Consider the following 66,604-nt stretch of genomic DNA (forward strand, 5'->3'; position numbering starts at 1 on the left):
TTGGTTTTTAAATTTTGAGGTTATGGACGATTTCATTTTATTCTCAACTAAAAACGTTTTAAAAAATTACTGAATTCGTTTCAAAAGTAAATCGTTTATCAATTTCTAAAGTTACTGCACTCAAATCAGTAGATTTAAAAAAGTTTAGTTTGAGGTTATGTCACAAAACCTTTACACACATGAACACAAAAAATAGTTACAGTTATGCTTGGTTTACATTTACGAAATCCACTAGATTTAAACTGTCAATTCCTTTGCGTATACGTCAAATGAAAACTCATCTGAAATCCATTGGATTTCATTTGACGTTTAAGCAATGGAATTGACAGTTGAAATCGAATGGATTTCGTAAATGTAAACTTACTATTAGAGCCTGTAAAAATTATGCCAAAATGTGCAAGCGGTTTTCTAAAATATGTTCTTTTAAGAAAGTTATTGGACTTTTAATTTTGAATTTTGAGGTTAGTTTTGTTAAAATTGTTGCAAACATAAACAGCTAAAATGCCGACCTTTAGACCACTGAAAACTATACCCAAATTGTTAACACTTTTGACAAATTAATTTCATTTTAACAAACTAAAATGCAATTTTTGCTGAAATTTTGAGGTTAGGACCGATTTCAAGCAATTTGTTAAGGTACACATGCAGTTATTTTGGCTGAATTAGGCTCAAAATTCACTGCTCTTATTGTGTAGGCGAAGATATACCTGAAAACAAATCATTTGAAAACAAGTTTGTTTAAGGTTATGTGTTCTGGCGGCCACTCTCTCTCTCTCTATCTCTCTTAAATTGTTTACACTGAAGAAAATTTGCTAAACGAAAAAGAAAGTTACAAATTACACAAATAGCTTTGAATCACCTTTTCAGAATTGTTTCAATTTAAACAAATTATTTTTATTTAAAACAAACTTACCAATGTGCTTTAAATATGACATACACACAAACATATATACATATTAAAAAAACAATAAAATGTTATTTGTTACAATTATAGTTTTATCACAACCAACCAATTCCCCTACCCCCCTCATTTGTTATAATCTGTATAGAAAAATACTATAAATATTACAATATTTTTTATGAGTGTTTGTTTTTTTATTTTATTTAGAAAAATTATACACTTGCTTGCTATCACATTTAAATATATATATACCTACAACAAATATATATTATTATTGCTTATGAAACAAAAAACCTTTTTGTAATAATAATATATACATTTTATAAATACATATTTTTAGTATCAAAATGTAATGTAAACAAAAAAAGATAAATATTGTTGGTTTCCGTTTGTTTTTTATTATTATCAATATTATTATAATTTTTATTATTTTTATTATGAATATTATAGAATTTATTTTTTCATTAGTTTTTTCGTTTTTAAGATTTATAATTTTATCGTATTTCATTTTCACATTCTTTTCGATCAATTCATTTTTTCTTTAATTTAAGTTTCATTTTCTTTGTGAATTCATATCCATAATTTTCCTTCTTTTCAATTTCATTTTTCTTTGTTCGCTCTTCTAGTATTTTATTACAAAAAAAAAAAACATGAATTTAAAAAATGTATACAAAATTGTTTGACTATCACATACTTATATATGTAATAATTATGATTTTATTTATGTTTTAAGTTCTATCTATTTTTGAGAATTGAAGATATTAAATGAAATGAAATAAATCTAAATAAAGATGCATACACATATTTGAAAATAAAATTATTTTTTTGTCATTTAATTCGTAAAAAGAAATGAAATGTAGGGACACTATGGCGGTCAGGTTACTCTGTGAAAATCTTGTGGCCAGTATTTTGATTTGAAATAGGATTTCGGTTGAAATATGTAAATTGTGCATTTGAAAGCGTAAATAGAGAATCTTGTTATTAAACACAGGCGTTCAAGGTGGCTACAACATGTCGACCACCGCACAATTAATTCTAAGCAACTTTGGTTCACAATAAAAAGTCTATGGGCCATTATTATATGTGTTCTTTTACTATCTGATGGATTTGAAAACCCAAAAATAAACCAATTTGGAGGCATTACAAATATAATTTTTACATTGAAAGTTAATGCCAAGAAGCTCCTCCTTGAAATTCAATCATCACTTTCAACTTTAAGTTAACCGGAACGCTATAAATCTGTTCGGTAAATCCAAACTATAACAAAAGGAGACTTATTAAAATGGGGGTATATGGTTCAAATAAAAATAAAAATTTATTTTCTATAGGCTTCAATAATATCCTCCATTCAGATTCCAAAAAGTGTGTAACACAGTTCTTCCGCGAATTTATTTAGCAGCCATCTCTGCTGAACTAGTCCACGCGAACTTTATTAAGGAGATGCAAGTCACGAAAGCGTGATTTATAGAACATTTCTCTCACTTCCATGAAGTTGATAGAATTATCCCCAAGTCAAAGCCACCCAAAGCCCTTGGTCCATAAGGCATAACTATGATAATATTAAAGGAGTTGGGAGATGTGGGGACAAAGGTCTTGGACTTTCAATTTAAATCTGTCCAAGGCGTACAATACGGTCGACCGCTCTATGCTGATTTCCGACATCATGAAATACATCCGAGGAAGTACTGCAACGAGAGCATGATATTGTGTTGCCGGCAAGCGACAGGTTGAGAACTTTCGTGAAATACTCATTCACCTGTTTCAGCACCCTTACGAATCCTGACCAGATGCTATATTCTGGTACCGCGGGTATCAGGAGTCCCTAGGACCGCAAATCTAGCCTGGCAGTTTGGTGCTGGCCACCACACCCAAGGTGTAAATCCAAATTGTGGGTATATTTATGGCTACAATGTCGAGTTGCGTTATCGGTTGACTCACAGAAAGGCAGGAATGTTAAATAGGTTCCGCCCATACCCTAATGCCATTTGCAACATCAACATTTGGTGGTTCCTGCTGGGCGGAAAGTGATCTAAGGCGACGTAATACTCTTTTCTCCGTTCTGTCGCTTTCGGAGTGCCCGAGAAATTGTCGATTACAATAACTTGCGCACATCTTTGGATCAGTCGGCAGCGTAACGTCGTCAAACGTCTGAAGAACAGCCTTCCTTCTTTTCGGGGTTCGAGAGTGTCTTAACCGTTGTCCACATTTCACTTATTTCGGCTCCAATGTTGCAACTCTTCAGATGATTTAACCACTTGTTCCGCTTATGCTCACCGAGAAATCTGTTAACTTCCAGTTTCAGCTCCCAAACTCTGGTTTCGCTCGACGAAGCTCTCACACGCATTTGCTAGTCCTGCAGCCTCTGCTTGGAAATTTCCAGAGGAAAGGGTGCTTCTATTGACACTTTCAAGGGGAAAGGGTGCTTCTATTGACACTTTCAAGGGGAAAGGGTGCTTCTATAGACCCTTACCAGGGAAAGGGTGTCTATAGACCCTTTCTAGGGAAAGGGTACTTCTATAGACCCTTTCCAGGGAAAGGGTACTTCTATAGACCCTTTCCAGGGAAAGGGTACTTCTGTAGACCCTTTCCAGGGAAAGGGTACTTCTGTAGACCCTTTCCAGAGGAAGGGTGCCTCTGTAGACCCTTTATAGAGGAATGGGTGCTCCTATAGACCCTTTCCAGAGGAAAGGGTGCTTCTGTATAACCTTTCCAGAGGAAAAGGTGCTTTAACAGACCCTTTCCAGAGGAAAGAGTGCTTCTATAGACCCTTTCCAGAGGAAATAGTGCTTCTATAGACCCTTTCCAGAGGAAAGAGTGCTTCTATAGACCCTTTCCAGAGGAAAGGGTGATTCAACAGACCCTTTCCAGAGGAAAGAGTGCTTCTATAGACGCTCTCCAGCTTTTATTTACCCTTTCCATAGGAAAGTGTGCTTCCACAGACTATTTCCAGAGGAAAGGTTGCTTCAACAGACCCTTTACAGAGGAAAGGTTGATTCAACAGATCCTTTACAGAGGAAAGGTTGCTTCAACAGACCCTTTACAGAGGAAAGGGTATTTCTATTGACCATTTCCAGAAGAAATGGTGCTTCTACTGAACATTTCCAGAGGAAAGGGTGCTTCTATTGACCATTTCCAGAGGGAAGGGTGCTTCTATTGACCATTTCCAGAGGAAAGGGTGCTTCTATTGACCATTTCCAGAGGAAAGGGTGCTTCTATTGACCATTTCCAGAGGAAAGGGTGCTTCTATTGACCATTTCCAGAGGAAAGGGTGCTTCTATTGACCATTTCCAGAGGAAAGGATGCTTCTATTGACCATTTCCAGAGGAAAGAGTGCTTCTATAGATACTTTCCAGAGGAAAGGGTGCTTCTATAGATACTTTCCAGAGGAAAGGGTGTTTCTGTAGACCCTTTCCAGAGGAAAAGGTGCTTTCACAGACCCTTTACAGAGGAAAGTTTGCTTCAACAGATCCTTTACAGATGAAAGGTTGCTTTCACAGACCCTTTACAGAGGAAAGTTTGCTTCAACAGATCCTTTACAGATGAAAGGTTGCTTCAACAGACCCTTTCCAGAGGAAAGGGTGCTTCTATAGATCCTTTCCAGAGGAAAGGGTGCTTCTATAGATCCTTTCCAGAGTAAAGGGTGCTTCTATAAATCCTTTCCAGAGGAAAGGGTGCTTCTATAGACTCTTTCCAGAGGAAAGGGTGCTTCTATGGATCCTTTCCAGAGGAAAGGGTGCTCCTATGGACCCTTTCCTGAGAAAAGGGCGCTTCTATAAACCCTTTCCAGAGGAAAGGGTGCTTCTATAGACTCTTTCCAGAGGAAAGCCTGCTTCTATAGATCCTTTCCAGAGCAAAGGTTGCTTCTATTGACCATTTCCAGAGGAAAGGTTGTTTCTATAGGCCCTTTCCAGCTTTTATAGACCCTTTTCATAGGAAAGTGTGCTTCCACAGACTATTTCCAGAGGAAAGGTTGCTTCAACAGACCCTTTCCAGAGGAAAGGATGCTTCTATTGACCATTTCCAGAGGAAAGGGTGCTTCTATAGATACTTTCCAGAGGAAAGGGTGCTTCTATAGACCTTTTCCAGAGAAAGGGGTGCTTCTATAGACCCTTTCCAGAGAAAAGGATGCTTCTATGGATCCTTTCCAGAGGAAGGGTGCTTCTATAGACTCTTTCTAGAGGAGAGGGTGCTTCTATAGACCCTTTCCAGAGAAAAGGGTGCTTCCGTAGGCCCTTTCCAGTGAAAACGGTGCTTCTGTAGGCCCTTTCCAGAGAAAAGGGTGCTTCTGTAGACTCTTTCCAGAGAAAAGGGCGCTGCGATAGACCCTTTCCTGAGGAAAGGGTGCTTCTATAGACCCTTTCTTGAGGAAAGGTTGCTTCTATAGACCCTTTCCTGAGGAAAGGTTGCTTCTATAGGCCCTTTCCAGAGGAAAAGGTGCTTCTATAGACCTTTCCAGTGGAAGGGAGCTTCTATAGACTCTTTCCAGAGAAAAGGGCGCTTCTATAGACCCTTTCCTGAGGAAAGGGTGCTTCTATAGACCCTTTCTTAAGGAAAGGTTGCTTCTATAGACCCTTTCCTGAGGAAAGGTTGCTTCTATAGACCCTTTCCAGAGGAAAAGGTGCTTCTATAGACCTTTCCAGTGGAAGGGTGCTTCCATAGACTCTTTCCAGAGGAAAGGGTGCTTCTATAGAACCTTTCCAGAGAAAAGGGTGCTTCTGTAGGCCCTTTCCAGAGGAAAGGATGCTTCTATAGAGCTTTTCCAGAGGAAAGGTTGCTTCTATAGACCCATTCCAGAGAAAAGGGTGCTTCTATAGACCCATTCCAGAGGAAAGGGTGCTTCTATGGATCCTTTTCAGAGGAAAGGGTGCTTCTATGGACCCTTTCCTGAGAAAAGGGCGCTTCTATAAACCCTTTCCTGAGAAAAGGGCGCTTCTATAAACCCTTTCCTGAGGAAAGGGTGCTTCTATAGACCCTTTCTTGAGGAAAGGTTGCTTTTATAGACCCTTTCCTGAGGAAAGGTTGCTTCTAAAGACCCTTTCCTGAGGAAAGGGTGCTTCTATTGACCATTTCCAGAGGAAAGGGTGCTTCTATTGACCATTTCCAGAGGAAAGGGTGCTTCTATTGACCATTTCCAGAGGAAAGGGTGCTTCTATTGACCATTTCCAGAGGAAAGGGTGCTTCTATTGACCATTTCCAGAGGAAAGGGTGCTTCTATTGACCATTTCCAGAGGAAAGGGTGCTTCTATTGACCATTTCCAGAGGAAAGGGTGCTTCTATAGATACTTTCCAGAGGAAAGGGTGCTTCTATAGATACTTTCCACAGGAAAGGGTGCTTGTATATACCATTTCCAGAGGAAAGGGTGCTTGTATATACCATTTCCAGAGGAAAGGGTGCTTGTATATACCATTTCCAGAGGAAAGGGTGCTTGTATATACCATTTCCAGAGGAAAGGGTGCTTGTATATACCATTTCCAGAGGAAAGGGTGCTTGTATATACCATTTCCAGAGGAAAGGGTGCTTGTATATACCATTTCCAGAGGAAAGGGTGCTTGTATATACCATTTCCAGAGGAAAGGGTGCTTGTATATACCATTTCTAGAGGAAAGGGTGCTTGTATATACCATTTCCAGAGGAAAGGGTGCTTGTATATACCATTTCCAGAGGAAAGGGTGCTTGTATATACCATTTCCAGAGGAAAGGGTGCTTGTATATACCATTTCCAGAGGAAAGGGTGCTTGTATATACCATTTCTAGAGGAAAGGGTGCTTGTATATACCATTTCCAGAGGAAAGGGTGCTTGTATATACCATTTCCAGAGGAAAGGGTGCTTGTATATACCATTTCCAGAGGAAAGGGTGCTTGTATATACCATTTCCAGAGGAAAGGGTGCTTGTATATACCATTTCCAGAGGAAAGGGTGCTTGTATATACCATTTCCAGAGGAAAGGGTGCTTGTATATACCATTTCCAGAGGAAAGGGTGCTTGTATGTACCATTTCCAGAGGAAAGGGTGCTTGTATATACCATTTCCAGAGGAAAGGGTGCTTGTATGTACCATTTCCAGAGGAAAGGGTGCTTGTATATACCATTTCCAGAGGAAAGGGTGCTTGTATATACCATTTCCAGAGGAAAGGGTGCTTGTATATACCATTTCCAGAGGAAAGGGTGCTTGTATATACCATTTCCAGAGGAAAGGGTGCTTGTATATACCATTTCCAGAGGAAAGGGTGCTTGTATATACCATTTCCAGAGGAAAGGGTGCTTGTATATACCATTTCCAGAGGAAAGGGTGCTTGTATATACCATTTCCAGAGGAAAGGGTGCTTGTATATACCATTTCCAGAGGAAAGGGTGCTTGTATATACCATTTCCAGAGGAAAGGGTGCTTGTATATACCATTTCCAGAGGAAAGGGTGCTTGTATATACCATTTCCAGAGGAAAGGGTGCTTGTATATACCATTTCCAGAGGAAAGGGTGCTTGTATATACCATTTCCAGAGGAAAGGGTGCTTGTATATACCATTTCCAGAGGAAAGGGTGCTTGTATATACCATTTCCAGAGGAAAGGGTGCTTGTATATACCATTTCCAGAGGAAAGGGTGCTTGTATATACCATTTCCAGAGGAAAGGGTGCTTGTATATACCATTTCCAGAGGAAAGGGTGCTTGTATATACCATTTCCAGAGGAAAGGGTGCTTGTATATACCATTTCCAGAGGAAAGGGTGCTTGTATATACCATTTCCAGAGGAAAGGGTGCTTGTATATACCATTTCCAGAGGAAAGGGTGCTTGTATATACCATTTCCAGAGGAAAGGGTGCTTGTATATACCATTTCCAGAGGAAAGGGTGCTTGTATATACCATTTCCAGAGGAAAGGGTGCTTGTATATACCATTTCCAGAGGAAAGGGTGCTTGTATATACCATTTCCAGAGGAAAGGGTGCTTGTATATACCATTTCCAGAGGAAAGGGTGCTTGTATATACCATTTCCAGAGGAAAGGGTGCTTGTATATACCATTTCCAGAGGAAAGGGTGCTTGTATATACCATTTCCAGAGGAAAGGGTGCTTGTATATACCATTTCCAGAGGAAAGGGTGCTTGTATATACCATTTCCAGAGGAAAGGGTGCTTGTATATACCATTTCCAGAGGAAAGGGTGCTTGTATATACCATTTCCAGAGGAAAGGGTGCTTGTATATACCATTTCCAGAGGAAAGGGTGCTTGTATATACCATTTCCAGAGGAAAGGGTGCTTGTATATACCATTTCCAGAGGAAAGGGTGCTTGTATATACCATTTCCAGAGGAAAGGGTGCTTGTATATACCATTTCCAGAGGAAAGGGTGCTTGTATATACCATTTCCAGAGGAAAGGGTGCTTGTATATACCATTTCCAGAGGAAAGGGTGCTTGTATATACCATTTCCAGAGGAAAGGGTGCTTGTATATACCATTTCCAGAGGAAAGGGTGCTTGTATATACCATTTCCAGAGGAAAGGGTGCTTGTATATACCATTTCCAGAGGAAAGGGTGCTTGTATATACCATTTCCAGAGGAAAGGGTGCTTGTATATACCATTTCCAGAGGAAAGGGTGCTTGTATATACCATTTCCAGAGGAAAGGGTGCTTGTATATACCATTTCCAGAGGAAAGGGTGCTTGTATATACCATTTCCAGAGGAAAGGGTGCTTGTATATACCATTTCCAGAGGAAAGGGTGCTTGTATATACCATTTCCAGAGGAAAGGGTGCTTGTATATACCATTTCCAGAGGAAAGGGTGCTTGTATATACCATTTCCAGAGGAAAGGGTGCTTGTATATACCATTTCCAGAGGAAAGGGTGCTTGTATATACCATTTCCAGAGGAAAGGGTGCTTGTATATACCATTTCCAGAGGAAAGGGTGCTTGTATATACCATTTCCAGAGGAAAGGGTGCTTGTATATACCATTTCCAGAGGAAAGGGTGCTTGTATATACCATTTCCAGAGGAAAGGGTGCTTGTATATACCATTTCCAGAGGAAAGGGTGCTTGTATATACCATTTCCAGAGGAAAGGGTGTTTCTGTAGACCCTTTCCAGAGGAAAAGGTGCTTTCACAGACCCTTTACAGAGGAAAGGTTGCTTCAACAGATCCTTTACAGATGAAAGGTTGCTTCTATAGATCCTTTCCAGAGGAAAGGGTGCTTCTATAGATCCTTTCCAGAGGAAAGGGTGCTTCTATAGATCCTTTCCAGAGGAAAGGGTGCTTCTATAGATCCTTTCCAGAGGAAAGGGTGCTTCTATAGATCCTTTCCAGAGGAAAGGGTGCTTCTATAGATCCTTTCTAGAGGAAAGGGTGCTTCTATAGACCCTTTCCAGAGGAAAGCTTGCTTCTATAGATCCTTTCCAGAGGAAAGGTTGCTTCTATTGACCCTTTCCAGAGGAAAGGTTGCTACTATTGACCCTTTCCAGAGGAAAGGTTGCTTCTATTGACCCTTTCCAGAGGAAAGGTTGCTTCTATTGACCCTTTCCAGAGGAAAGGTTGCTTCTATTGACCCTTTCCAGAGGAAAGGTTGCTTCTATTGACCCTTTCCAGAGGAAAGGTTGTTTCTATAGGCCTTTTCCAGCTTTTATAGACCCTTTTCATAGGAAAGTGTGCTTCCACAGACTATTTCCAGAGGAAAGGTTGCTTCAACAGACCCTTTCCAGAGGAAAGGATGCTTCTATTGACCATTTCCAGAGGAAAGGGTGCTTCTATAGATACTTTCCAGAGGAAAGGGTGCTTCTATAGACCTTTTCCAGAGAAAGGGGTGCTTCTATAGACCCTTTCCAGAGGAAAAGGTGCTTCTATAGACCTTTTCAGTGGAAGGGTGCTTCTATAGACTCTTTCCAGAGAAAAGGGCGCTTCTATAGACCCTTTCCTGAGGAAAGGGTGCTTCTATAGACCCTTTCTTGAGGAAAGGTTGCTTCTATAGACCCTTTCCTGAGGAAAGGTTGCTTCTATAGACCCTTTCCAGAGGAAAAAGTGCTTCTATAAACCTTTTCCAGAGGAAAAAGTGCTTCTATAAACCCTTTCCAGAGGAAAAAGTGCTTCTATAGACCATTCCAGTGGAAGGGTGCTTCCATAGACTCTTTCCAGAGGGAAGGATGCATTTCTAGTCCCTTTCCAGCGGGAAGGGTGCTTCTGTAGGCCCTTTCCAGAGGAAAAGATGCTTCTATAGAGCTTTTCCAGAGGAAAGGTTGCTTCTATAGACCCATTCCAGAGAAAAGGGTGCTTCTAAAGACCCATTCCAGAGGAAAGGGTGCTTCTATGGATCCTTTCCAGAGGAAAGGGTGCTTCTATGGACCCTTTCCTGAGAAAAGGGTGCTTCTATAGACCCTTTCCTGAGAAAAAAAAGTGTTTCTATAGACCTTTTCCAGAGAAAGGGGAGTTTCTACAGACCATTTCCATAGGAAAGGGTGCTTCTATGGGGTCCATAGAGTCCATAGAATTTCTGGAGGAAAGGGTGTTTCTGTAAGGCTTTTCCAGAGCAAAGGATGCTTTTCTAGTGCCTTTCCAGAGGGAAAGGGGCTTCTATAGAAATTTTCCAGAGGAAAGGGTGCTTCTATAGACCCTCTCTAGAGGAAAGGGTGCTTCTATGAACCCTTTCCAGAGGAAATTTTGCTTCTATAGACCCTTTCCACAGGAAAGGTTGCCTCTATAGACCCATCCACAGGAAAGGGCACTTCTAAAGACCCTTTCCAGAGAAAAGGGTGCTTCTGTAGACTCTTTCCAGAGGAAATGGTGCTTCTATAGACCTTTTCCAGAGGTAAGGCTGCTTCTATAGACCCATTCCAGAGGAAAGGACGTATCAGAGTGTTTAGAGGGCACGGCGCTCTTGGACGAACTTTAAATGGAATTTGCTTACACCTGGGAAGTTTTTGCGGATATTAAGGTTTTTACGATTTTGGTTGGAAACCACAAGTCCTATCGAAATGGAATTAGAGAAAATATTGTAGCTGTGAAAATGCTCTACAAGATTTACCTTTATGATATTTTCGTAGGTTTTACCATTTTTGGGATATAGAAGTTCAAATTGGGACAATGCATTAACTGTATGGCCTCCTTATAAAGCAATGTCATGTACAGTGCGCCTTAAGTTACTTTAAATAAAAACCTCTTTCACCTAGAAAACGTTTGCGGATTCTGAAACAGCAATGTTCATAGATGATAAAAATTCAAAAACAAGGAAAAATCGCTGTAGGGATTTTTAAATAAGTCATATCGAAATGGGGCTAAAGAACATTTTGTAGCTGTGAAAATTCTCCAGGGGATTTACCGTTATGATTTGTTCCTTGGTTTTAACATTTTTGAGATATATATAAGTTTAAGTTCACATTGAATTGACCTTGTTTTATAAGGAGACGATACGAGTTTCTATATATCAAAAATGGTAAAAGCTACAAAAACATCATGAAGGACAATCTTGTAGAGAATTTTCATTGCTATAACATTTCCTTTGATAGGGCTTGCGGTTTCCCAGCAAAATCGTGAAAACCTAAAACAACCTAAAAATGTTTATTTTGACCGCGATTCATTTAAAAGGCGCTCCGGGGATTTTTTGATATTTCTGATCTGTTCATAGGGTATATCAGTCTTAAGGCTGAGGGTATAAATATGATGTATATGGAATTGAAGGCTTGGAAATTTTAGGCCTACGTCTACCACCTGTAGCATATTTTTTTTTTTTTTTTTTTTGTTTTTACACTTTCAGTCATCCAAAAAATTGCTACACTTTTTTAACCAATGTAACCCCAATAGCATGCCACTTTGAAACCCTGTGATCTTACATAGCGGCACGCATGTCTTAAGATATCAACAACAACAAAAAACATAAAATCCAGTTTATTTTGTCAATAAATGCAGTTAAATGACAATAACAACCACAACAACGTCAACGTCAACGAAACACCGAATAATAACAACCAGAAAAATAACCTCCTCGACTGCACTAAAATTGCATTCAAACCAAAAAATTTATGAACCATATTCGAAAAAACGCAGAAAACCCCAACAACAACGACAACAACAATCACGAAATCAAATAACCATAAAACTGCAACACATTTTTTATATTGACCCACATTTTGTTGCCGTATTGGAAGCCGTTTTTATTCACTTGTGCTTTAATAAATTTTTGTCAACGTATTTTTTTTTCTTCTAAAAACAAAAAGTAATAATAAAAAAATAAAATAAAAATTTTGGTAGCTGGGTTTGTGTTTCGTCGTTCGTTTCAATTGTCAACCAATCCAACCATCCGTCCATTGCCTATTGACAGACCTCCGAATGAAAAGAAATATCACCACGTCGTTGCAACAGATAACAGACGGTGCCACGGAAGTCACGCAATGAATTGTCCTGCAATTGCTGATCGAAAACCTGTATCGAAAGAGAGACGGAGAGAGAGATGGCGTTACATATTCAAAACATCGGAAATCATTACATCGAGAGATTATGTAATACTTACACCATCATAGACTATGGTCGGCACAAATTGTGGCTTATACAAATATGTAACACGCTCCGCTTCCAGCTGCAGCGTTGTACCCAAACCGTTATGCATGCATGCATCAATGTCACTGGATAGCCCCAGAGATTCAGCACACTTGAAAGGAAAGTTGAAATAAAGGTATTTTTAGTACGTTTGTATGTATGTAATCCAAGGTAATCTATATGAGCGAATTATCATCTGATTATGGTACTTGAAGTGTCATTTACCTACCTCATGAGGTAGATAAAGGGTCAGTTACTCGCTGAATGATATTGTAAATATCGACGCTATTATATCGTCGTATGTGTAACACTTAAGCAATTTGGGTCATTCTTAATTTTGAAAGGAAAAACAATTCTGGTTTTCAAGTTTACAATTTGAATAAAATTTGAGGTTAGATTATTAAAAAAAGTTTCTTTTTCGCGGACAGAAGTCAAATCTTTTCAAAGAGCACCGAGCAAGTATGCATAGTATTTTTTAATGATCAGAAGGGGTAGTTCCTCAGCCTTATGGCTAAAGGGGGTGTATATTGTTTGATACGTTCGAAAATATGCCTCATCGAAATATTAGTTTTGGACCTTGGTGCTTCTATGGGCCCTTTCTGAGAGAAAGGGTGCTTCTATAAACCCTTTCGGAAGGAGAGGGTGCTTCTATAGACCCTCTCCGGAAGAAAGGGTGTTTCTATAGATCCTTTCTGAAAAAGGGTGTTTCTATAGACCCTTTCTGAAAGAATGGGTGCTCTACAGACACTTTCTGAAAGAAAGGGTGCTTTTACGAGTATAGACCCTTTCTGAAAGAAATAGTGTTCTATAGAACCTTTTTGATGGAAAGGGTGCTTCTATAGACCCTTCCTGAAACAAGGGTGCTTCTATAGACCCTTCCTGAAACAAGGGTGCTTCTATAGACCCTTCCTGAAACAAGGGTGCTTCTATAGACCCTTCCTGAAACAAGGGTGCTTCTATAGCCCCTTTCTGAAAGAGTGCTTCTATAGACCCTCACCGGAAGAAAGGGTGATTCCATAGATCCTTTCTGAAAAAGGGTTCGTTTATAGACCCTTTCTGAAAGAAATGGTGCTTCTATAGACCTTTTCTGAAAGAAAGGGTGCTTTTATAGACCCTTTCTGTAAGAAATGGTGCTTCTATAGACCTTTTCTGAAAGAAAGGGTGCTTCTATAGACCTTTTCTGAAAGAAGGGGTGCTTCTATAGCCCCTTTCTGAAAGAAAGGTTACTTCTATAGATCCTTTCTGAAAAAAAGAATGCTTCTATAGCCCCTTTCTGAAAGAAAGGGTACTTCTATAGATCCTTTCTGAAAAAAAGAATGCTTCTATAGACCCATTCTGGGAGAAAGGGTGCTTCTATAGACCCTTTCTGAAAGAAAAAGTGCTTCCATTGACCCTCTCCGGATGAAAGGGTAATTCTATAGATCCTTTCTGAAAGAAATGGTGCTTCTATAGACCCTTTCTGAAAGAAATGGTGCTTCTATAGACCCTCCCCGGAAGAAATGGTTATTCTATAGATCATTTCTGAAAAAAGGTGCTTCTATAGACCTTTTCTGAAAGAAGGGGTGATTCTATAGCCCCTTTCTGAAAGATAGGGTGCTTCTATAGACCCTCTCCGTAAGAAAGGGTGATTCTATAGATCCTTTCTGGAAAAAGGGTGCTTCTATAGACCTTTTCTGAAAGAAGGGGTGCTTCTATAGACCCTTTCTGAAAGCAAGGGTGCTTTTATAGACCCTTTCTGAAAGAAATGGTGCTTCTATAGATCCTTTCTGAAAAAAGGACGCTTCTATAGACTCTTTCTGAAAGAAGAGCACTTCTATATAACTATCTGTAAAAAGGGTGCTTCTATAGACCCTTCCCGAAAGAAAGGGTGTTTCTATAGGCTCTCTCCGGAAGACAGGGTAATTCTATAGACCCTTCCCGAAAGAAAGGATGCTTCTATAGACTCTCTCCAGAAGAAAGGGTGATTATATAGATCCTTTCTGAAAGAAATGGTGCTTCTATTGACCCTCTCCGGAAGAAAGGGTGATTCTATAGATCCTTTCTGAAAAAAGGGTGCTTCTATAGACCCTTTCTGAAAAAAGGGAGCTTCTATAGACCCTTTCTGAAAGAAAGGGTGATTGTAAAGATCCTTTCTGAAAAAAGGGTACTTCTATAGACACTTTCTGAAAAAAGGGTGCTTATATAGACCCTTTCTGAATGAAAGGGTGATTGTAAAGATCCTTTTTGAAGGAAAGGGTGCTTCTATAGTCCTTCCTGAAACAAGGGGTGCTTCTATAGTCCTTCCTGAAACAAGGGGTGCTTCTATAGCCCCTTTCTGAAAGAGTGCTTCTATAGACCCTCTCCGGAAGAAAGGGTGATTCTATAGATCCTTTCTGAAAGAAAGGGTGTTTCTATAGACCCTTTCTGAAAGAAGGGGTGCTTCTGTATACCCTTCCTGAAACAAAGGGTGCTTCTATAGACCCTTTCTGAAAGAAAGGATGATTTTATAGATACTTTCTGAAAAACGGTTTCTTCTATAGACCTTTTCTGAAAGAAGGGGTGCTTCTATAGCCCCTTTCTGAAAGAGTGCTTCTATAGACCCTCTCCGGAAGAAAGGGTGATTCTATAGATCCTTTCTGAAAAAAGGGTGCTTCTATAGACCCTTTCTGAAAGAAAGGGTGCTTCTGTAGACCCTTCGTGAAAGAAAGTGTGCTTCTATAGACACTTCCTGAAGGAAAGGGTGCTTCTATAGACCATTTCTATAAGTATGTTTAGACGAAATCCGTTTAAGACAATTTAGATTCAATTCAAAACTGCCCGTCCGTTTGTCTGGTTGTACGATAACTTTCGAACAGATCAACCGATTTGGTCCAAACTTTGCAACTAGTAATATTAGTTCGAAGATGGGCCATATATACACATTTCTTCGGTCCACTCATATATACGTACATATGTTCCCATAACATCCCCGGAGGGATATGTTGGACCTCTGCCATATCAATGAGTGCTCGCTCGCCAATTCATATAGATTCAATGATATGGGTCCTACTATTTTTCGCCGAGTCCGAACTGCGTGTCGTACGACACCACTTGTAGGTAATGGTTTCTTGTCTGAATTACTCTGGAAATGTAAGCCAACAGTAGGCTGAGGCGATTTGCCGAACCGCCGAACATTTTGCTGATCTGATCGGAAATTGAACCACAGACCTCCTGAGTGCAAGGCAGACGTGCTTACCAACTGCATCACAGTAGCTCCCAAAAGTTCGAAATGTTTCCCTAAACTGGTGCACGCGATTACCCTCGAACGGATCAACCAATTCGGTTCAAACTCTTCAAATCATAATATTTCTTAAAGGCCTACATCAGGTTCAAATATAGACGATTTCGATTCCCTTCATTCGGGTACCTACCACACCAAATTTCTAAATATTTTACAATTGTCCTGTTTAAGGACATGTCTCAGTTCAGTTCATCTACTCTGAATTCGCAATCCCACACCGGATCATCCCGGAACCACAAAACACCTGGGTTCCGGACATCGTTTTCTGTGTTGGTAGCAGAATATCGGATGTGCTCGGTTTGTCACTACACTTCAACTTTGGTTAGATGCAATATATGTAATCCAATTTATATATATAACATTAGCCCGCTTTTGGAAGGTCACAACCGACTGGTCTTAGGGGACTTCAATGGTAATCATGAGTTGTATCAGTCGGTCCTCGGCAATGACCAGAGGAGCAGATTAACAGCTCTACGTTTTGCATATCAATGAGGACGACTCTACCAGAATTAGCGGAAAGTGTCACAGCTCGCCAGATATAACCATCGTGTCACCTGCTCTGACAGATGACGTCACATGGCAACCTGTCATTTCTCATGGGTCAGACCATCTCTCTATAATCATCTACATCAGCAGAATGCCCGACTTCATCACCCCTGAACGACGCACTTTCATCAATCATGAGAATACTAATTGACCTACGAGGGCAGTTCGGAAACTTCTTAGCCTAGCACAAAAAGCGCGATATAAACAGAAAAAAGTTAAGTGTTTTGGAAACTTCCATCTATGTTATGAACACATGTTAAATTTTGTTTCGATCTGGCAACTCCTTCATATAGAAACAGGTGTTCAAAAAAGACGCATCCGCAATTGTTTTACAATGGAAAAATTAGAAATGCGTACTGTCATTAAATATTTACATAAAAAAGGTTTATCGGAACAAGAAATTCATAATGATATGGTGACTGTGTTAGGTGAAAGTGCTCCTTCATATGCAACAGTAAAAAATTGGGTTGCTGAATTTAAACGTGGTCGTACCAGCATTGAAGATGAACCACGTAGTGGACGTAAGAAGCAGCAACAACAACAGAAATTGTAGCCAAAGTGCATGATATGGTATTAAATGATCGACGAATAAAAGTTCGTGAAATTGCTAATATCATGGGGATCTCAAATGATCGAGTCCATTTAATTTTGCATGAAAAACTACAGATGAAAAAGCTTTCTGCAAGATGGGTGCCGCATTTGTTAACAGTCGATCAAAAACGCATAAGAATGAACATTTCTCAGGCTTGTTTGGATCGTTTTAAGCGAAATAAAATGGATTTTAAGCGTCATTTCATAACTGTTGATGAGACATGGATCCACCAATATACTCCAGAGACAAAAGAACAATCCAAACAATGGACTGAAGCTGGAGGAAGTGCCCCAAAGAAGGCAAAAACAATTCAATCGGCTGGTAAGGTTATGGCAACGGTTTTTTGGGACTTCAAAGGTATTGTATTGATTGACTATCTGCAAAAGGGTAAAACAATAAATTCAGAGTACTATTGCAACCTTTTGGATCAATTAAATGTACAGATTCGAGAAAAACGTCCTGGCTTACAACACAAAAAAATAATTTTTCATCAAGACAACGCACCAGCGCTCAAGAGTGTTTTAACAATGGCTAAAATCAACGAATTATAGTACGAGTTGCTTGACCACCCACCTTATTCTCCTGATTTAGCTCCCAGTGACTTTTACTTGTTCCCAAGTCTAAAAAAATTCCTTGCTGGCAAGCGTTTTACCTCAAATGATGATGCAATTACAGTTGTAAACCACTATTTTGAAGACCTTGAGGAAAACTATTTTAATCAAGGGATAGAATTGCTAGAAAAGCGTTGGACTAAGTGTATTGAAGTTTCAGGAGATTATATTGAAAACTAAAGATATTTTTGAAAAACTAACTATTCTCTTTCATTGATAGGCTAAGAAGTTTCCGAACCGCCCTCGTAGTTTCAGATAGTTCATCAATCGCCGGTTCAGAGAACTGTCCTAACCCTTCTAATGTTCGAGTAGCAGAAAGGATATTCCGGGGCATCATAACAGCTGCAGTCGTTCGCTATATAAATGCGGGTCGAAACCCAACCGGAGTGAGACCGAATTTCCTAATAGAGGCGGCAGGACTAGCAAATCAGCGTGATGAACTTCGTCGAGCCAACCCTAGTGACCGCAGAGATAAAGGCCTGGGTACATAAGCAACCTTGTCGCCTGGCTTTTTAGAGGTAGTTTACACTATCTATCAATGTCATATGACACGAAATAAAAACATTCCATATCTACCCACGCAGGCAATGTGGAGACGTAATTTTATTACAATTTTGGTGGTGTGGACGCACAAAGTAAATGGCGTAAGGAAAATCCCCCAATATTGCATATATTAGCGACTATATAATGATGGAAAATTTCATTTCATATGACATTTACAAATAGTGTAAACTACCCCTTACCTTGCTTCATTTCTGACATAATAAACATAAAAGAATAAAGAAGAAAAGGGCAACCTAGTTTGAAATTGGCTCGGCCTTCTTTATTATCTTATTATTATGTCAAAAATGAAGCAAGGCAAGAAAGCCAGGCGACGAGGCTTCTTATGTACCCAGACCTTAAAGGCCTGCGTACATAAGCTGCTCTGCCTGATTACCTTGCTTTCCTGCTTCATTTTTGACATAATAAAAATAAAAGAATAAAGAAGGCCGAGGAAATTTCGAACTGGGTTGCCCTTTTCTTTTTTATTCTTTTATCAGAAGTAAGCAAGGTAAGCAGGCAAGGCAGCTTATGTACGCAGGCCTTTAGGTCTCGTCACATAAGAGGATTTCTGGCTCAATTCTGGATTTCTGGCTTAAGTTTCAGCACACATTCAGCCGCGTAGAGAAGCGGCAACTCTCCGCGGCTGAATGTGTGCTGAAACACGGTTTTCGTATGGTTTGACTTTTGACTTAGAGCCGAAAGCTCTCGATATATAAGCGGCTGGGTTATCGGTCAGACCATCTCGCCATTATCGTCTCCATCACAGAACGCCCGACTTTAAAACCTCTGGACGCCGCATTTTCACCAATAATGGGGAAATTAACTGGCCTAGTTTCAAAGAGTTCACCAATCACCGTTTCAAAGAACTGCATACATCTTCTAATGTTCGGCTAGCAGAGATTTTTCCGGGACATCATCACATCTCCAGACGTTTGATATATACCTGCTGGTCGAATAACCGGAAGTGAGACCCAATTTACCAGCAGAGAAGGCGGGACTATCAAATGAGTGTGATTAGCTTCGTTGTGCCCCTCTAGTGGCCCCAGAATTAGGGAGCAAACACTGAAAGAGTTGCAACATTGGAGCCGGAATAACTGAATTGTGGTACAAATATGCACAAACTCTAACCAGAATCTGTAATCACTTTCACGCACAAACACTAAGTTTTTCGGGGAAGAAGGGAACATGCACAACTTATGGCCCGACACGCGCTCTCCTCTAGTCACGTTTGACGACGTCACGCAGACTATTCCGAAGAGGTGCGCAAGTTATTTTAACCGACAATTTGTTGAACACCCCGAAAGTGACAAGACGAAGATTAGAGTACTGTCGCATTAGATATCTTTTCGCCGAGTAAAAACCCCACCACAATTTACAATGTATTACGGTATCTCTTTATGACAATGCTAACAGCTGGATGAGCTTGGAGTTGAAAATATCACGAAAGTTCTCAACCTGTCTCTAGACACCCATATCGTACCCGAAGTATGGAAAGTGGGTAGGGTGATCCCGTTACGTTTTCTCATGCCATCAGTGGATCATATGTATTAGGAGACGAAGATTCTTTCAGTACGGCAACACAATGACATGTTTTCGTTGCAGTACTGTTCGGGTGTTACTGTGAGAGTTATCCTAATCGCCTAGGTGGATAGCACTGCCCCACTCTGGCACATCAGGAGGCATATTCATGATCTAGAGAGAGTGAGAGATCTCCAACGATATTTGAATAAAAGATAGGCAGATTTGAAAAGCGGAAATCAATATTAACTGAGATAAGGTTCAGGAAATGTTCCAATATTTAGGGCAACTCCTTCAGACACCCAGCAAAATGTTCGATGCCAAAGATGACATTCAATCATGGGTGCAAGTGATCTAGCATGTCATCTTTTTAGCATCTTCATCGATGAATTTTATATGAGCGTGGACCCCAAAAGATGACGTTCTTTTCTGGATCCTAAGCATGTCATTTTAACCAATGCGCTGACATGTCATTTCCACCAATGCTTTGGCATGTCATTTCCACCAATGATTTGACATGTCATTTTCACCAATGCTTTGACACGTCATTTTCACCCATGCTTTGACATGTCATTTTAACCAATGCTTTGGCATGTCATTTTCACCAACCCCTTGGCATGAAATTTTCATGTCTTGTTTGGAAAATGGAAATGCTGTATTGAAATATGGTTTTCATGAAAAACAAAACTCTTTATTAATTCAAACGAATTCATGAAATAGCTACAATTAATTTATCAGTTTAGTTTTTCAACAGTTTACATCCAAAATTGCAATGTAATCACCACCGCTGCAACGCAAAAGATTACGTCCTCCGTTCTCCGCAACAGATATTCTTTCATCTTACAAAAGGTTTTTTCAATTATCTTCCCATCACCAGTTCAGATTTCAACATGGACTCCAAATGCACTCCTTTAAGTATTTTTATTTCGTAAATTACTTTTATTTTATAATTTTGTTATTTTATAACAACATTTTGGTAATTTATACTCTTTTGTTTAGTGACGGAAATATGTAGGGATCTACAACCCGGCTTGCTTTAGGGATCTCTAAGAACAAAATGTAACGAACGGGGAGGAGAGACTTTTTATGGAAAATACCATTTATGCTTAATTAATTTATTTTTAATTGTTTCTTTCCAAAAGTAGTTTCTTCTTTATTTTCAGATTCTTGTTCCTTTTCGTTTCGGACTTTTTTTTCAAATTCCAAGAAGCGAGATTTGATTGATTTCATTCAGATTGAAAACAGACAAGGGAACTTTTAAAATAGCAATGTGTGCAGTCCGATTCTATTTTTAGCTCGATGGTTGGGACTTCATATAATACCAATTGTTTAGAAGTTTTAGTTGTTTGATATGCAGGAAATGTAAGACAACATCACGACGACAGTTCTAACAACTTTGGTCTGTTCCAGAAACTGCAAGAATTTACTTATTTTTACTACGATAACAATTTTTCCTTTATTTTATCGGAAAAAATAGTAAAAATTAGTAGATTTTTGCAGTACTGGAACATACCAAAATGAAAATAAACAGGTGTGTAAATAAAAACACAAACATCATCTCTATTGGATCGATGGAATGGGTACAAATGCTGATGAAAAGATCGGATCTTTCGCGACTTCCTGTGCATTGGTTCAAATCCTAATGAAAAGATCGGATCTTTCACGACTTCCTTTGAACCAATGCAAAAGATGACATGAAATCACGTCATCGCAAAGAACCCCTTCCGTCAAATTTTGCTGGGCACCTCTCGTTGTTCGTTGGTAGTACGAACTACATCTTGCCTAATGCATTTAAAATTGAAATGTAGCTTTATACAAAAAAGTTTTCGCCAGCAAAATGTTAAAATATTGTGGCTCCCTGGGCAACTCGAATGGGTGCCTGCCCAATAATTACTAGACAGCGCAATTTTATGCAACCCCTATTTTTGGTCCGATTCATGTCAAATTTTGGGACTGGGCATATTTTTGGCTTCTGATCAAATTGCAATCGAAACATATGACATATGCAAAATGCATAATTTTTTGCATATGCAAAATTTATGCATTTTATATATTTTCTTATGCCTAAGGGTATTCTTTATACGGAGAAAACCTTCTGAGGGTCTTCTCTATACGGAGAGGATCTTTTACCGAAAATCGGGAGGTATCGTTCTTTGGGGACTATATGAAGGCCTGTTCCTAAACCGAACAATTTTAGGTGAAAGTTTTTACCCCCAAGGAAGACTTAATAACAAATTTCAGCCATTTTGGAGGGATATTGATGCAAATCCTTCAAAATACCGGAAATCGGGAGGTACCGTTCTATGTGGGCTATATGAAGACGTGGACCTATACCGAGAAATGTCAAGTGGAAAGTTTTATACCCCAAAGGAAGACAAAATACCAAATTTCAGTCATTTCGGTGGGATTATGAGGCCACAACCTTCAAAATACCAAAAATAGGGAGGTCTGCTATACCGAAAAATTTCAGGTGGATAGTTTTATATCACCAACGAAGGCTTAATACAAAATTTTAGCCATCTCAGTGTGATGTTGAGGCCACAACCTTCAAAATATCGGAAATCGGCAGGTACCGTTCTATGGGGCATATATGAAGACGTGGACCTATACGGACAAATTTCAGGTGTAAAGTTTCATACCCCCAACGAAGACTTAATACAAAATTTCAGCCATTTCGGTGGTATATTCAGGCCACAAATCCTTGCATATCGTTTTGCATATGCTCATTTTATGCATATATTTAAAAATATGTCAAAATATGCACGATATGCAAATTATGCAGAATATGCAAAAATTTCTCGGCCTAATTCGTTTTATTTTGTGATAAAACTAGTTTCTGTCTAATCAGATTTTCTCTACGATCATTCTAACCATACATGCATTTACATATGATTCCACAGTCTAATAATTACTTATAGTAAACTGCCGCGAAACCTTTTGGAGTCTTCGTGAACAAGAAAAGCAAATAATACAATCTGACCTCATTATCGACCCGTTTAAAATTTTGCTAAGGCTGCGCAACCAATTGTGGCATCACAATGGCGCCCAATCATGACTTCTCCACGATGGGATGTTCGAATGCAAAATCTTCTCAGTGCAAGGAATGCCTTGGCTGCTCATAAACCGCCAACAGATCGGGCATCACCCAACGAGCAAAGCAAACGATATGTCATCTTTGTCTATAAGCATTACACTTTCTAAAAAGTGGTTGGGATGGCTAAACTCTGTACACGACGAGCAAGTAAGCCATCGCTGCTTTAGACACTCATCTAGAGAAGTTTTACATAGCTAAAAAATCTCGGGAAATATGGCCTACATTACACTGAGGTGACATTAGCCACTGTCGAAATCGAATTATCACTGGGAATCGAACCCTGCGTACATTGCACCACGGTCTTAACCAAGACAATGAGCCAAACCTGCAATTCGATCAGTTTTCGACATTCTAGTAAATAGTCAGGAAAGTAATTCTGAGTGTCAGGCTCACATGCCAATGATTGCATCACATAGGAACCCAAGCATTTCTTCCACTTTGGAGATTCAACAGCCCCTGAAAAATGTTATGTTATCTCGTAATTCAAACCAACAAGCATCGTTAACGGCTTCGCCCAAACAGGTTTCCTTCAATTTTAAAAAGTTTTACAACCTTTGAATTTGAAACACACAAACTTCTGACAGAATAACAGCCAGGAATTTAAAAGCACCGGACATCTCTATCACAAATCCGTCGCTTCTTCCTTTCCCAACAATATCCAAATAACAAGGGTACTCGCCGATATACCAATATTTGAAACAATGTTGCATCAAAGGATCCGATCCAGTTTTTAGCAAAACTGTTATTAACCTCCCTTTTATTAACATACACACATCGAAACATACCTCTCTAATATCCGTAATAACCCGCTTTCTCATTTGACAAACGACAAAGTTGACCTGGGTTTCCTGATCCGTTGTCTGTTGCAGAACACACAGCTGTTCACGATTACCTTCGCATTCTTTGGGTCCATGTTGGCAGAAGAATTGAACAAGGCCAGCATTATTTATAGACTAAAAAGAGTGAAGAGAGAGAGGAAGAGCAATAAAACTCAATTGATTGAAGATATGCACCACAAAATTAACTTACCTTTGATTTACCAAATGGCACCAGCGTTATATCAATATAATCCTTTAGGCCATCATAATTTGGTCCCAGCTGAGCTTCAATAAAACGTATACTATCCGGACACAAGGACTCATAGAGCACCATAACTTTTAACTGAAATTGAAGAAAAAGAAAAAAAAAATAAGTTTAATAAGGCAGGAATTTGTCATTATCTTAGCTTTTAAAATGAAGTCATGGAATAGTGGTGCAGCACATGATGGCACGCGTTCGAGTGCAGCGCTATCTAATAAATAGAATCGAATTCATAGTGAGTTACTATCAAACCCTCTCACAAAATTTAAAGCAGTGGAAAATAAATTATGATGTGTTTTCTGGTACCAGGGGACTCTAACGAACTATATTAGCTGTGGCAGTCCTTCGCAGATAATGACCACAAGGATACGCTTTACACAGTTACAAAATCTGCTCAGTTGCCAAATCTTGTGCGTTATTCCGTTAGGTCGCCCATTCTTGTGGGTAAAACAATAGGTCTGTTCGATAACCCAAAATTTTGTACAAACTTTTACAAAGTGCTGTTCGATAACAAACTTGTTCTGTAAACGAGAAATTAGAAGTAGTTATCGAACAGACCTAATATACAATATTGATCACCATCAGCAGTCGCCCGACTGCATCACCTGTAAATGCCGCACTTTCTTTAACCTACTTAGCGCATGAAAACTTAAAATTTTATATAAATAAATGGTATTTTTGAGGCTTTTTAAGCATTTTTTTAATAAACAATTTTTTCTCAAAAACGTAAAGTGTTTCTGTAATGGGGCCTTCTTTTAAAAATGCCGAAAACTTGGAAGGGTAATATCTGTGTATCCTTACATGACAATCTCTTGGTTTCTGATGAAGAAAATACTCTTACTATATTCCTAACTATATACTCTTACTCATGACAGAACTACCAGGTAGTGGTATCACACCAGCTGATCGAATATGAAAAGTCAAATCCCTTTATAAAAAAATATTTTTGTTGTAATTTCCCCAACAACATAAAGAAAGTTTTGGCATAACATATTCAAAATTTTACAATGCCACTACCTAGGTAATTGTGCCATGCTCTTACTATATTCCTGACGTTTATCGCATATTGAATTGCTAGCGATTTTTCTGAATTGCTAGCGTTTTAGGCCAATTGCGTGGAAATGCATGGACCGAATAAAGCTTTATAAGCGTGAATGACAGATAACAGACAATACAATAACAAAATGCAAAAAAACACAAAAATATGCGACAATACCCTAGTTTTACGTCAATTTTTGCGACCCTTTTTTGTGGTGTTTAAACGACCAGTGGCTTTAAGTGGGTTAATCAAGAAAATTTCAATTGCCGCAATTTCAAACATTTTATAATTCTAACGACTGGGCAACCCTACTATTTCGTCATTTTACGCTGATAGCTGTAAGTTACTTTCCTTCAAAAGCGTAGCCAGGGTAGCGTGATGGACACAGATTTTGTCTTCCAGTTCGTTAATGTATAATCCGATAGCCATGATGGCTCAGTTATCTGCATAAATCACCAGTTTTAAGGCGTCTTGAGATACAAGAAAATGAAATACATACATATGTATGCATGGTAGAACAAATACAAGGTAAAGTTAATACTACAACAAATACAACTCGAACAACAACCACAAAGGAATTTGTTTTTGTTTGTAACGTTACTGCCAGTTGTATTTGTAAACAAAACAAGGAAATGTCTATAAATTATTGGAATTTAAAATACTAATAATTTTTCACATTTGGTTGAATATTTTGGAAAACATTAATGAAAATTCGTTACATTTTCAATTTTTATGTTTCCACATCATTCCACTAAATGCATAAATTCGCGCAGAAAGTAGAATTCTTGCAGAAAAGTTTGGGGTCGCTGGAAATTCATAGAAAAAGGAGAAGCTGTTTCAATGTTTTGTTTTAGAAATCAAAGAAGCACATGTTTATTAGGGCTTTAGTTTTTTAAATTTTAACAAAATACCTCACATATTAACAAACTTTGTATCGCCTCTACAAGCGGTGATTTACTGCGCGGCTTATCGTTCGAACTTGGAGGAGGTTACATATCATTGATATGATGAAGTCTTTCTGGGAAATCGTTTTTTCCAAATGATACATTTTTTTTTCTCAAAAAATATATGTCCCTAATGTACATCGAAATAGAAATAAATGTATAAAATGTCATATGAAATTTGACACTAACGTTACAACCCAGTTCAGTCAGCTGTGTATTGCTGCTACCTTTTCTTATTCTACCATGATATGTATGTATGTACATATGTAAATGTTAAATAGGAAAGTGGGATTACACTTCCTTGCGGTATACCCAGTTTAACTTTTCAAATTTTACACGTCACGGTAACAGGAGCGGATTTGTCAGGTTTTGTTAGCGGAATTATTCTCGGCATTTTCCAAATCTCGAGAATCGCTGACCTATGTCAGGATTGCTGATAAAACGTTAGGATTAGGCCGATATTTTTCAACATAAATAGGAAAATGCCATCAAGTTCTGTTCTTTCGATGGTTAGCTCTTCCGATGACAGTCTTTTTGTCGCTTATTGTAAAAAGGACAATGGCTTCTCAATTTTATTGTCGGGCTCTCCTGATGTCTGCCACATATATAGCCCTGTTCCGCTATTGGATGTGCAATAAATTGCGGTAACAACTTTAGCGCATATTTTTTGGCATCAATGATGTCAGTACCTTCACAGTTGTCCAGATGCTTCTCTCTGTGATGCTGGGTTGCCAAGGTTATTGATTTCGTCGGACTGAGTTGGGATTATTGGATCATCTGGAGATGAATGGCGGATTTCGTGTCGTTGTGCTGTTGTACAGTAGCTGTTGCAAAAGTAACTAGTCATTTTGCTTATTGGAATGATGGTGGTTATTAAGATCCTTTCTCCCTGACTCTTATCCTCCCACTCCGTTGGCAAACCAAGGTGATCTTGCTAACTACATATAAAGCAGTCCTTGTACGAATCATTTTTAAGCGACTCGCATTGGAAGGCGTTGCAAACCAAATGAAATAATGACTTACGAACCGCTACCGGTTGTGTCCAGATGCCGTGGACAATTGGCATCAGGAGGCAGGGATGATGTCAGTGCAGCTACATAACGTGTTGCTCACTAGACAGCTCGACAACTTCAGGCATCTGAGAGAGGATCCATTCCCTGGACACATCTGGAAGGACATCCGGCTTTGCAGCCCCAACATTCAGCGGTTGCCAGCCCGGCATCAAATCTCACGGTGCGCCTTAACTAAATTTAAATGAAAAGTGCTTACACCTGGGAAGTTTTTGCGGTTTCTGAAACTACAATGTTCATAGATAAGAAAAATAAAAAAAACAAAAAAATCGCTAGAGGTATTTTCAAATATATCGCGGTCAAAGTTCACATTTTAAGGGCTTTTTTGGTTTCCACGATTTGCTTGGAAACCGCAATCCCTATTGAAATGGGTTTAAAAAAAGAGTTGTAGCAGTAAAAATTCTCTACAAGATTGTGCTTTATGATGTTTTCGTAGGTATTACCATTTTTGAGATATGGAAGTTCAAATTTTGACAATTTACTGACTGTATCGTCTCCTTATAAAACAAGGTCATGACTGCAATTTCCCAACTTAAAATTATATATCTCAAAAATGGTACAATCTAGGAAAAAATTACGAAAACCAATCTTATAGAGAATTTTCACACCTATAAGCTTTTCTGTAGTCCCATTTCGATAAGACTTACCGTGAATCGTGAAAACCTAACAAAAAAAACCTAAAAATGTGACCTGAACTTCTATATCTTAAAAATGGTAAAACCTAGGAACAAATCATAACGGTCAATCCTCTGGAGAATTTTCACAGCTACAAAATTTTCTTTAGCACCATTTCGATAGGACTAGCGGTTCCAAGCAAAATCGCGAAAACCTAAAATAAACCTAAAAATGTAAACCTTGACGGTGATTTGTTTAAAAATCCCTCCAGCGATTTTTTATTGTTTTTGGATTTTTCTCATCTATGAACACTGCTGTTTCAATATCCGCGAAAACTTCCCAAGTATAAGCGGTTTTCATTCAAAGTTAGTTACTGTTTTATAGGGGGCCATACAGTCAGTACATTGTCCCAATTTGAACTTCTATATCTCAAAAATCGTAAAAACTACGAAAATACCATTGAGGTCAATCTTCTAGAGAATTTTCACCGCCACAACATTGTCTTTAATACCATTTCAATACGGCTTGCGGTTTCCAAGCAAAATCGTGAAAACCTAAAAATGTGAAATTTGACCACGATTTATTTGAAAATCCTTCCGGCGATTTTTTTATTTTTTTGATTTTTCTCATCTATGAACATTGTAGTTTCAGAAACCGCAAAAACTTCCCATGTGTAAGCACCTTTCATTTAAATATAGTCAAGGCGCACCGTGGTCTATGCTTCCTCGTAGGTTTCTATGCTGCTACAACAACAACAACATATGTACACTGCACCTGTTCAACTGTCCTGCCAAACCTAATCAAACTAACTCCAGTAGATCTGTAGTTACATCCCATCAAAGCAGCCACATTCCTAAAACTCGAGATAGAGCCACATTAAGCAGAAAATGAACTTATATGCTGTTTATATTAGAGCTTTTTGCAGGGTTAACCTTCTTTATGAGGATTTGTTTGAAATATAAGCAATGGAATTGGCATTTAAAACCCAATCGGTTTGTTAAATCCGTTTATATATAAACGGGGTATTACAGACATAAAATAAAACACTATTACAACAACAACTACGAAACAGAAGTCGAGCAAATGGAAACTGTCAGAAGTCTATTTAAATGGTGAACTTATAGGAAGAGGTGGGACTATCCTAAGTGTTGTTACGTCTGTCACTTTCGAACCTTAGAAACTTCAGACCCGATTTCTCCTCGTCTATTAAGACTCCCTGCTGCTCGTCTATAAAGACTCCTGTTCCTCTAAAATGCTCAATTCGGCTCGTATATAAAGACTCCCTCCTGCTCTTCTATTAAGACCCCCTGTAGACCTTCTATAAAAACATTATTCTGCTCGTCTATAGAGAGCCCCTTCCACCTATCTATAAAGACCCTTTTCCACCCGTCCATAAAGACTCCATTCAGCTTGTCTATAAAGACTCCTTTCAGTTCGTCTATAAAGACTCCGTTCAGCTCGTCTATAAAGACTCCGTTCAGCTCGTCTATAAAGACTCCGTTCAGCTCGTCTATAAAGACTCCCTTCAGCTCGCCTATAAATACTCCCATCAGCTCGTCTATAAAGACTCCTTCATCTCGTCTATAAAGACTTCCTTCAGCTCGTCTATAAAGACTCCTTTTAGCTCGTCTATAAAGACTCCCTTCAGCTCGTCTATAAAGACTCCCTTCCGCTCGTCTATAAATACTCCCTTCAGCTCTTCTATAAAGACTCCCATCAGATCGTCTATAAAGACTCCTTCATCTCGTCTATAAAGACTTCCTTCAGCTCGTCTATAAAGACTCCTTTCAGCTCGTCTATAAAGACTCCCTTCAGCTCGTCTATAAAGACTCCTTTCAGGTCGTCTATACAGACTCCCTTCAGCTCGTCTATAAACATTCCCTTCAGCTCGTCTATAAATACTCCCTTCAGCTTGTCTATAAAGACTCCCATCAGCTCGTCTATAAAGACTCCTTCATCTCGTCTATAAAGACTCCTTTCAGCTCGTCTATACAGACTCCCTTCAGCTCGTCTATAAACATTCCCTTCAGCTCGTCTATAAATACTCCCTTCAGCTTGTCTATAAAGACTCCCATCAGCTCGTCTATAAAGACTCCTTCATCTCGTCTATAAAGACTTCCTTCAGCTCGTCTATAAAGACTCCTTTCAGCTCGTCTATAAAGACTCCCTTCAGCTCGTCTATAAAGACTCCTTTCAGGTCGTCTATAAAGACTCCTTGCAGCTCGTCTATAAAGACTCCCTTCAGCTCGTCTATAAAGACTACCTTCAGCTCGTCTATAAAGACTCCCTTCCGCTCGTCTATAAATACTCCCTTCAGCTCTTCTATAAAGACTCCCTTCAGCTCGTCTATAAAGACTCCCTTCAGCTCGTCTATAAAGACTCCCTTCAGCTCGTCTATAAAGACTCCCTTCAGCTCGTCTATAAAGACTCCTTTCAGGTCGTCTATAAAGACTCCTTGCAGCTCGTCTATATAGATTCCCTGTTGCTTGTCTATGAAGACTAATTTTTGCCCGTCTATAAAATGTCCTTCCTGTTGTTTGTCTATAACGACTCCATGTTGCTCGTCTATACAGACTCCTTGTTATTCGTCTATAAAGACTCCATGTTGCTCGTCTATAAAGACACCACGTTGTTCGTCTTGAGAACTCCATGTTGCTCGTCTGTACAGACTCCTTTCAGCTCATCTATAAAGACTCCATTCAGCTCATCTATAAAGACTCCCATAAAGACTCCATTCAGCTCATCTATAAAGACTCCTGCTCTTCTATTAAGACCCCCTGCAGATCTTCTATAAAAACATTATTCTGCTCGTCTATAGAGAGCCCCTTTTACCTGACGATAAAGACCCTTTCCACCCGTCTATAAAGACTCCCTTCAGCTCGTCTAAAAAGACTCCGTTCAGCTCGTCTAAAATGACTCCGTTCAGCTCGTCTAAAAAGACTCCGTTCAGCTCGTCTATAAAGACTACCTTCAGCTCGTCTATAAAGACTCCATTCAGCTCGTCTATAAAGACTCCCTGCAGGTGGTCTATAAAGACTCCTTTCAGCTAGTCTATACAGACTCCCTGTTGTGTGTCTATAAAGATTCCATGTTGCTCATCTATACAGACTCCTTTCAGCTCGTCTATATAGACTCCTTTCAGGTCGTCTATAAAGACTCCTTTCACCTCGTCTATAAACACTCCTTTCAGCTCCCTGTTGTTCGTCTATAAAAACTCCATTTTGCTCGTCTATAAAGACTCCTTTGAGCTCGTCTATAAAGACTCCCTCCTGCTCTTCTATAAAGACACCATGTTGTTGAAGACTCCATGTTGCTCGTCTATAAAGACTCCTTTCAGCTCGTCTATATAGACTCCTTTCAGCTCGTCTATAAAGACTCCTGTCAGCTCGTCTATAAAGACTGCTTTCAGCTCGTCTATACAGACTTCCTGTTGCTCGTCTATAAAGACTCCCTTCAGCTCGTCTATAAAGACTCCTTTCAGCTCGTCTATAAAGACTCCCTTCAGCTCGTCTATAAAGACTCCCTTCAGCTCGTCTATAAAGACTCCCTTCAGCTCGTCTATAAAGACTCCCTCCTGCTCGTCTATAAAGACACCATGTTCTTCGTCTTTGAAGACTCCATGTTGCTCGTCTATAAAGACTCCTTTCAGCTCGTCTATAAAGACTCTTGTCAGCTCGTCTATAAAGACTTCTTTCAGCTCGTCTATAAAGACTCCTGTCAGCTCGTCTATAAAGACTCCTGTCAGCTCGTCTATAAAGACTCCCTTCAGCTCTTCTATAAAGACTCCCTTCAGCTCGTCTATAAAGACCCCCTTCAGCTCGTCTATAAAGACTCCCTTCAGCTCGTCTATAAAGACTCCCTTCAGCTCGTCTATAAAGACTCCCTTCAGCTCGTCTATAAAGACTCCCTTCAGCTCGTCTATAAAGACTCCCTTCAGCTCGTCTATAAAGACTCCCTTCAGCTCGTCTATAAAGACTCCCTCCTGCTCGTCTATAAAGACACCATGTTCTTCGTCTTTGAAGACTCCATGTTGCTCGTCTATAAAGACTCCTTTCAGCTCGTCTATATAGACTCCTTTCAGCTCGTCTATAAAGACTCCTGTCAGCTCGTCTATAAAGACTGCTTTCAGCTCGTCTATACAGACTTCCTGTTGCTCGTCTATAAAGACTCCCTTCAGCTCGTCTATAAAGACTCCTTTCAGCTCGTCTATAAAGACTCCCTTCAGCTCGTCTATAAAGACTCCCTTCAGCTCGTCTATAAAGACTCCCTTCAGCTCGTCTATAAAGACTCCCTTCAGCTCGTCTATAAAGACTCCCTTCAGCTCGTCTATAAAGACTCCCTCCTGCTCGTCTATAAAGACACCATGTTCTTCGTCTTTGAAGACTCCATGTTGCTCGTCTATAAAGACTCCTTTCAGCTCGTCTATAAAGACTATTGTCAGCTCGTCTATAAAGACTTCTTTCAGCTCGTCTATAAAGACTCCTGTCAGCTCGTCTATAAAGACTCCTGTCAGCTCGTCTATAAAGACTCCCTTCAGCTCTTCTATAAAGACTCCCTTCAGCTCGTCTATAAAGACTCCCTTCAGCTCGTCTATAAAGACTCCCTCCTGCTCGTCTATAAAGACACCATGTTCTTCGTCTTTGAAGACTCCATGTTGCTCGTCTATAAAGACTCCTTTCAGCTCGTCTATAAAGACTATTGTCAGCTCGTCTATAAAGACTTCTTTCAGCTCGTCTATAAAGACTCCTGTCAGCTCGTCTATAAAGACTCCTGTCAGCTCGTCTATAAAGACTCCCTTCAGCTCTTCTATAAAGACCCCCTTCAGCTCGTCTATAAAGACTCCCTTTAGCTCGTCTATAAAGACTCCCTTCAGCTCGTCTATAAAGTCTCCCTTCAGCTTGTCTATAAAGACTCCCTTTAGCTCGTCTATAAAGACTCCCTTTAGCTCGTCTATAAAGACTCCCTTCAGCTCGTCTATAAAGTCTCCCTTCAGCTTGTCTATAAAGACTCCCTTTAGCTCGTCTATAAAGACTCCCTTTAGCTCGTCTATAAAGACTCCCTTTAGCTCGTCTATAAAGATTCCCTTCAGCTCGTCTATAAAGACTCCATTCAGCTTGTCTATAAAGACTCCATTCAGCTCGTCTATAAAGACTCCCTTCAGCTCGTCTATAAAGACTCCCTTTAGCTCGTCTATAAAGACTCCCTTCAGCTCGTCTATAAAGACTAACTTCAGCTCGTCAATAAAGACTCCCTCCTGTTCGTCTATAAAGACACCATAATTTTCGTCTTTGAAGACTCCTTTCAGCTCGTCTATAAAGACTCCCTTCAGCTCGTCTAAAAAGACTCACTTCAGATGGTCTATGAAGACTCCTTGCAGCTCGTCTATAAAGACTCCTGAATAGAGCTCGTCTATAAAAGACTCCCTTCAGCTCGTCTATAAAGACTCCCTCCTGCTCGTCTATAAAGACACCATGATGTTCGTCTTTGAAGACTCCCTGTTGTTTGTCTATAAAGACTCCATGTTGTTCATCTGTACAGACTCCTTTCAGATCGTCTATAAAGACTCCCTTCAGCTCATCTAAAAAGACTCTCTTCAGATGGCCTATAAAGACTCCCTTCAGCTCGTCTAAAAAGACTCCCTTTAGCTCGTCTAAAAAGAATCCCTTCAGCTCATCTATAAAGACTTCCTTCTGCTCGTTTCTAAAGACTCCCTCCTGCTCGTCTATAAAGACACCATGTTCTTCGTCTTTGAAGACTCCATGTTGCTCGTCTATAAAGACTCCTTTCAACTCATCTATAAAGACTCCTTTCAGCTCGTCTATAAAGACTCCTTTCAGCTTGTCTATAAAGACTCATTTTTGCTCGTTTATAAAGACTCCATATTGTTCATATATAAAAGTCCCTCCTGCTCGTCTGTGCAGTGTCCGGCCTGTTCATCTATAAAGTCTCCCTTTTGCTCTTCTATTAAGACTCTATAAACACTTCCCTCGGCTCATCTATAAAGACCTGCGGCTCTTCTATAAAGACTTGCCTATAAAACTCATTTATTTTCCTATCCCCTTTTACGATACGCCTCTGTCCTGGCTTAATACCTTTTCTTTGTTTTGATTTGTTTATTTACCACCATCAAACACGTGATTAACATCATCTCCCTCTTCTTCTTTTCTTCTCCCACAGCTTGTCTATTAATCACTTTGAACATAAATTTAAAACAAAACAAAACATGCATATTAATCACTAATTTAAAATTCTTGTTCGTTTTTTGTTTTTAATTCCGACTTGATGATCGTAAATTGTTTTTGTGTCGATCTTCATCACTATCTTATTTGAGTATTACCTTTTCTTTGACAACATTTTGTTGTTGGGTTAATGCACTGCCGGTATACAACGAAACCGCCACAACCAGAATGGTCAATATCAAAGACAACGACGACGATGACACTCCTTGTAAAGCCATTCTTCTCGTGACTATTTTGAAAACACGATTTGATCTTGTAATTTGAAGCCTAAAATTGTTGTTGTGTGGGTGGGGGGAAATTAAAATCAGGGCTTTTATTGTTGTCACTTTTTTTAATTAGACCCGATGATTTTTATTGGCGCGATCGTTCGTTACTGTTTTCCGCATTCAACTGATTTGGTTTCTGAAAACGTACGCCGTTTAGACTCCACTCTGCTACGGTCAACTCACTTAAGCCAAGCTTTTCGTCGAAAAAAACAAAAAACTATTCTCTGCCGCAGTGCTTGGTTGAAGCCGAGGTATTGACAACGTTGCTGTCAGCTCACTTTTAACACCCCGAAAAAAAAGGTTGTTAAATTGTTGTTGTGATGGAATGTTTTTTTTTCACGTTTATCACACACAGTGGAACGGGGGTTTGGTTTGTATGCACTGTCGCCAATGTCTGGTCTGGCTTGGTTTGTTTTGAAAACTCTTTGTTGGAGATCTGTGAGACCTGTTTAGTGGCCAAAAAAATTAATTTCTCTGTCATTGTTTGGCTCCATCTCTCTCGGTGTGTTTTGGCAGCATGCTGCTGCATGCATACAAATTAGTTTGGAAGGGGGCTATAGCCAAAACTACTTATGTCTGCTCTCAGTTAAGTGGGCAAAAATTTGTTGATTTTTGGAAATAATTGAAAATTGGTTTAACAGAAAAATGAAGGTCATGTTTCGTTTTGGGTCTGACTAAATGTAAACATTGCAGATTAAATGGGCAGTTATCGCATAACTTACAATAATTTCTATATCCAAAGCTAATTTAAACCTCGCAATTGCCAATTAATAAATGGCGCTTTGATAAATCATCGCATTTTGCTTTTTTAATCTTCCAAGAGAAAATTTGGAAGATAGTTTAGTATGGGACAGAAAGATTTAAAGGATTTTTAAGGAAAATGTCTAAAGACGGAGGTATGTACATAAGCGGTATATCATTTCTGCTTAAGCCATTTATGGTAAAGGAAGGTAGAAAGTGTTTCCGACCCATTGAATTTTGTCACACCAAATCGTCCTCTTATGACAAATCCAAAGATTGTATCATTAAAAAAAAATTTTATTTTCAGATTTTTAATAGATATAAGGAAATTTCCATTGCAATGTCACTCTCTAATAAAAACTGTTATTGTATCCATTGTTTAATAAAAATTTTAATACATTGACTAATTATGCGATAACATCTTTCTGAATATGACATTTCTATTGTTCAAAGTAACTTAATTCAAATAAACGTTTTTAAAATAAACATTCTAAAAACAATTAACGAATTTCGCGTATAAATAATCCCAGCTTTTCGTGAATATAAACTTTAGTCTACAAAGCACTTGCATCTCCCTTCTGTTCATCTACAAAGACTCTCTATAAAGACTGACTACAGCTCATCTATTAAGAATCCCTTCAGCTCGTCTATAGAAACTCCCTTCAGCTCGTCTATAAAGACTCCCTTCAGCTCGTCTATGAAGACTCCCTTCAGCTCGTCTATACAGATTCCCTCAGCTCGCCTATAAAGACTCCTTTCAGCTCGTCTATAAAGAATCCTTTCAGCTCGACTATAAAGACTCCCTTCAGCTCGTCTATTAAGACTCCCTTCAGCTCGTCTATAGAGACTCCCTTCAGCTCGTCTATAAAAACTCCCTTCAGCTGGTCTATAAAGAATCCCTTCAGCTCGTCTATAAAGACTCCCTTCAGCTGGTCTATAAAGACTCCCTTCAGCTCGTCTATAAAAACTCCCTTCAGCTCGTCTATAAAGACTCCCTTCTAGGTTAGGTTAGGTTTGGGGATGTGCAGCCACTAACTTGTGGCTGCGTCACTCGGAGACCTTCCGGTCCATTGCGATCATCGAGTAGAAAACAGATGAAAATGCTGTAAAGAAAAGAGGATATGGAAAAGAGAGGATAGGGGGAAGAAATAAAAAGAGGAAGTTATTAAAAAAGTAAAGAAAGAATAAATTACAAGAAAGTTTAAGAGGGGAGGAATAGTTTTAGAGAAGGAAAAAAGTTGTATTTTGATGGTAGGCAGAATATTTGAAACATAATTTACGCGTTCAGGTTGCGCTGTCCCAGCCACTTCAGATTTTTGATGATGTTGTAGATCACAGCAGGTTCCACAGTTGAGTAGAAAGTTAGACACGGTGGAAAGTGAACACTTACTAACCTATGTCGTCTACGAGCCAGGGCTGGACAACGACACAGGATGAGCTCGATCGTCTCTAACTCCTCCTCATCCTCATCCCATTTGATGGTAAGGGCCCTGATATAACAGTGTCCAGTAACGACTCCCGTCGTTACTCTAACTTCAGCTTTACTCAGGTCAATAGAGAGTTCGTTCTTTTGACTGACGGAGACGGCCATATGAATCTTGCCACAATGCAATTATGCCAGAATTCACTGGCTCTTTCGTCAGAGAACGTTTCAATTTTTTGGAAGAAATTACAAATGGGTGGTTTGATGGAGTCAGCAATAGCTAGATCTGTAGACTGCGATCATCGTCTAGCTAATTCATCTGCTCTTTCATTACCCAGATAGTCGCGGTGTCCTGGCACCCAGCATAGCCGGAACCCGTTAGTAAGCGTTCCCAAAGCTGATCTACACTTAAGGAGGACATCGGAATTGATGTTGCAGGATTTGATGGCTTTAAGAGCCGCTTGACTATCTACAAAGATAGTCACAGGTTCAAAGATTACTGAATCCAAACTTTTTATCAATTCCGCTGCCTTCCAAATCGCGAAGATTTCAGCCTGGAAGACACTACAGTTGCTGTTTAACCTGTAGGTGTACTCAAGAGATAACATTTCACAGTAGACGCCAGCCCCGGTACCTTCCTTCATCTTGGAACCGTCTGTATAAAAAGCCAGACCGTCCCGAGGGGGGTTACTGCCGATCCAGTCGTCTCTACTAGGTATAACTACGTCCATATCGTCAAATCTCAGCACTGGTTATATATAGTCGCTCGGTTTCCCGCGTTGGTTCACATTTATACCTGATTCGTTCAGGATACATACATGCCCATAGGCACAACCGCGCCAGAGATCCTGTTCATGCAGCCGTAGGGCACTGCGAGTTGCCTGACACTTAATGCTGAGACTCCGTGGTTTTAAGTTCAGCATTTTGTTCAGAGCAGCCTGTCGTGTGATCCTGATGGCTCCAGTTATGAGAATCGCGGCAGCTCTTTGCACCTTCAGCTCGTCTATTAACACTCCCTTCAGCTCGTCTATAAAGACTCCCTTCAGCTCGTCTATAAAGACTCCCTTCAGCTCGTCTATAAAGACTCCCTTCGGCTCGTCTATAAAGACTCCCTTCAGCTCTTCTATAAAGACTCCCTTCAGCTCGTCTATAAAGACTCCCTTCGGCTCGTCTATAAAGACTCCCTTCAGCTCGTCTATAAAGACTCCCTTCAGCTCGTCTATAAAGGCTCCCTTCAGCTCGCCTATCAACACTCCCTTCAGCTCGTCTATAAAGACTCCCTTCCGCTCGTATATAAAGACTCCCTTCATCACGTCTATAAAGACTCCCTTCAGCTCGTCTATAAAGACTCCCTTCCGCTCGTCTATAAAGACTCCCTTCAGCTCGTCTATAAAGACTTCCTTCAACTCGTCTATACAGACTCCCTTCAGCTCGTCTATAAAGACTCCCTTCAGCTCGTCTATAAAGCCTCCCTTCCGCTCGTCTATAAAGACTCCCTTCAGCTCGTCTATAAAGCCTCCCTTCAGCTCGTCTATAAAGACTCCCTTCAGCCCGTCTATATAGACTCCCTTCAGCTCGTTTATAAAGACTCCCTTCAGCTCGTCTATAAAGACTCCCTTCAGCTCGTCTATAAAGACTCCCTTCAGCTCGTCTATAAAGACTCCGTTCCGCTCGTCTATAAAGACTACCTTCCGTTCGTCTATAAAGATTCCCCTCCGCTTGTCTATAAAGACTCCGTTCCGCTTGTCTATAAAGACTCCCCTCCGCTTGTCTATAAAGACTCCCCTCCGCTCGTCTATAAATACTCCCCTCCGCTCGTCTATAAAGACTCCCTTCCGCTCGTCTATAAAGACTCCCTTCCGCTCGTCTATAAAGACTCCCTTCCGCTCGTCTATAAAGACTCCCTTCCGCTCGTCTATAAAGACTCCCTTCCGCTCGTCTATAAAGACTACCTTCCGCTCGTCTATAAAAACTCCCTTCCGCTCTTCTATAAAAACTCCCTTACGCTCGTCTATAAAGACTCTCTTCCGCTCGTCTATAAAGACTCCCTTCCGCTCGTCTATAAAGATTCCCTTCTGCTCGTCTCTAAAGACTCCCTTCTGCATGTCTTTAAAAACTACCGTCTGCTTGTCTATAAAGACTCCATCCGTCTATAAGGACTCCTTTCAACTCGTCTATAAAGCTTCCGTGTTGGTGTATTTTTTATTTTCATTAAACAGGTGGGTCTATTAATATGCAAAAACAGAGCATGTCAAACATACAACTGGATAATGACAAACTCCGGAAAGGGGTATTAAATCGCCACGTAGCTGAAACACATGGCAAACTGTTCCAAGAAAATCTTTAATTGAATTATCCTGTAATTGTTGATTGAAGATTCCATCATAGATAATAGTTGGTAAAAACTGCGGCTGATATACAAATGTAACGCGTTCGGCTTGCAACTGCAAATGATTACCCTCATCTCCCTCCATACAGGCTGTAATGTTGCTGGATAAACCCAACGCTTTTGTGCACTGGAAAACAAACAAAATTTTCGAAATGATTTACTAAAACAAAGGCTTTTCAGAAGATCTTTTGAATGGTCATAAAGGACCTTGAAATCATCCGAAAAGTCGTCAAGAAGACCTCTATGTCCTCAATAATTATCTTCTCCAGAAGAGACTAAACAACTTCTTTTGAAAGACCATATTCTTCCACAATTAAAGACTTTAGTTAGTAAAACTTAAAGTTGTCTTTAAAAAATTCTTGAAGGATTTTTAAAATATTTTTGTTTTTGTATTCTTAGAAGTAAATGTTCCAACTTACCTCCTCAATATCTGTGATATTTTTCTGACCCATCTGACATAATACAAATTTTGTTTGGACAACTTGGTCATAGCTTTGATTCATCACACACAATTGTTGGCGATTACCCTTACACTCTTCGGGTCCATGTTGGCAAACAAATTTAAGCATGTGGTTTACAGACTGGAAGAAATAAAATCAAAGCGCTTTATAAGTCACAACATTTCAATAAACGCAAACAAACGAAACGTTTCCCGTACCATTCACACAAAGTCACAAACTTTATATATTTTCTGAATAGTTTCGTTCTTAAAACAAAACGAAACCACAAACTTTTCAACTGAAGAAGAACAAAACTGTACAATAGCTGAAATGTACTTCGGCTATGATGTTCCGGGTTGTATCATTCACGAACGAAACAAAATGAACAATGACACATTCAGACACACACATTTGATTGTTTAACAACGCACTAAGCTAACATCAACAAACATACTTGGAACATTCTACGGTGGAGTTGAGGTTTTAATCAACCAGCAAACGTTTGGAAACGATTAAAATGTGTGTTTCGTTTTCTATGATTTGTTCTTTAGAACTTTTCGCTTTTCGTTTTTTTCGCACTTACGAATGTAAACGAAACGAAACTAAACAGCGAGTTCGGTCAACTTGGGTTATCGTTCGTTTTGTTTTGCTACTAATGAAAATACGAAACAAAACGATTGCAAACGTTTCATAAAGTTTATTTCCGTACCTTAAAAATTTCGTATTCGAATTTTGAAAAAAAAAAAAAAACTCCCAATTGAACACTTGGAATACTTACCAAAGACTTACTAAACGGTATCATTGTTACATCAATGTAATCCTTTAGCACATCATAATTTGGTCCTAATTGATGGGCAAAGAACTCTATACTATCGGAACACAATGCTTCGTATATAATCGAAACTTTTAGCTGCAAATAAATAGAACATTTAGAAAATAAATAGGGAATCGTGTAAATACAAGGGCTTACCTTCGGCCTACCCAAATCTTGACTTAGTACACCGGATATTCCAGCAATTATACTCAGAACCATGCATAACTTGCGAAAAATCATTCTCGAGTTTGGAATCGCACTGCTCAGCGATTTGCTGGTGATTTGGTTTAATAATCGAATCGAATGTGATGATTATGAAAACGAATGTTCGCTTAAGTCCACAAATATATGGAAATTAGAATTTCAACAAATAACCGTAACAAATTAGAAGCTTATAAATAAAACACGATTGCAAAGTGGGTGGAGAAAACCCAAAACAGAAAGGTACTAAAGCGGGGTACACACGATCAGTTTTAACTGTCGATTTTTCGGAAATATCGATAAATGTCAAACTGTCCAGTAACCACAAAATATTTTATGGATGCCTGATGACTGACAAAAATTAGCGGCCACACTGGCTAGCAACCGATTATTTGAGCAAAACTGACAGTCAAAACTGATCGTGTGTACCCCACTTAAGTCAAATTGTGTTAAAAGGAAATAGTTAATCACAGGTTTGCAATAGGGACTACAAAGACTACCTGCCACCTGTGTACATCACTGCATTGATGCTCCAAAAAGAAAAGAGAGTAAAGTAGTGAGAGAATCACAAGAAAGTTTGTATCAGCATTCAGTGGTTGCTAGACCTGTGACCAATAAACATGTGGCGGGTGTGTGCGGTTTTGTTCAGTGTCCCCACTAAAATTATGCGTATATCCATGCACATGTTTACTTGTCGGCTGATCAACGACGACTGATTGTTATTCTCACATACGTTAACGTATATGGATGATCTTGGCTGACATCACTGCTTCTGCCGATAGTTATCGTACCCACCAGCAATTTTTTAGAGTTTTCAGGCCATTATGTCAGGAAGTACGGGCTCACCCACATCACTGTTGTCAGGACCACAAGGACTAGATTCGGTAAACATTTCAAAATAATCCACGAACATAATCCTAGGCATAGGCAAAAATGTTTAATTTTTGTGAGGAAGGTACACATGGACCATCTCCTAGCGTGGAATAAGTTGGCTAAGTTGGGAATAAATATTACGATGTACAAAGTTTGAACGAATTCGGTTACTCCCTATCAGATTTATCATATTAACCAGCCAGACCTTGGCTATACTGACCCCATTCTGCTCGTCTATGGAGGCTCTCTTTTGCTTGTCTATGAAGACTCTCTTCTGCTTGCCTCTGATGATCCCTTTGTCAGCCTGCATATACGCCACATCTAATCGTCTGTTAAGGCACCTTCTGCCTGTATGTAAAGATTTTCTTCTGTCCCTATATAGTGATTCCCCCAAATCGTCTAAAAATATTCTCTTTAACACGTCTAAAAGGACTACTTTCAGTACGTCTACAAAGACTCCCTTCTAGTCGTATATAAAGGCCCCCTTCGGCTCTTCAATTCGTCTATGAAGACTCCCTTCAGCTCGTCTATAAATACTTCCTCCAACTTGTCTATGAAGACTCCCTTTAGCTCGCCGATGAAGACTCTCTTCCGCTCGTCTATAAAGACACCCTTCCGCTCGTCTATAAATACTCCCTTCCGCTCGTCTATAAGACTCCCTTCCGCTCGTGTATAAAGACCCCTTTTTGCTCGCGTATAAAAACTGCATTCAGCTGAATACTTCCTCCAACTTGTCTATAAAGACTCCCTTTAGCTCTTCTATAAACCTTCCCTTCCGCTCGCCTATGAAGACCCCCTTCCGCTCGTTTATAAAGACTCCCTATGAAGACACCCTTCCGCTCGCCTATGAAGACTCCCTTCCGCTAGTTTATAAAGACTCCCTTCCGCTCGTCTATAAAGACTCCCTTCCGCTCGTCTATAAAGACTCAATTCCGCTCGTCTATAAAGACTCCCTTCCGCTCGTCTATAAAGACTCCCTTCCGCTCGTCTATAAAGACTCCCTTCCGCTCGTCTATAAAGACTCCCTTCCGGTCGTCTATAAATGCTCCCTTCCGCTCGTCTATAAAGACTCCCTTCCGATCGTCTATAAATACTCCCTCCCGCTCGTCTATAAAGACTCCCTTCCGCTCGTCTATAAAGATTCCCTTCCGCTCGTCTATAAAGACTCCCTTCAGCTCGTCTATAAAGACTCCCTTCAGCTCGTCTATAAAGACTCCCTTCAGCTCCTCTATAAAGACTCCCTTCCGCTCGTCTATAAACACTCCCTTCCGCTCGTCTATAAAGACTCCCTTCAACTCGTCTATAAAGACTCCCTTCCGCTCGTCTGTAAAGACTCCCTTCAACACGTCTATAAAGACTACCTTCCGCTCGTCTATAAAGACTCCCTTCCGCTCGTCTATAAAGACCCCTTTTTGCTCGCGTATAAAGACTCCCTTCTGCTCGCCTATGAAGACTCTCTTCCGCTCGCTTATAAAGACCCCTTTTCGCTCGCGTATAAAGACTCCCTTCCGCTCGTATATAAGGACTCCCTTCCGCTCGTTCATAAAGACTCCCGCTCGTCAATAAAGACTACCTTCCGCTCGTCTATAAAGACTCCCTTCCGCTCGTTCATAAAGACTCCCGCTCGTCAATAAATACTACCTTCCGCTCGTCTATAAAGACTACCTTCCGATCGTCTATAAAGACTACCTTCCGCTCGTCTATAAAGACTCCCTTCCGCTCGTCTATAAAGACTCCCTTCCGCTCGTCTATAAAGACTCCCTTCCGCTCGTCTATAAAGACACCCTTCCGCTCGTCTATAAAGACTCCCTTCCGCTCGTCTATAAAGACTCCCTTCCGTTCGTCTATAAACACTCCCTTCCGCTCGTCTATAAAGACTCCCTTCCGCTCGTCTATAAAGACTCCCTTCCGCTCGTCTATAAAGACTCCCTTCCGCTCGTTTATAAAGACTCCCTTCCGCTCGTCTATAAAGACCCCTTTTGCTCGCGTATAAATACCCGCTTCTACTCGTCTTTAAATACTCCATTTCGCTCGTCTTTAAATACTCCCTTCCGCTCGTCTATAAAGACTCCCTTCCGCTCGTCTATAAAGACTCCCATCTGGTCGTCTATAAAGGCTCCTTTCGGCCCTTTAATTCGTCTATGAAGACTCCCTTCAGCTCGTCTATGAATACTTCCTCCAATTTGTCTATAAAGACTCCCTTCTGCTCGCCTATGAAGACTGTCTTCAGCTCGCCTATAAAGCCTGCCTTCAGCTCGTCTATAAAGATCGCCTGTGACTCGTGCATAAAGACTCCCTACAGCTTGTATATAAAGACTCCCTTCGGCTTGTCCATAAAGATTCCCTGCGACTCGTCTATAAAAACTCCCTTCGGCTCTTCTATAAAGCCTCCCTTCAGCTCGTCTATAAAGACTCCCTTCAGCTCGTCTATGCTCTGGATTAGTGTATGAGAGGGACTGTGTTGTTGCGATTCACGAGGACTCAAGCAGTGTAATTGGACAGTGTTGGTGGCGCCCGACTTATCAAAAGCCTTTAATACTTGGTCTGTTCCTTTACTTTTAAAAATGGTAACAGTGGCAGAAAATGGTAAAAGTGGTAAACTGCTATCATATAAATTGTATGCTATTAAAAGTAAGGGAACACTTTACAGGTTAAAAATGGTAAGAAATGGTAACCTCAGGCACGTAAAGGAACAGAGCAACTGTCAAGTACCTTCGGTCAAGTTTGAAATGTTGAATACTCAATTAGATGTATGGACGCCAGTCGTACGTGGTATTTAAGAACAAGAAGTCCAAGCCACGTAGAGTGTAACAGGGATTTTCCCGGAACCGTTTAACCTCGGGATTCCTAATATTCCGATATTCGTTGCAGGGTATTACTGTGAGAGACACCCCAATTACCGTTTGGTGGATAGAACTCCCCACCCAGGCATGTCAGGAGTGATTTTCGTAATCAAGAAAGAGAGAGGGAGAGGCCAAGCGATATAAGAAAGAACTCCTAGATTAGCAAGCATATCAAGCAGTTTTTAATAGCATTCACACAAATGCAGTCGAAGATGCTACGAACAACTATCATGCAAATGCGGTTCTCGGAGGTCATACCCCATTTGGCTCAACTACGTTCAAGATGGTGCAGTCGCCTAAATTTCTATAAGGCAAGCGTAGATGACATCGTGCAAAACATTTGCGCAGCATGCCGCACAGTTCCGCAAAACACACTGCACCATTACCAAAAAAAACACTCTTGGTGGAACCTTTTGCACATCCTGCTGGTAAAATTATTCGAGATACAAACGTTTAAAAATAGCACAATATAGGTATGCAAAAGTAAAGGCCCCAGCACATACGGTCCGCTGAGCGTCGCGTTACAACAACCACATGAAAACTTCAAGAACAAACTTGGCATCACTTACACTTTTTTCATGTGGTTGTTGTATTTAATGCGTGACGAGACGCACAACGGACCGTATGTGCCGGGGCCATAAAGTAAAGCAACGCTTTTCGAGTAAAAAGTGGTAAAACTTGATGATTCTTGCACGTAAAGGAACAGAGCTATAATAAAACTAACTAGGTTGCCCGTTTCTTTTGTATTCTTTTATCAGAAGCAACAAGGCAAACTGGTGAAGCAGCATATTTATGTGCCCAGGCCTTTATAGCCTGACGCCAAAATTCATTCCATACATAAATTCATTCAAAAAGTCTGTTTTCCGTTATTTACTCCACGTCTACATTCACCATCAATCGTAATGAACCGTATCACTCGAGTTACGTTGCGTCTCCACACTAACTGAGCGATAAGCCAAATGACAAAGAACAGCTGTTTAAATTATTGTTTTGTTATCAAAACAAAACTGTAAAGCCCTGTAGAGGTTCGTTTTTCTAACTGTAAAGCCCTGAAGAGTGTTCGTTTTTCTAACTGTAAAGCCCTGTAGAAGTAATTTTTTCGATCAAGTGAACCCCTGAATGTTATCTGGGCGTAAGCAATCCACCAGAGGAATCCAATCAATCCAAAAACAAATCCAACAAATCCAATCCAAGGAAGATAATAAGAAATAAAACAGCAAAATGAAGAAAAAGGTACGAAAATCCAATATCTTAACAAATTTGCAACAAAAACAGTGTAATAAACGTTTATTTGTCGTAGGTACTTCTTATGGGCAAAAGTGGTTCGGGTAAGACCAGTATGCGTTCCATTATATTTGCCAACTATATTGCCAGAGACACCACACGATTGGGAGCAACAAGTAAGCTTATGACACATCACTTGTTAAACAACATTTAATACTCATCCCTTTCATCCTCTAGTTGATGTGGAACACTCTCATGTCCGATTTTTGGGTAATTTGGTTTTGAATCTATGGGATTGTGGTGGTCAGGAAGGTTTTATGCAGCAATATTTTGCTTCACAACGTGATAACATTTTCCGTAATGTTGAGGTACTAATCTATGTCTTTGATGTGGAGAGTCGTGAACTGGAAAGGGATGTCCACTATTATCAATCATGTTTGGAGGCGTTGTTACAGGTAAAATATGCAATGTATATTATTGGGACGATTGTTTGTATAAAATCTGTGTGTCTTATTGCAGAATTCACCAGATGCAAAAATCTTTTGTCTTATCCACAAAATGGATCTGGTTGCAGAGGAACAAAGAGAATCTTTGTTCAAAGATCGTGAAGATGATTTGATAAGGCTATCAAGACCCGGAAATGTTACTTGCTTTAGAACGAGTATTTGGGATGAAACGCTTTATAGGTAAGTAATGTTTTATAGGAACGAAGACTGACAAACAAGCTCAAGAAAGTCATTACATACGAGCTGAAGAAAATCTTTAAAAACGATGTGAGGGGAATTTCTATAGACGAGCTGAAGGGAGTCTTTATAGACGAGATGAATGAAATGAAGGGAATCTTTATAGACGAGCCGAAGGTAGTCTTTATAAACGAACCGAAGTGAGTCTTTATAGACGAATAGAAGTGAGTCATTATTGATGAGAGTCTTTATATTCGACTGAAGGTAGTCTTAATAGACTACCTGAAGAGGTTCATTATGGAGAGTAGAAGGGAGTCATTATTGAAGAGGGTCTTTATATTCGACTGAATGTAGACTTAATAGACTACCTGAAGGGATTCTTTATAGACGAGTAATTATAGATGACCTGTAGGAGAACTTTTTAGACGGGCAGAAAGTGATCTTCATAGTCAAAACGAAGCGATTCTTTATAAACGAAAAGAAGGTAGTTTTTGTAGACGAGTCGAAGGTAGTCTTTATAAACGAATCGAAGGGAGTCTTCATAGACGAAAATAAAGCCATTCTTTATAAGCGAGACGAAGGTAGTTTTTATAGACGAGACGAAGGGAGTCTTTATAAACGATCCGAAGGGAGTCTTTACAGACGAGCAGCAAGGAGTATTTATATACGAGCAGAGGGGAGTATTTATAGACAAGCTTTAGGGGAACTTTTTAGATGGGCCGAAAGTATTCTTCATAGACGAAACGAAGAGATTCTTTATAAACGAGATGAAGGTAGTTTTTATAGACGAACCGAAGGGAGACTTTATAAACGACCCGAAGGGAGTCTTCTTAGAAGTATAAGGGAGTATTTATAGACGAACAGAGGGGAGTATTTATAAACAAGCTTTAGGGGAACTTTGTAGACGAGCTGAAAGTAGTCTTGATAGAAATCAAGAATTCTTTATAAGCGAGACGAAGGTGGTTTTTATAGACGAGACGAAGGGAGTCTTTATAGACGAGCAGAGGGGAGTATTTGTAGACGAGCAGAGGGGAATATTTACAGATTAGCTTTAGGGAACGAGCCCAAGGGAGTCTATATAGACGAATAGAACAGAGTCTTTATAGACAAGCCGAAGGGAGTCATTATAGACAAAATGAAGCAAGTCGGCAGTCGAACTGAAGGGAGTCTCCGTAGACGGGCCGAACAGAGTCTCCGTAGAAGGGCCGACGGGAGTCTTTATAGACGAGCCGGATAGAAGAGAGTCTTCATAGACGAGTAGAGGGGAGTCTTTATAAACAAGTCTTACATAAACGAGTGGAAGGGAGTCGTTATAGACGAGACGAAGGGTGTCTTTATAGACGAGCAGAAGGGAGTCTTTATAGAAGAACTTAAGGGAGTCTTTATAGAAGAACTTAAGGGAGTGTTTATAGACGAGTAGAAGGGAGTCTTTATAGACGAGTAGAAGTGAGCCATAATTGAAGTTAGTCTTTATATTCGACGAATAGACGAACCGAAGGGGGGTTTATAGACGTGCAGAAGGGAGTATTTGCAGACAAGCCTATAAATGCTTTTATAAACGAGACGAAGAAGGTTTTTATAGACGAGTAGAAAGGAGTCTCTATAGTCAAGCCGAAGTCAGTCTTTACAGACGAGCCGAAGAGAGTCTTCATAGATAACACCTACTTTTGACGGATTTATTAAAATGATTTCATACTTCTTCTAGAGCCTGGTCCAGCATTGTAACTATGCTCATACCAAATGTAGCTGCATTGGAGAATTCTCTATCAGCATTTGCCAATGTCATTGAAGCAGACGAGGTTCTACTCTTCGAAAAAGCCACATTTTTGGTAATCTCACATTGTCAAAGTAAAAAGAATCGTGATTCACATCGTTTTGAAAAAGTGTCCAACATCATTAAACAATTCAAATTAAGTTGTTCCAAATTAGGTGGTAAATTCCATTCAATAGAGGTTCGTAACAGTGCCTTTGCTGCATTCATTGATACCTTTACCAGTAACACCTACGTTATGGTTGTTATGTCTGACCCCACCATACCGTCAGAAGCAACGCTTGTGAATATACGCAATGCTCGGAAATATTTTGAAGAATTGGAAAATCCCAATACGAATGCTGTCAATCATCATCAATATCATTGAAGATGAAGGAGAGTTGGTTATCCATCCTGCGAATGGGATGATGAAAACTAATTAAATAAGTGTAAAGTGCTTGTAAATGTTTTATATACTGGTACTTGTTTTTTTTATAATCAACTTCTTTCCATGATAACTCTTCACTGTGAAGAAGGTGAGAATGTTGAAAAATGTTGTAATTGATTTTTCTTTTCGAACAATTAAATTATAAGATTTAAAAAAGAGAATATTTTGAGGTATTTGTTGTTAATTTTTTTAATAAATTGTTTTTTCTTATTCTGAAAAATTTTTAATTTTTAATATTTTTACATAAAATTCTGTATTTATAAGGCCAACCAATTACATGTAAAATTTCACCTATACTAAGACGCATTTCAAAATTTGGATGAACCTTTTCTTTTTTAATAAAAATAATTAAAGCTCAATTTAAAGTATCTATAAAAACTAATCTGTTTTGAACCTAAATTTAAGAAGTTTTTTTGTATAAACTCAATATTTCAAATATTTAGTTGTATCTCAACAAGACATAAACCAATAAAATTTATTTTCAAAAACAAGTTCAATAAATTTTCGAATGAAATCGGTGGAGGACTTTGTAGGCCCGCCCTCATAGGCAAGTGAAAGGCATCCTTTATAGGTGAGTGGAATAGAGTATATATAGACCAGCTGGGTCTTTATAGACGAACTGAAGATAATTTGATAATCTGAAGAGAGTCTTTATAGACGAAATGAAGGGAGTCCTTACAGACGAGCTGAAGCCTGTCTTTACAGACGAGCTGAGGGCTGTCTTTATAGACGGGCTAAAGGGAGTCTTTATAGACGAGCTGAAGGGAGTCTTTATAGACGAGCTGAAGGGAGTCTTTATAGACGAGCTGAAGGGAGTCTTTATAGGCGAGCCGAAGAGAGCCTATATAGACAAGCTGAAGGTAAACATTATAGACGAGCTGAAAAGATTCTTTATAGACGAGCTGAAGAGAGTCTTTATAGACGAAATGAAGGGAGTCCTTACAGACGAGCTGAAGGCTGTCTTTACAGATGAGCTTAAGGTAGTCTGTATAGACGAACTGAGGGTTTCTTTAGACGAGCTGAAGGCGGTTTTTATATGCGAACCTAAAGGGAGTCTTTTTAGACGAAACATTTTAATTATTTTTTTTATAACACTTTGTTTATTTTGGTATTTATAAATATTATGAACACACAATTTCGAATTGTTTATACAATAAATATACACATTTAATTTTACTAACAATATACAGAAATTTTTCAAAAAATATATTTTGTTTATATTTAAAATATTATTACACTTATTTACTAAACAATAAAACGGTTTAAGAAAGCTACAAATCCCTAGTAAGTGGTCTTTCATTGTTATAAAGTTAACAGGTGGCTAACACAGGTCTGTGTGAAATTCCAAAAAGAATACCAAGATGAAACCTCTATTCCTCAAGACATCTAAAGATCCACTCTAGTAATGGAACAGACCTGTGTCATTATCACAGTTAAATGCATGACTGGTCTCAAGATGTAAAAGCCTGTTATTATCTTTTACATATTCGATTTCTTCCCCACGCCTTACCCTCCTCCTCCTCTTCATGAATAAAACTTTCGCACTTCATCGGTTAGTTTTTCCACACTATCCTCATCGACGGGAACAAAACGTTTGGCACCACGACTAAAGAAATAAATATCACCCGTATAGATGTCAAACCACAAGGCATGTATGTGTAAGTCATGTGATTCCAGGCGTGGCTTCAGGAAGCCATATGATGCAATATTGGACATTTGTTCCAATGTGTTAATTTGTGATAGTTTATCTTCAATGGCAAACTTATTCTCCGGGTCAATGTAGGCAACAAAACGACGCAAGGGTGTTTCGGAGGAGAATACTAAAGGGTCAACCATGCCTGCCTCCTTCCATTCGAGAAATCTATTAAGGCTGGTGTTGGCATGTGTACACAGCCAAGCCCTTAAGGGGGATAAACGTCGATTGCGCTGCAATAAAAAGAAACAAACAAGGAAAATTAAAATATTGTTTTTATGATACTTCCTTTTTTTCGTTCTCCCCTCCCTTCCCCACTCCACGACGTACCTTTGAGGCAAATTCTGGATCTCTTAGTTCATACAGCAAATTCATGGCCTTACAATCACTATGGCCACACACAATTATGTGACGTATATCATTGACCACACAACCCAATTCCAAAGCAGCCGGCTCACATGAATAATGTTCGTCTTGAAAATGTTGGGCATGTGGTATTAAATTTCCAGCATTACGTACTGCAAATTGGTAGGAAACAAAGAAATGAAGATGATTGATATTATTTAGAATATGATATGACATGGCTGGGCTATAATAATAAATTTTACAGTACACACCCACCCACAAACATATCACCAACATGAGTATCCGTATATCTGGTGGGAATCATGCGACTGTCCATACAGGTGAAGAAAACTGCTTTCGGCTGCAAAATAAACCACACAAAAAAGATTAGATAATTCATTAGCAAAATAATGAGCGACACATAGATAAGAGGCAATTTGAAGGTCTTTCTTTTTTGCGGAATATCTTAGTGGGGTGAAAAAACTGAGATTATGGTAAATAACAATAGATTCCAAAGAAAGTGCAATCATCAAATTTCAAGTATCTAATTATAAATATGGCCCTGATAAGATAGGAATTCGTGGGAGGCATATGTGGATAAATTTCATAACGTTTCCAAAAAATGTAGTCTTAACAGGAGTCTATATAGACGAGCCAAACGAAGTATTTATAGACGAACCAAGAGAAGTCTATAGACTAGCCAAAGGGACTCTTTAAAGATGAGCTGAACGGTGTCTTTAAAGATGAGCTGAATTCAGTCTTTATAGAGGAGCAGTGGGGGAGTATTTATAAACGAGCGGAAGGGAGTCTTTATAGACGAGCTGAAGGCAGTCTATGTAGACTAGCGGAATGGATTCATTATAGACGAGCTGACGGGAGTCTTTATAGGCGAGCTGATGGGGGTCTTTATAGGCGAGCCGAAGGAAGTCTTTATAGACGAGCGAAAAGGGAGTCTTTATAGACGAGCGAAAGGGAGTCTTTATAGACGAGCGAAAGGGAGTCTTTATAGACGAGCGAAAGGGAGTCTTTATAGACGAGCGAAAGGGAGTCTTTATAGACGAGCGAAAGTGAGTCTTTATAGACGAGCGAAAGGGAGTCTTTATAGACGAGCTGAAGGGAGTCTTTATAGACGAACTGAAGGGAGTCTTTATAGACGAGCTGAAGGGAGTCTTTATAGACGAGCTGAAGGGAGTCTTTAGAGACTAGTCGAAGGAAGTCTTTATAGACGAGCTGAAGGGGGTCTTTATAGACGATCGAAGGGAGTCTTTATAGACGAGCGAAAGGGAGTCTTTATAGACGAGCGAAAATGAGTCGTTATAGACGGGCTGAAGGGGGTCTTTATAGACGAGCTGAAGGGGGTCTTTATAGACGAGCTGAAGGGGGTCTTTATAGACGAGCTGAAGGGAGTCTTTATAGACGAGCAGGAGGGAGTCTTTACAGACGAGCTAAAGGGCGTCTTTATTAACAAATAGAAGGGGGTCTTTATAGGAGAGGTGAAGCTAGTCTCTATAGACGAGCAGAAGGGAGTCTTTATAGGCAAACAGTGCGTGTTTTTAGACGAGCTGAAGGGAGTCTTTATAGACAAGCTCAAGGGAGTCTTTATAGACGAGCTCAAGGGAGTCTTTATAGGCGAGCTGAAGGTAGTCTCTATAGACGAGCAGAAGGGAGTCTTTATAGACGAGCTGAAGGGAAACTTTATAGACGAGCAGAAGGAAGTCTTTATAGGCGAACAAAGGACAATATTTCCAGAAGAGCTGAAGGAAGTATTTGTAGACGAGCTGAAAGAAGTCTTTATACAAAGGTTGAAGGAAGTATTTATAGACGAGCTGAAGTGAAACTTTATAGATGAGCAGCAGAGGGAGTATTTATAGTCGAGCAGAATAGAGTATTTATACAAACAGAAGGGAATCTTTATAGAAGAGCACATGGAGTCTTTACAGACGAGCTCCAAGGAGTCTTCATAGACAATCGGAAGTGAATCTCAATGGACGCGAGGAAGGGGGACTTTATAGACGAGCTGAAGGAGTCGTAATAGACGAGCAGAAGAGAGTCATTATAGTCGAGCTAAAGGAAGCCTTTATAACGAGCATTAGGTAGGCTTTATAAACATTCTGAAGAATCTTAATAGAGGAGTGAAAGAGAATCTCCATAGACGAGCCGAAGGATGTCTTTAGAACCGAAAAAGAAGGGAGGGACAGAGATATACCCTCAGCCTGTGTATATTGAATCAATTTTTCCCCAAAATACGTATGTATTTAGGGCGTTTTAAAAATTTTGGGCGTTTGAACCGACAAAAATGTTGATTAGGATTAAAGATCAAAAGTTTTGCGGAGGAGATACTAAAAGGAATGGATCGGCATTGACCGTTATGGAAGTGGATCTCCAGCCACAACATATGGTGCCATAGGGGGTTTTTACACTCTTCGGACTGTTTGCTCAAGAAGTATGGACTTGCCCCTAAAAAAACTTTTACCATCGTAATTGAGGCAGCGAATGCAAGTTGCTTCAACAAAAATCAAAGTGATTCAATAGCAGGTCTTAAAGTGAACTTATCCGAAATTTTGTGTGGGAGGTACCGGATGGAGTGGACAAATATAGTCCATATTTGAACCTGATCTATATCTGGTAGATATATTAGGATGTGAAAGTATAGACCAATTCGGCCACTTCTTTCAAGAGTTACCGTACGAACAATTTTTCTGAACATTTTTGAACTTTTGTGGGGGAGGTACCTGAAGGAGTGGACCGATATGGCTTATCTTCAAACTTAAACTATGTTTGGACAAAATATTACTAACCCCAAATTTTGGACCGAATCGGCAGATCCGTTCGAAATTTAACTTGCGCTCATAGGGGTTTTTGCAATTTTCAGGCTATTTTCTCAGGAAGTATGGACTTGCCCCTGATGAAACTTGTACCGTCGTATGGGGGACATTGAATACAAGTTGCTAAAACAAAAATCAAAGCGATTGGTGAGATGGCCTTAAACTGAACTTTTCCGAAATTTTGTGTGGGAGGTACGCGAAGGAGTGGACCGATTGAGTCCATATTGGAACCTTATCTAAGTCTGGTAGAAATATCACGATGTGCAAATTATGTACCAAATCGGTTACTCTCTTCAAGTGTTATCGTGCGCACAAATTTTCCGAACATTTTCGAACTTTTGTGGGGGAGGTACCGGAAGGAGTGGACCGATATAGCCCATCTTCTAACTTAAACTAAGTTTGGGTAAAATATTACGAAAGCCAAAATTTGAACCGAATCGGTTTATCCGTTCGAGAGTTATCGTGCGCACCAGCCAGCCAGACGGACGGAAATTGCTAAATCGACTCTAAATTGTCTGAAACACATTTCGTCCAAACATACTTGGGGTCTAAAACCATTAGTTCGATGAGGCACATTTTGCCCGTATGAAAGTGTATATACCCTCGTTAGCATAAATTCTGAGGGTATAAAAATGATGAAGTTTTGTGTGATCCTTGAAGGAGTTGCCACATAAAGACAGTATTTGAACTTTTTCTATTTTCCATTCAAAAGTTCGTTCCGAAATAATATCAACCACTCCATACAACTTTCGTTACGAAATCTGAACGATTTCGGAACAACGCATTCGAATTTTGTACGGATTTCGTTTGGTTTGCTGTGCCACTCCTTTCGATGGACTTTAATGTCTTTGAAGACCACCTTTTGGATTAGGTTGAAATGTTTACCACAGGTAGTCCTTGTGTTTCCAGGGGAATTGTATACTTCCCGAGATATGGGTCTTGACTTTTCGGAAATTTTTACCTTATTACGTTGTTTAGGAGCACCAATCGGATCGGTTTGACATGTTAATGCTTGATAGTCCCTGTTATCCTAAGGTGTGCCCATAAGCAACATAAAGTAAAAAATTACCCATATCCCGCGAAGTTTGGACTTCCCCCGGAGACTATATATCCTTGTGATCAGGCTACATACAGACTACGTATAGTAAAAATTTCAACCCCAATCGAGAGGTGTGCCTATATGACACTTGTTCCCAAAAAATGTTCGGCTTAAGGAGCTTGCAATGCTCACACCTCCAATTATTTTGACCACATTAATTTTAACATCTTTACTACTGAATCCAATTATTTGGGGGTTATTTTGAATGAAAACTCCCCGTGAGTTTTCTCATTTTCTCCTTTAAGTTGAAACGGCAGAGAGACGAAACTCACAAGGAGTTTTCATTCAGAATAATCCCCACTATATTTTAAAATCAGTAATGGCTAAAAAATTGAGGTTTGTCGTACGTCCTTGATTATACATTATGTGCCCTTTTAAATAACAAAGAATTTTGCTTCTAGGTGAACGAACTTTTTTTTTGTTTATTTTTGGTGAGTCCATGTACTACAGCAATACTTTCCCCGCTTAATCTTAATCTGTATAATTGTGCAGCTATTGTTATTTTCATTTCAAGTATATTACTTGTTGAACTTCGAACGCCAGACAAACAAAAAATGCTAATGAAACATTCATCGATAATTATCCCAAATAATCGTGCCTCATTAGTGACGACATTTTGAGTCAAGTCAAATAAACTATTTAAATTTTAAGAGACACGAGACGTAATTTTTTGTAGATATTTTTATCTGGCGACGTTTTTATACAATAAGTATACATGTAATAACTAAAGCCACTTCACTCGGAGACCACCAATGGTCAGTTGTGTACTAGAAATGTGCATTAACACCACATGCAGCATCACTCTCCTTTAAAGCAACTTTGAATATTTGAAATACATGTCATATAAAACGAAGTAAGACCAACTATTCTGCAAAATAGATATATTCTTCTCTGCATTTCATTACAGCATCTGATCTTGATTTGACATACAAAAATTTTTAACGTTTGACATTTTTGTAAATTATTTTTTTTAAATAAAAAGAAACGTTCTATACAAGGCAAATTTATAGAAGGTATGTGCATGAATTACAACAACTAAAAAATTTACAAAAACAACATTGTTGTTATTGAAAATTAATTGTCAAGGAAAATATTGAATATTAGGATCGTTCCAAATTTTTTTTCAGAAAACACATAAATACATTTTGAAAACATTTATGGGCGACCCGGTCTTCTACTGCCCTGCGGATTCCAATCTAGGTCCATTCTCGAGATTGTATTATGCGGCTTCCTCATAGTGTGACCAATCCAGTTCCATTTCTTTTTCTTTATCTGCATTGCAATAGGTGTTTAATCGGCTAATCTCCATAAGCATTCATTAGAAATAGTATTTGGCCAAAATATACCACATATGATTCGGAGACATTTATTGATGATAGTCTGAAGTCTCTGTATAATTTGCTCGTTATAGAACCAAGTTTCGCTGCCATATAACAATGTAGATTTTACGCAAGCCTTGAAAATTCTCAACTTCGTAGCTCTTGTTATTTGTGTGTTTTTCCACGTTTTTCTCAGCCGACCAAATGCGCTTCTTGCCTTATTAAGTCTGTTTGAGACATCTTTATCGATACTGCCAGCTATGGTCACAATGCTTCCTAAATAGCAGAATGATACAACGTAAGGAATCGGTTGATTGCCATTTTGATAGCATCGTCGTTGCGGTTGTTAAGTCGCATTGCATATGTTCTTGAATGTTGATTTCTAGTCCAACTTCTCTTGCTAGTCGAACTAGATCATTTATTTTGTCCTGCATGTCGAAGGCCTTGTGTGAAAGTAGACAGATATCATCTGCATATGCTAGGTCCTCGAGCTGCCTATTCAAACCCCATGTTATGCCTCGCCTCTTCCGGCACACCTTTAACATTATGGCATCCAACGCTATTGCAAAAAGTAGTGGTGATAATGGACAGCCTTGACGTACAACAACGTTTGTTTTGAATGGGATACTTAGTATCCCATTAAGAAGTACTTGCAAGTCGGCGTTGGCATACATAGCCTTTATTATTATTGAGATTAATTTGTTCGAAATATCCCGTTTTTCTAGCGATCTCCATATACCTGCTCTTTTGATAGTGTCGAAGGCCTTTTTAAAGTCGACGAAGAGGAAGTATAAGGGGGTCCGCCATTCCGCTGACTGTTCGATAATTACTCTTAACATGTTTGATTGGTCTAGGTAGCTGCGGTGTGGACGAAAACCAGCCTGTTCATAACTAAGCTTGTCTTCGACGTTAGCTAGTCTCGTCAGGATTACTGTTGCAAGTACTTTGTATACTTTGTTTAGCAGTGTGATTCCTCTCCAGTTTTCGCAAGTACGAAGGTCGTCTTTTTTCGAGATTTTGACAATAATTCCTTTTGTCCACGCAGCGTCCACGTATTCTTCGCTCCAAAATTTTGAGGTGTAGAAGTGGATGGCGTTAGCGGTCACTTCAATGTCCGCTAAGAGTAGTTCAGGGGGTATGTTGTCCTCTCCGGCTGATTTATTATACCCTCAGCATTTATGCTAACGAGGGTATATACACTTTCATACGGGCAAAATGTGCCTCATCGAAATAATGGTTTTAGACCTCAAGTATGTTTGGACGAAATGTGTTTTAGACAATTTGGAGTCGATTGAGCAATGTCCGTCCGTCTGTCTGTCTGACTGGCTGGAGCGCACGATAACTCTCGAAGGGATAAACCGATTCGGTTCAAATTATGGCTATCGCAATATTTTACCCAAACTTAGTTTAAGATCGAAGATGGGCTATATCGGTCCACTCCTTCCGGTACCTCCCACACAAAAGTTCGAAAATGTTCGGAAAATTTGTGCGCACGATAACTCTTGAAGGGAGTAACCGATTTGGTCCATACTTTGCACATCCTGAAATGTGTACCAGACTTAGATAAGGTTTTAATATGGACTCAATCGGTTTACTCCTTCGGGTACCTCCCACACAAAATTTCGGAAAAGTTCAGTTTAGGGCCATCTCTCGAAGCGCTTTGATTTTTGTTTTAGCAACTTGTATTCAATACCCTCCATACGACGGTACAAGTTTCATCAGGGGCAAGTCCATACTTCCTGAGAAAATAGCCTGAAAGGTGCGAAAAATCCCTATGACACCGTGTGAGGTGGTTGGAGCGCATGATAACTCTCGAACGCATCTGCCCATTCGGTCCAAAATTTGGACTTAGTAATATTTTGTCCAAACATAGTTTAAGTTTTAAGATAAGCCATATCCGTCCACTCCTTCAGGTACCTTCCCCACAAAATTTCGGATAAGTTCACTTTAAGACCTGATATCGAATCACTTTAATTTTTGTTGAAGCAACTTGCATTCGCTGCCTCAATTACGATGCCAAAGTTTTTTTAGGGGCAAGTCCATACTTCTTGAGCAAACTGCCCGAAGAGTGTAAAAACGCCCTATGGTACCATATGTTGTGGCTGGAGATCCACTTCAAAAACGGTCAATGTCGATCAATTCCTCTTAGTATCTCCTCCGCAAAACTTTTGATTTTTAATCCTAATCAACATTTTTGTCGGTTCAAACGCGCAACATTTTTAAAACCCCCTAAATACATACGTATTTTGGGAAAAAATTGTTTCAATATACACAGGCTGAGGGTATATCTCTGTCGGCAAAGCCGACTGATACTTTTTTACTTGTTTTTCTTTAGTTTAGCAATAGCTATCATTACTTGTTCTTTGGTCGGGGCTTCAGAATTGACTTCATCGCTTCTTTCTGTGATAACAACATTATCTAACGCAGTGGGTTCGTCAGTATCGTCGGTATTCGTAAGTCCTTCAAAATATTCCCTCCATCTGTTGAGTTGCGCTTCTGGAGTTGTCAGTAGAGTTCCATCGCTGTAACCCACTGGTTGATGTGTATTTTGTTTTTTATGGTTGATTTTATTTATAAGTTGATGCAATTCTCTGGTGTTGTTTGCACCTGCAGGGCCTTCTGCTTCTTTTGCCAAATTATCCATATACTTTCTCTTGTCTTTTCTTGCCGATCGCTTAACAGCTTTAGCAATCGTGTTGTATTGAGGTTTTTGTGAACTGTCCTTGTTCACCCGCGCTTTCTGTTCGTTTCTATGTTTTATCAAAATCCAGCGAAGAAACGCTTATCCATGGTTTCCATTGCAATTTCGTATACTAAAGCTCCGGTTTCTTCCCACGTTTCTAGTATGTTATTTAGGATACGTTCTTTCATCTTTGTGCTGAATTCCGTTGATGTTTCTGGCCGCTTGAGTTTGCCAGTGTCCCATCGTTTAGGTTTTTTTTTTATGTTGTGCGAGTTCCTGTGGGCTCTTAATTTAATTTGTATTTTCGCAGTGAGCAATTCGTGGTCGCTATCGATGTCCGCGCCTCTCTTTGTACGCACATCTAACAGGCTTGTCCTCCACCTTTTACTTATACAAATGTGGTCTATTTGATTCCTAGTGTTTCCATTCGGGGAGGTCCAGGTGTACTTGTGTATATCCTTATGTGGGAATATCGTTCCACCTATTGTCAACTCAAATGTCTGGCACAGATTCACTAAACGCTCGCCGTTGTTATTCCTGATGCCTAGCCCATGTATACCCATGACGTGGTGCAGCCCCATGTTCGCACACTCACTTTCGCTTTTAAGTCACCCATTAATACCATTACATCTTTTCTGGCGGTAGAGTTGCATATTTTTGTCAATTGTTCATAGAACATGTCCTTATCGGTATCATCGGCATAGCATTATATGAGTGTGATGTATTTGTTTTCCTATTATTATTCCCACACCTTTTTCGTGCCTATTGATGTGACGGCTGTGGATGATTAAGTTGCCATTTGCAGAAGTTGTTTGGTTGCTGTTCGTCCATCTCATCTCGCTCACCCCAATGACGTTGACGTTAAATTTGTCTGTCTGTTTCTCAAGTTGAGCCAGCCGAGTACAATCGTTCAGGGTTCTAACGTTCCCTTGTGCAAAGCATGTCCTTTTTCGTTTAGCAGGTTTCGTCATCAGATTTTGTTTCTGTTTCGTAAATCATGAAGTTTTCAGATGAATAGGTGATTGGTCTATTGCATCCTATTCTGATGCTGGGGCTGCCAGCTTGTTGCCTCCAGACCGGCAATTGTAGTTCGAAAAGGCCGCCTCTGACATGAGGAACTGACGCCTTAGGTAAAATACAGCCGTCCCCAACCTGGGAGTACAGACGCAGACCCTAGAGCCGCTCGCTCCGAAACGGGCGCTCTAAGGATTCACATAGGGTCCGCGGGATCGTTAAGCCCGTCATCCCATTTGAAATTGGACATCTCCATGTCCAATGAATTGGACATTCCCATGTCCAATGCCAAATAAATATATGTCATGTTTAAGTCCTGATCCTGGAACACCTTGTCATATGTACTGATGGTAGCCTTTGAGGCCACCCACAAACACGTATACTTTTTTAAAGAAATTTTATCTGTTCATAGGTGATAGAATATAGTACTCATAAGCTTTAAAATTATACCAATATTGACTTAGGGGTATTTCTAGAGCTTTGAAGTTCCATAACATGGGAAATCATGGTTTTGTCAGTAAAATATGATACCTTTCAAAATATCAAACTATTTTTTACACATTTGCGGATGTGAAAGCATTGATTTTAATGATGATGCAAAATGACGTGAATGCTATATCATTCCAATTTCAATGCCAATTCAAAGTCAAAAATTAGTGTGTGTATTTTTTGCTACTCTCCGAGTTTCTTTGCGTCCGTGAACGTGTTAAAATAAGGAATCTGTTCATAGCACGTTTTGGCTAACTCCTGATAGAGGGTATTTTGCTGTGGGCAAATTCGACTGATTCGTTTTGACCTGTTTGGTTACTTAGTTAAAGCCTTCAAAAGTGAGTCGGAAACTCTGTTAATTTTAATAGTAAGAGACCGAGCTGAGGCAAGTATCATTTATTGCATCATTCCATTAAACTGAATAAGACCTTATAACAATGATTCCTTTTATAATCCCAAATATTCTGGTCTGTATTTTAAATTTTGATAATTAACTGGCCCTTTTAATTTGCAAAAACTATAATATTGCATCCCATGGTGCATCATGTTGAATTTCAAAACAAATAAAAGGCAAACATGTGCAATCAACCGGTTCGTTGACTGCAATATGACGTGTTTTTCTATACCCCATAAAAACATTGTATACACATTAAACCAATAAATAAATTAATGATTGCATATCAATAACATATTTCGTAAAATCTATTTTTATGACCTTCATTGAAAAAAAATTCTGTCTGGCCGTTAGAAACTCACCTCTGGGTTATCGCGAACTTTTTGAAATTCTCGTACCATTTGCTCACGTGTTGTATTGCGATAACGCATAATACCTCTTAAAATACGTTCCATACTGTTGCTGCTGCTGATTTACCTTCTCCACCTACTTCTTGTCTCCTCCTTGCACTGTTATTGTTTACTTTTTCAATTCACTGTCACTCTTTTTCTTCGTATGTTTCCAAATAGTTGCAAATGTTGTTCACCTACAAAAATTTCCCGTCGTACCTCTCCAAAACACACGCTAGCGTCTCGATTTTCACTTTCCTTTAAGTAATAAAAAATATTTAGTTATATGAAAAAAAACTAATAACCTTGACTATGTATATTTATACCTATTTGTGATTTTTCTCCCTTAGTGCTGTTCTATAATTTGTTAATAAGCAGCAGACTTTGGCCGTGTCACTATATTTGTTTGTTTTTTATTTATTTTTGCAATAACAAAACAATTATTATCACTTCTTGTTAGGGAAAAACAACGACCGGCCCCCACTTTTGGTTATAATTGTTGCTGTTATTTATTATTTATTTGTAAAACTATAAAATTTGCTTTATATGAAAAACGCGCGCGTGATTTGCGTGTATTTGACTAGTCTTGTTTAAGCAAGCAATGTCGATGTCCACTCTCCACCCATTTAAAAATGCTACTAACAGTTGGAGCACAACCAACAAGTTCAAAAACCTGAACAGTCGTGCAAAAGTCTGAGAGTTGTTTACATTTGAGCAACAACAATAATGCTCCACCTGTCTAAAGAGGGGGTTGAGAGTGAGAGAGCAATATCATAAAAAGGGGGGCTAGCTCTTTTTCTTTTTAATTGAACGCACTCTCTTGTTTTGTCATCGTATCACACATCGATAACCGGTATTATTATCGATAAATATGAACCACAGACCGTTTGTCATTTCCTCTTTGAAGAAATGACTATTGAAAAGTAAAAAAATAGCGGTAGCGGTTAAAAATGAAAAAAAAACAATTTTTGAAAAGTGGTAAGTAATAATTATTATTAGAAATGATCTAAAATTAATGAAATATAACTAAATCATGATTATATTACAGAATAGTTTCCAGAGCCACAGATACAACATTAATTCACAAACTGAAAAGAAAAGAAGAAGAGTTCAAGAATATGTATGGAAATGTTGAGAATATTTGTCGAAAAGTGTTAAGTAATAACTATTGGAAATCATCTTAAATTAGTTTACTATAGCTCTGTTCCTTTACGTGCAAGAATCTTCAAGTTTTACCACTTTTTACTCGAAAAGCGTTCCTTTACTTCTGACACCATACAATTCATATGGGAGCAGTTTACAACTTTTACTACTTTTGCCGGTTTTACCATTTTCAAAAGTAAAGGAACAGACCAATTATCTAAAACTTGTTCATATGTATATCAGATAATTTCCACAGGTAGAAATTCACACGTCCTTAATTCACTAACTGAAGAAAAATGAAGAGAAAAATAAAATAAAGTGAAAAAGGAAGATAAGACCTCAGTCACGTTTGGCGGTTACGTTAACTGAACCGAACTGAACCAAAGAGGTGTGCAAATTATTTTAATCGACAGTTTGTCGTGTGACAAACAGAAGGGGAGAGTACTACATCTCATTAGGAGGATGAACAACCGCAATTTACAACGGTAAATCATCCAAATCGTTGGGCCCAGATGGAATATCCATTAATGAGCCAGGAGTTGAGTATATGTATAACGAAAGTTCTCAACCTATCGATAGCCAAACACATCACCCGAAGTGTTTAAATGGGCAGGGTTTTACTGTTACTGAAGCCAGGCAAGGATGCGAGCAAATTTGAATCGTAGATACTGATTACAATTTTGTTAGCCGAAGCAAAACTCTTGAGGCTTTACCAGGCTTTCCCAGCATCAGATCATCAACATGGGTTCCATAAGCAGCATAGCACGTCAATCCCACGGCAGCGGGTTCTCTGTACCGGATTGACCCGGGACCACACAACATCAGAATTCCGGCCAGCGGCTGCCACCTCAGTGTACATGTGTTTGTATTTGTTTCGTTTTTCAGTGCTGGGAGCAGCATATCCCGGAATGTCTGCTCGGGATTCTTGTGGTCCGTGCCGGGACGGAGGAAACCCCAGGACCAATATATTTGTGCTCGGTTTGTCACATCCGCATCTTCACCCATATCCAATCATCGGTGAGATGCAATAGATGTCAGGAGAGGGTACATTTAAGGGGTTGCACTGGACTTGTCCACGCGAGGGAATACGATAGCCCCCAGTGAGTCGTCGTCGTCAGATTACGAAAATCCCCCGCATTCCCCGCAACAGCAGCCGAACGCGCAGCATTTAACACCAGCCGTTGTTTTTCAAATCCCGGAAAATGCATCCTTTTTGCAATTTAATTGCAATGGACTCCGTGGTAAGATCGATGAAATAGTGGAATTTATGAATCCAAAGAAGATCAATGTCGCGGCGGTGCAGGAAACCATGCTGAACGACCACAGCTCAGTACGTTGCGATGGTTACAACGTAAGAAGGAAGGATCGCACCAGATGTGGAGGTGAATCCGAAGAAGATCAATGTCGCGGCGGTGCAGGAAACCATGCTGAACGACCACAGCTCAGTACGTTGCGATGGTTACAACGTAAGAAGGAGGGATCGCACCAGTCTTTTCAATACAGACCTATCCCGCTTAAGCCTGTCTCTAACGACCCGTACATGGAATGTATGGGGGTAGCAGTCAGTTGTGGAACTGCAGAGATAGAGCTGCTGAACGTATACATCCCGCCGAGAAATAGCTGCATCTCAGATTATAAGCCTGACATTAGCCCGCTTTTGGAAGGTCATAATCGTCTGGTCCTGGGGGACTTTAATGCGCATCATGAGATGTGGCATTCGGACCTCGGAAACGACCAGAGAGGTACAGCGCTGGCTGAGCAGATTGGCAGCTCTACGTTTTGCACGGTCAATGAGGACGCCCTTACCAGAATTAGAGGAGAGTGTCACAGCTCGCCAGACATAACCATCGTGTCACCTGGTCTGACAAATGACGTTACCTGGCAACCCGTCATTTCCCTTGGATCAGACCATCTCCCCATAATCGTCTCCATCAGTAGACCACCTGATTTCATCACCTCTGAACGCCACACATTCGTCAATCATGGAAAAGCTGATTGGTCGACATTCAGAGAGTTCACCAATCACCGCTTCAGAGAATTGCCCAATCCTTCTGATGTTCGGGTAGCGGAAAAAACGTTCCGAGACATCATCCATTTCCCAGCAGAGGCGACGGGATTGGCAAATGAACGTGATGAGCTTTGTCGAACCAACCCCGACGACCCCAGAGTCAGGGAGCTGACACTGGAAGTTAACAGGCTGGTCGGCGAACAAGTGGTTAAATCATCTGAAGAGTTGCAACATTGGAGCCGGTATAAGTAAATTGTGGGCAACGGTTAAGTCACTCTCGAACCGCGGAAGGAGGGATGACAGGACCTCAGTCACGTTTGGCGACGTTACGTTGACTGAACCGAAGAGGTGTGCAAGTTACTTCAATCGACAATTTGTCGAACACCCCGAGAGTGACAGGGCGAAGAGAAGAGTGTTACGTCGCATTAGATCTCTTCCTGTCGAGGATGAACTACCACAGTTTACAATGGATGATGTTGCGAATACCATCAGGAACGCAAAATCATCCAAAGCGCTGGGCTCTGACGGAATTTCCATGGTAATGTTGAAACAGCTGAATGAGCCGGGAGTGGAGTATCTAACTAAAGTTCTTAACCTGTCGCTAGCCACACTTATTGTTCCCGAAGTCTGGAAAATGGGCAGGGTGGTCCCGCTACTGAAGCCAGGCAAGGATGCCAGCAAGGTGAATCGTACAGGCCGATTACGCTTTTGTCACATAGCGAAGAACCTTGAGGCCTTAGTCCTCCCCAGCATTAGAAATATCTATCAAGTTGCCGATCATCAGCATGGATGCCGTAAGCAGCACAGCACGACAACACGCCATCTCCACATATTTGTCGAGGACTCAACCAGGAGCGGCCGTGTGCTAGAACAGTGATGGTGGCGCTTGACTTATCAAAAGCCTTTGATAGTCAGGCACTCCACGCTGTTTGAGGACATTGAGCAGACAACTCTCCTGCCAAGCTTGAAACGTTAGATAGTCAATTATATGTGTGGACGCCAGTCGTACTTGGAATTCAGGTACAAGAAGTGCAAACCCCGTAGAGTGAAACAGGGAGTTCCCCAAGGTGGGGTGATATCTCCGGAACTGTTTAACCTCTACCTCTCCTGTATTCCGCCCCCTCCAGACGGCATCGAGATCGTAACGTATGTGGATGATTGCACGATCCTGGCTTCGGGTACCTATCCTGATGACATCAACAGCCACTCTGTTCACCACATGGACTGCGCAGTTTGAAAGAGAATTGAATGTCGTGGTCGACGGTAGCAGAATTCCGACCACAAACTGTCCCTCCATCAAACAATATCTCATGGATACACGAACTTTCAAACAAAAATATAAACCTTCACAGATGTAGATGCCTAGGCACCCTCAAAGCCTCTGTACATAAGAACCTTTCTTGCTCCGCTTCATTTCTGGTAAATAAAAGAATAAAGAAGAGAAGGACAACCTAGTTCGAAAATTACTCGGCCTTTTTTTGTTCTTTTACTTTTATTATGTTAGCATTGAAGCGGAGCAAGAAAGCCAGCCAGTCTTCACTTCTACATGTGCAACAACCTCACTTTCCCTGACTGACACAAACATGGACACTTACAACGAACCCCTCACTACTGTCGCCAGCAGCTCAAGCTCTGGTGTTGCAGAGAAACGGACTGTTGCTAAGGGCGGGGACGACACTCCGGAACTGAAACATATCAACGGCAGTCTAAATAGATAGAACATATTACTCCTTAATCTCATTGAGGAAAATGTACTTCTGACGACATTTGGGAGAATTTATGGCTGACAGAAAACGATAGTGATCCATGTCTCCGCCTCAAGTCATAATACTGCGCCCCAATCCGTTGGTAAGTTTGCTGTATCGACTGTACTGGGTCGGGCGTTTTAGGGACGACAAACCTTTGCTTCTCAAGCAAAAATAGTGGAGAAGGAAAGCGGCAAGAGCGAATAATCCATTAATAAAATAGATGATTCACTGATGTCGATAACCTCCAAAAATCCCACAGAAGCAATGGAACACCAATCAATTACTGCAACTGGTATACAAACAAAGCTGATAAGATCTAATTGCAAGTGTTTGAGGAAGTTCGAGAGAAACTATCCTCTAGCAACTAAGAAGAAACTTTTTGTCAGCGAAATTTCCACTTCGAGAAGAGGAAAAAGGACACCCCTTCGTCAAAAAGACTAAATTGCAGAATTCAAAAATGTCCAGAAGAAGCCAAAAAAAAAAAAAAACAAAGAATGCTTTACAATTCTCCGGTAATGTTTCACTTGATTTCTCAACTGCCTAAACTCCAAAAACCCTCAGAGAAAGCATTTCGAAGGGAAGTCAATTACTGCAATCGGTATGCAAACACCTTCAGTGTAAGGGAGATTAGATCTTATCAGCTGAAAACATCTAACCTGAAGTTCAAGAAGAAAATGAATCCCTATCGAGACCTCTAAGGAAGTGACGACGGCAGAAACCTCTTGTTCGAAAAAGGACATTGCTTAATCCAAAGCGGCTAAATTGTCGACTTCGAAAAAGGCTGAAAAGAATGCCATCTGACTCAGGAGAAAACGCCAGCTGCCAAAGCAACGATGGTTCTGCAATCCCACGGCAGCGGGTTCTTTCGTACCGGATTGACCCGGAACTACATAACATCATCTTTCCGGCCAGCGGCTGCCACCTCAGTGTACATATGTTTGTATTGGTTTCGTTTTTCTGTGTTTGGATCAGCATATCCCAGGATGCCTGCTCCGAATTCTTTTGGTCCGTGCCGGGACGGAGGAAACCCAAGACCAATATATTTGTGATCGGTTTGTCACATCCGCATCTTCACCCACATCTAGCCTTCGGTGAGATGCAATAGATGTCAGGAGTGGGTGCATCTAAGGGGTTGCTCTGGACTTGTACACGTGAGGGACTACGACAGGGACTATGTTGCTGCATGCTGTGTGGATACAGTCAACAGCCAGTCGTCATCGTATTACGAAACTTCCTCGTCGTCTGATTATGAGACTGCCCCGCAGTCTCCTCGACAACAACCGCTCATGCAGCCTTTAACACCAGCCGTTGCTGTCCCAATCCCCAAAAATGCATCCTTTTTGCAATTTAATTGCAATGGACGCCGTGGTAAGATCGAGGAAATAGTAGATTTCATGAGTCGGAGGAATGAATATCAAGGTCGCGGCGGTGCAAGAAACCAAGCTCAACAACTGTAGCTTACAACGTTGCGATGGTTACAACGTGCTAAGGAAGGATCGCACCAGAAGTGGAGGTGGGGGATTAGCTTTCCTATTGCACCAGTCTATCCAATACAGACTTATCTCGCTTGAGCCTGTCTGTAATGACCCGTACATGGAATGTATGGGGGTAGCAGTCAGGTGTGGAACTGCCGAGATAGAGTATACATCGCGCCGAGAAATAGCTGTATCTCAGATTACGTGCCTAATATTAGCCCGCTTTTGGAAGGTCATAATCGTCTGGTCCTGGGGGAATTTAATGCGCATCTAGAGATGTGGCATTCGGTCCTCGGAAACGACCAGAGAGGTACAGCGCTG

General features: G+C 39.9%; 5 protein-coding genes across 12 annotated transcripts in view; 2 read left to right on the forward strand and 3 right to left on the reverse strand.

The window, feature by feature from the left end:
* The window catches only part of LOC141399744 (uncharacterized), a 239,377-nt gene extending 238,201 nt beyond the window's left edge, over positions 1 to 1,176 (forward strand). For 3 of the 6 annotated variants that reach the window (XR_012411927.1, XR_012411932.1, XR_012411935.1), the window contains 2 exons: positions 1 to 206; positions 371 to 1,176. The exon at positions 1 to 206 is cut by the window's left edge and continues 2,793 nt beyond it. The gene's annotated coding sequence lies outside the window, so the exon portion shown is untranslated. The other 3 variants (XM_073979000.1, XM_073979012.1, XM_073979023.1) reach the window with 1 other exon arrangement.
* A 10,853-nt stretch (positions 1,177 to 12,029) lies between these two features.
* On the reverse strand, positions 12,030 to 34,254 carry LOC141399476 (GILT-like protein 1). Its single transcript, XM_073978331.1, has 5 exons — positions 33,663 to 34,254; positions 23,607 to 23,738; positions 23,363 to 23,530; positions 12,389 to 12,526; positions 12,030 to 12,300 (listed from the first exon to the last, which is right to left on the reverse strand). The coding sequence occupies exons 1-5, from the start codon at positions 33,780 to 33,782 to the stop codon at positions 12,190 to 12,192; spliced, it is 669 nt and encodes a 222-aa protein (XP_073834432.1). The 5' UTR covers positions 33,783 to 34,254; the 3' UTR covers positions 12,030 to 12,189.
* A 3,917-nt stretch (positions 34,255 to 38,171) lies between these two features.
* LOC141390580 (gamma-interferon-inducible lysosomal thiol reductase-like) lies at positions 38,172 to 39,951 on the reverse strand. The gene is made up of 4 exons (XM_073963531.1): positions 39,794 to 39,951; positions 39,602 to 39,733; positions 38,803 to 38,964; positions 38,172 to 38,510 (listed from the first exon to the last, which is right to left on the reverse strand). The coding sequence occupies exons 1-4, from the start codon at positions 39,875 to 39,877 to the stop codon at positions 38,223 to 38,225; spliced, it is 666 nt and encodes a 221-aa protein (XP_073819632.1). The 5' UTR covers positions 39,878 to 39,951; the 3' UTR covers positions 38,172 to 38,222.
* Positions 39,952 to 43,899: 3,948 nt separating this feature from the next.
* On the forward strand, positions 43,900 to 48,150 carry RagA-B (Ras-related GTP binding A/B). Its single transcript, XM_073978343.1, has 5 exons — positions 43,900 to 44,787; positions 44,855 to 44,954; positions 45,016 to 45,233; positions 45,298 to 45,464; positions 47,167 to 48,150. The coding sequence occupies exons 1-5, from the start codon at positions 44,776 to 44,778 to the stop codon at positions 47,597 to 47,599; spliced, it is 930 nt and encodes a 309-aa protein (XP_073834444.1). The 5' UTR covers positions 43,900 to 44,775; the 3' UTR covers positions 47,600 to 48,150.
* A 589-nt stretch (positions 48,151 to 48,739) lies between these two features.
* CAHbeta (carbonic anhydrase beta) lies at positions 48,740 to 60,549 on the reverse strand. Of its 3 annotated transcripts, none has more exons than XM_073978359.1 (5): positions 60,236 to 60,549; positions 59,883 to 60,167; positions 49,974 to 50,058; positions 49,683 to 49,870; positions 48,740 to 49,585 (listed from the first exon to the last, which is right to left on the reverse strand). In XM_073978359.1, the coding sequence occupies exons 2-5, from the start codon at positions 59,973 to 59,975 to the stop codon at positions 49,184 to 49,186; spliced, it is 768 nt and encodes a 255-aa protein (XP_073834460.1). In that variant the 5' UTR covers positions 59,976 to 60,167; positions 60,236 to 60,549; the 3' UTR covers positions 48,740 to 49,183. The 3 variants fall into 3 exon arrangements, with proteins under 3 accessions (XP_073834460.1, XP_073834470.1, XP_073834479.1); XM_073978369.1 differs by having other exon boundaries at positions 49,970 to 50,058; XM_073978378.1 differs by lacking the exon at positions 48,740 to 49,585 and having other exon boundaries at positions 49,732 to 49,870; positions 49,970 to 50,058.
* Positions 60,550 to 66,604: the final 6,055 nt, after the last annotated feature.

This window comes from Musca autumnalis, unplaced genomic scaffold, assembly GCF_047663935.1.
Source record: "Musca autumnalis isolate F117 unplaced genomic scaffold, ASM4766393v1 scaffold_1, whole genome shotgun sequence".
In the NCBI taxonomy this organism is placed as follows: domain Eukaryota; kingdom Metazoa; phylum Arthropoda; class Insecta; order Diptera; family Muscidae; genus Musca; species Musca autumnalis.

What these genes read in the sequence shown, in the direction of transcription:
- LOC141399476 (XM_073978331.1), bottom strand. Translation starts at nt 33,782, where the DNA reads ATGGCTTTACAAGGAGTGTCATCGTCGTCGTTGTCTTTGATATTGACC. An exon ending in AAAATGTTGTCAAAGAAAAG is followed by an intron (nt 23,739 to 33,662) that starts GTAATACTCAAA and finishes CTTCAATTTCAG; the next exon opens with TTAAAAGTTATGGTGCTCTA. An exon ending in TTATTACGGATATTAGAGAG is followed by an intron (nt 12,527 to 23,362) that starts GTATGTTTCGAT and finishes TTTCCTTTCAAG; the next exon opens with TGTGCTGAATCTCTGGGGCT.
- LOC141390580 (XM_073963531.1), bottom strand. Translation starts at nt 39,877, where the DNA reads ATGATTTTTCGCAAGTTATGCATGGTTCTGAGTATAATTGCTGGAATA. An exon ending in AAGATTTGGGTAGGCCGAAG is followed by an intron (nt 39,734 to 39,793) that starts GTAAGCCCTTGT and finishes ATTTATTTGCAG; the next exon opens with CTAAAAGTTTCGATTATATA. An exon ending in TACCGTTTAGTAAGTCTTTG is followed by an intron (nt 38,965 to 39,601) that starts GTAAGTATTCCA and finishes TATTTCTTCCAG; the next exon opens with TCTGTAAACCACATGCTTAA.
- RagA-B (XM_073978343.1), top strand. An exon ending in CACACGATTGGGAGCAACAA is followed by an intron (nt 44,955 to 45,015) that starts GTAAGCTTATGA and finishes TTCATCCTCTAG; the next exon opens with TTGATGTGGAACACTCTCAT. An exon ending in GTTTGGAGGCGTTGTTACAG is followed by an intron (nt 45,234 to 45,297) that starts GTAAAATATGCA and finishes GTCTTATTGCAG; the next exon opens with AATTCACCAGATGCAAAAAT.
- CAHbeta (XM_073978359.1), bottom strand. Translation starts at nt 59,975, where the DNA reads ATGGAACGTATTTTAAGAGGTATTATGCGTTATCGCAATACAACACGT. An exon ending in AAGTTCGCGATAACCCAGAG is followed by an intron (nt 50,059 to 59,882) that starts GTGAGTTTCTAA and finishes TTTATTTTGCAG; the next exon opens with CCGAAAGCAGTTTTCTTCAC. An exon ending in TGTTGGTGATATGTTTGTGG is followed by an intron (nt 49,871 to 49,973) that starts GTGGGTGTGTAC and finishes ACCAATTTGCAG; the next exon opens with TACGTAATGCTGGAAATTTA.